Raw genomic sequence first — 72,089 nt, 5'->3', positions numbered from 1 at the left:
AACCGTTATGCAGTCAACCGCAAATACGAACTCTCTAAATTTTCTCAATAGTGTTTCCCAAAACGAACCTCGACTTCTGTTCGTAGATTCTGATTTGAGTTCATGAAGCATCTCTGTAATACTCGCATATTGGTCGAACCTACCGGTAACAAATCTAGCAGCACGCCTCTGAACTGCTTTGGCACACTGGTGGGGATCCCAACTACTTGAGAAGTACTCACGAATGAGTGGCACTAGCGTTCTATATGTGTTCTCCTTACAGATTAGGAATAATTTCCTTCAATTTTCCCAATAAATCAAAACCTTCTCTATTACAGAGCTTATATGCTCGTTCTATTTCAAACCGATTTGCAACGTTATGTCTAAATATTTAATAATGATGAGTGTGTCAACCACCACACCACTAAACCTGTATTCAAAGATTACATTGTTGTCATTAAAGTCAACTGTATTAACGTATATTTTTATTCATTTAGGGAAAGAAACAAATAGAACTTTTGTCTATGTCATCCTGCGTTTTCCTACAGTCGCTCAATGGCGAAAATTACCTGTACAGCAAACGTCATCAGCAAACAGCCGTAGACAACTGCTCACTCTGCCCGTCGGATCGTTTTCGCGTACAGAGGATGGCAGCGGTCCCATCACACTTCGCTGGGGCACTCCTGACGATACCCTTATCTCTGATAAATACACGCCGTCCAGGTCAACGTATTTGATTCTGCTAGGTACTTAAGAAATCATTGTGCCACTCAGATATGTGGAAAGCTGTTCCACATGACCGGACCTTCGTAACAGTGGGAAACTGTGTTAAAACTGTCTGCAAATATAGGAATATTTAATTTGCTTGTTGCTCTTCATCCGTAGTTCGAAGGATATCGTGCGAGGTAAAGGCAAGGTGAGTTTCGCACGAGCATTGCTTTATAATCGATGCTGATTTGTGGACTGAAACGCTTCTGTTTCAAAGAAATTTATTCCATTTCCTTGGTATCTCTTTCACGATTCTCTCAGCGTGTTAAGGATTTGAAGAAAGAGTTAGGACTACTCATTTTCTGACTACGTCAGCGTGTTCACTACATTTTTATTATGTTTTCGTAGATTTTATTTCCTAACGTGTGGATGTTCGATTCGTTCTTAATATCATCATGCATAATTCTATGTATCCTATCATATTATTTAAGTGCTGCAACAACTGCCATTCCTGTTGAGTGAATTGGTCTGTCTTGCATTTTACTTAATTACAAAGAAAATGGTTCAAATGGCTCTAAGCACTGTGGGACTTAACATATGAGGTCATCAGTCCCCTAGACTTAGAAGTACTTAAACCTAACTGACCTAAGGACATCACACACATCCATGCCCGAGGCAGGATTCGAGCCTGCGACCGTAGCGTCGCGCGGTTTCAGACTGAAGCGCCTCGAACCGCTCGGCCACTACGGCCGACTGTCATACGATCATTTCACCTAATCGAGGATGAGAGAAACTGACTTGGCGACGACTAATTGAAGCCAATAATTAAATTTGTTTACGTAGAAATGTGAATAGCGGTTTTCAAATTTCACATGTGCTAAAGCGCAGTCTATTGCAGTATACCGCTTGGTAATGACCTAAAGGCCCACACATTTTCTTTTCTCGGCCAGTTTCGGTTGAAAAAATACGTGAATTGTTGTGCCAAATCGTGGAATATTCCCGTTTCAACCCCCAATAGTTTCATGCAGTTCCGATAGGTGGCGGCGCTATAGGTTACCCTCAAAATGGCGTCTGTACCGGAGGTGCTGTCAATGACTTTCTCTTGACGCAAAACCAGAGCATCGCAGACATTGATAGATGCTTGAAGAATGTTTGCAGAGGCCTGGCAGTGAACAAAAGCACAGCGAGCCGTTGGGCGAGGCATCTGTCACGATCGCAATTAGCTCGCGAAAACCTCGCGTACCGGCCAGCCTGGCGCGTCAGCGACTCCTGCAATGTTTGAACGTGCGGACACCCTCATTCGAGGTGATACACAGGTGCAAACGAACTTGTCCATCTCCATGACAACGCAAGGCCTCACACCAATCTGCGATCCCGAGAGGAGCTCACAAAACTTCATTCGACTGTTATTCCTTCTCTACCCTACAGCCCGCATCTCGCACCTTCAGACTTCTGTCTGTTTGGCCGATGAAGGAAGCACTACGCGGGAAGCGGTGCATGGATGGTGGGGAGGTTACTGATGGAGCAAGATGTTGGCTCCGACATCGACCAGTAGAGTCACACCATTCGGGCATAGAGCCCCTCCCAGTAAGGACCTTGCACTGTGTGCTGTGCGTACCTTCGGTACACACACCATCAGATTATTTGACTTGTCGCTCTAACGAAGTAGGCGAGTGTCAGCAATATGCCTCGTGGTCTTATCGTGGCGTGTTTATCTTCTGACGTTAGGCCAGATAATAGAAATGCCACTGGCACGCTTAGAGTAGCTGATTGACGGTGACTGACTTTAAACAGAACTTGATTAATTTTCACACACATTTATTAAAATAATAACAAGCATAAAAATAACTTAGGTTGGTTCTGGATGCTATTTACAATTGACAATCTGAAGTTCCTTTGGTCTTGGTACGTTAATCTTATTCTCACATATCTCTGATGCTTGACAAAGTGTCTAAACATTTCTCTTCATGGCTATGTATAGGAATATGATAATCTTATTAGGCGCTGACTGAAACTTGACTATAGACTGGTACAGACTAATGCAGACTCATGCAGTCTGGTACAGACTGGTGCAGACAAATGCAGACTGACTAATCGGAGGTCTGTACACTCGTTATAATACCTCGCATGTTCACGTATCACTGCGTGAGTGTGATCCGCGAGGAGAAAAGGTTCTACATTAGCAGCAATCTCATTGGCTGCGTTACATATTAATACGCAGATTGGCGGAAGCAGAATTTGGTCCGTCTCTAAAGCAGCGCCATCTCGTAGTGCGGAGACGGACGAGCGCTGCGCCTGCACTGTTGTGCTTAGCGGGGTGCGCTCTATTGGGAAAGTTGTGTATGTGCTGACTACGCGGAACTATGTACACAACATACTGAATGGGCGTTCTGTTGAAAAATACGATTTTATATCCAAAAGAGTGGGGAATAATACAGTCTTCTGGAATTCTGAATAAAACCAAGCTGCTTTCAGAAAGAAATGTGTTGCATTTATTATTGATTGCTCGATGCAGCTGCTCGGGGAACATGTGCCAGTATTAATTAATGAAAAATTTAGTGATGAACGATCTGGCCCATCGGGATCACTACAATTCAGACTTCGCGTAGAGTTAGGAAGAGCAAAGCACGATTTGCGTTACGTTGCAATGTAATGCATGTCTGCTGTTTTAAATCTCCGTGCCGTCTTGTTCCAGGGAGTAGAAATCAATCCTGGGAGGTACTGGAACGCCGCGACGTTTTGCACACAGAGTTGCCAATTGTGCCTCCAACAAGTGCCGTAAGCCGGCCGGGGATGACTCGAACTCAGCTTTCCTGGCAGATGCGGGAACATTATTCCGTACCGCATCTCTTCTGTTTAACAGTCACGTGATATTAACCGTCGTGTACATAATAGAGGTAGGAGACTCTAAGGGTTGACACTGCTGAGCGGCCTCGCGAAACTAGACGTGGGGAAAATGTCATATGCTGGTGTCGGTGAAGAACTGTTGCAGGAAGTCATGCATTGTTGGGGCCACGCAGTGTCCAGAGGTGGTGAGGAGAGATAAAATTACCCGACATCCGACTGCAAGAGCACCAATACTGCCAGCCACACGCTGCTGCTGCTGCTGCTAAACGAAAAAAAAAAAAAAAACTGGGTACACACATTCAACCGTTGTATTGCTTCCATAATCCACTCGCGTAATACTATATTTTGCGCCGGGGCAATCTTTTATTGGATTAACATTGAATTTGTATTACTTCATTTAATTCACGATAGCGAGGGAATTAACAGTGCATTACCTGTAAATTGCGTGTTCAGAATGTACGAGCCAATACTTCTTCTCGTCCTAATTTGTCGTTTGAACTTTATTGAAGTGATAGTACATTTTAGTTGATTGCTGATTTTGATGTCCATTAGAGGAGCAGTTAAAAGAAGTTAAGATAAAAAGTTAGGAACTGTACAAAATATTTATGCTTGGATTTATAAAAATTCATAGAGAATTGAAAAACTTACTTTACGCGTGTAAGAACGAAATGTAATTCACACAGTCATATGAAGAATATTATTGATCAGAAGCATAATTTTCGAGGGGTTATCTGAAAAGTAATGAATCCGAATTTTTATGTGAAAACTCTTAAAGGTTTTGAAATAACACACTTTCTTAACATTCTACATCTTTATTCTTCTTGCACACACATTTATTCCTCAATATAGTCGTTCTGGCAACGAACACATTTCTCCCAGCAAGAGACCAGTTTGTTGCTACCTCACAGTACAATGTTTGACTTTGTTGACGGACCCACAACCTCACCTCTCCTCTCCAGTATCAAAAGGAAGTGTTCGTAGGTGTTCTTTAAGTTTTGGGAACAGATGAAAATCGGATAGGGCCAAATCGGAGCTGATCGATGACACTGAATTCAAGGCGGCGAATTGTTGTAGATGTCGTAGCGCTCGTGTGTGGTCTGACGTTGTCATGCTGAAGGGTGCTGTAAGTGTGGTCGAGCTCCTCGAATTCGAAACTCGATTACAGCACGCTGTTTCTCACGCACCGACATTGGGGACCTAGAGACGGCGGAGAGGCTTTGTCCCCGCCGTAGCCCGCAGTGCTGCACAACCCCACAACAGGCTACAGCAGTCTACTCACCCCACCGCCGCCCCACACCGAACCCAGGCCTATTGTGCTGTTCGGCCCCCAGTGGAGGTCCGCCTGCTTAGCTGGGTGGTCACGTGCTCGCCTCCCATGCACTGGGCCCGGGTTCGATTCCCCGCCGGGTCGGAGGTTTTCCCCGTTCGTGGACTGGGTGCTGTGTTGTCCTCATCATCATTTCGCCCTCATCATCGGCCGCAAGTCGCGCAATGTGGCGCCGACTGAAATAAGACTTGCGCTTGTCGGCCGAACCCGAATAGGTCCTCCTATCCAACGACTGCTTGTTACTCTTCACCCGTAGTTCGAAGGATATCGTGTGAGGAAAACGCATGCTGAGTTTCGCACGAGCAGAGCTTTATAACCGATGCTGATTTGTGGATAGAAACCTTCCTGTTTCAAAGAAACTTATTCCATTTCCTTGGTATCTCTTTCACGATTCTCTCAGCTTCCTAATTCTTTTTATCCTATCATATTATTTAAGTGATGCAACAACTGTCATTTTTGCTGAGTGAATTGGTCTGTCTTGCATTTTACTTAATTACAAAAAAATTGTTTAAATGGCTCTGAACACTATGGGAATTAACATCTGTTGTCATCAGTCCCCTAGACTTAGAACTATTTAAACCTAACTAACGTAAGGACATCACACACATCCACGAACGAGGCAGGATTCGAGCCTGCGACCGTAGCGCTCGCGTGGTTCCAGACTGAAGCGCCTCGAACCGCTCGGCCACTACCGCCGACTGTCATACGATCATTTCACCTAGCCGAGGATGAGAGAAACTGACTTGGCGACGAGTAATTGAAGCCAATAATTAAATTTGTTTACGTAGAAATGTGAATAGCGGTTTTCAAATTTCACATGTGCTAAAGCACAGTCTATTGCAGTATACCGCTTGGTAATGACCTAAAGGCTCAAATTGCGATGGTGAAAATGCACAGCTTCTACGCTCAATGCGACTAAGGCGCCCTTTGAAAAGTATTGCATGACTGTGAACCCTAATCACGAGAAGCTAATCAGTTCACTATTGCGTTTTTGTGTGGTTTTTTACCTATCCTGGTGAAGTTACTAGGAACCAGCTGAAGGTTAGCGGCCTTCATTTCCAGTCCAGTGCTAGAATCACTGAATGCGTTTAGGCAGCGATAGCGTATCAGCCGCTTCTGGAGCAGCGCCAAAGTTTACCTCAGTCTAGCAGGCTTGCAGAACATCAACTGTCTCACTGACTCAAATGGTCATCCGATTACAATGGCTTTCAGGAAAAACGAAAATTTGATTTGCATTACTTAACATAATTACTGACCAAATGTAAAAAAATGTAAAATGCTCTCATAATTTAGTCGTCAAGAGGCGTACAAAAATGTAAAATGCTGTCATAAGAGACTCATTAAGAGGTATAATCTTACTCTGAAGGTTGAAAAACGTATATTAAACAGCGCTTTCAATTTATTCAGATCCATGGTTCTTGGAAGAACGTGAGAAAAAAGTGAAAGAAAGAACAGTAGCAAAGCAAAAACATGTTTAGGAAGATTCCAGAGAAAGAAAAGAAGCACATGAAAATGCTAATAGGGAAAACAAAAATGTTCTCAGAAGAAAAGGAGAGAGAGCAAGTCGAAAGTCTTGTTTAAAGGGCAGAAGTGGATAAAACTGCAGGGAACACAGAAAATTTTTACAGGCCATTAGGATCTTCGGAAAAGTTAGATTCCACTGATATATGGCATTAAAAATAAAAATGGCAATACATTTTTGGAAACAATAACAGGTGTTGAAGTTTGGAAGTAATATTTTGAGGTGCTTTTAGATGTTGAAGATGGAAGTACTGAAATGGAGCAATAACATAAACATAACAACGTAGAGTACTTAATTGCACAACCGACATTGAAAGAGACAGCAGACACAGTCAAAATACACATTATGGTAAAAAAAGACGCTCCACGAAGGAGTTATTTTGGTCACAAATTGATGTTCATACAGGCCACTATTCGACGATATTTGCAGGAATGGGCGAACCACGTCCGAGCTCACGCGTCATGGAGGATGCGGTCGACCTAGAGAGATGACAGAACGCGAGTGTCCGAGCAGTCGTCAGGGAGGCGCTCAGAGGCCTGGACTCGCCATTATCATCGATGGTGCTTCAGTGGCCACAAGGGACAGAAAGGGGGCTGAGCTCTCGGGGCCCCTTGCGCCGACTACCATTGACCGCTGTACACAAACGAGACCACTTGTGTGGGGCACATTTGACCTGAAATCTCATGGACCGGAATACAATGGTCTTCAGTGATGAGTCATGCTTTGAACTGAGCCCTGACGACCATCGAAGGCGCACCTGGAGACGCCCCAGACAGTGGTGGGGTACCAACCGGACTGGCGGCCGCCATACATGCTGACAATGGGGAGTGATGGTCTGGGGTGCCCTCTGGTTGTCATCAGCAGCTCCCTTACAGCACAGACGAACTTCGACGATATTCTAAGCCCCGTTTTGTCGGCATTCATTACAAGCCATCCTGGGCTTACATTTCTGCAAGATAATGCCCTCCCGCATAAGATGAGAGTTTCTACTGGTTTTATTCCTGCCTAAAAAGTCCTATCTTGTCCAGCAAGATCGCCTGATCTGTCCCCTACTGAGAAAATTTGGAGCATTATGGGCAGGACCATCCAACTAGCTCGGGGTTTTGACGACTGAACAGCATTTGGCGCGATATCCCTCATGAGGGTACCCAACGACTCTATCAATCAATGGCAGCCGTATACGAGGCGTGTTTTTTTTTTTAAAGTAAGTACCGTTTTGAAATTAAAAAAAGACGTACTAAGATATCTCAATAATTTTATTTTTACATGAAAGCCTGTACCTTAATCTACGCACTGACGCCATTACAGTCTGGTTCTTCCTTGTTTACGTTGTGTGCTGAGTGTTTAAGATGCCCCGACAATCGTGAGTCCCGCCGACTGTGATGTACGGGCTGTTATAAGATTTCTTAGTGCTAAAGGCCTAAAAGCGATCGATATTCATCGTCAGATCTGTGCAGTTTACGGAGAAAACATTTTGAGTGATGGAATGGTAAGAAAGCGGGTGAGAGCATTTAAAGATGGCAGCACAAATATGCATGATGATGAACGGAGTGGGCATCCATCGGTCGTTAATGAAAGTTTGGCGCCTGCCTGGGTGGCCGAGTGGTTCTAGGCGCTACAGTCTGGAACTGCGCGACTGCTACGGTCGCAGGTTGGAATCCTGCCTCGGGCATGGATGTGTGTGATGTCCTTAGGTTGGTTAGGTTTAGGTAGTTCTAAGTTCTAGGGGACTAATGACCTCAGAAATTAAGTCCCATAGTACTCAGAGCCATTTGATTTTTTTTTTTTAAAGTTTGGTGCAGGAAATGGAGAATAACGTGAGAGAAAACAGACGCTTTACGATTTCCTCCTTGCGGGATGACTTTCGTAATGTTTCTCGTAGTGTTTTATATCGCATTGTGACCGAGCACTTGAATTACCGAAAGTCGTGCGCACGTTGGGTACCGAAAATGTTGACGGTTGTGCACAAAACCAAACGTTTGGACACTGCATTCTTTCCTTGAGCGGTACAAAAGATCTCATCACATCTTTTCGACGGGAAACTCTAGATCATCCTCCGTACAGCCCGGAACTTGCGCCCAGTGACTATCATCTGTTCCTGCACCTGAAGAAACACCTGGGCGATCAGCGTCTTCAAGGCGATGACGAAGTGAAAACAGTGGTGATGCAGTGGTTAACAAGTCAGGCGGCAGACTTCTGTGAGGAGGGCATTCAAAAACTGCTACAACGTTATGACAAGTGCCTCAATATTGACGGAAATTTTGTAGAAAAGTAGATTAATGTACAGGCTTTCATGTAAAAATAAAATTATTGAGATATCTTAGTATGTATTTTTTTAATTTCAAAACGGTACTTACTTAAAAAAAAACAAAAAAAAAAAAACACGCCTCGTAACTGCTTGCATAACGGTCAGATGTGGACCAACACGTTACTGACTTACTCAATTTGTGAAGCTCTTTCTTTGAATAAATCATTCAATTTTTCTGCAATTGCAATGATTTGTTTGTCACTACGCGTAGATCACATCTACCGATTTGCATCCCATTCGGATACTTCCTTCGTGGTGTGTCGTTTTTTGTCTCAGAGTGTACTAAAAAGCAACAAAGCTCCAGGCAGAGATCGAGTAACAGCTGAACTACTTAAGAAAGGAGGAGATACAATTGCGAACCAACATTAGGGACGAAGAAATATTGCGATCTGAATGGAAAGAAGAGCAATAGTACCAATACACAAGAAGGACGTTAAACAAGAATGCAGAAATTGTGTGTCACCTCACTAGCTACCACAGTGTACTAAGATTTTCCAGATAATACTGGAACCACGTCTTAAAGAGAGAATAGATGAGAACCAAACGGGATTTGTGAACAATTGAGCCAAGAATGATCGAAGTTTAAATATCTCGGGGTAGTAGTAAATGACAGAAATGGTGAGAAGCAAGAAATAGAAACCAGTATAAAAGGGGCATCCAGAGCATTATATTAACTCAACAAGTTTTTCGAAGATAAAATCTTGCTGAAGATATTTGGACACATTTGTGAGAGAGGAGAACGGCGAACAAGAAAGAACAGGGAGCGCGGGGTGCTATATAATGAGCTATGTGTTGTTGCGGAAGCAAAGATAAGGAGGTTCAGATGGACCAGGCACCTCTATTGAACAGGCGAGGGGTCAAGATTGTGAGAAGTGTCGGAGAAGAATCCTGAAGGGGAAGACCTTCGGGCAGACCGAAAATAAGATGGAAAGGCCTGGTGGCCAAGGATCCTCAGATATTTGGAGCAAGCGAAGAATATCACAAGAACAGAACGCTGTGGAGGAGTCTATTGGACAGGACCAAAGCCCTACCTTGTCCAGCAAGGTCACTGGATCTGTTCCCTACTGAGAACATTTGGAGCATTATGGTCAGGCGCCTCCAGCCAGCTCGGGCTGTTTGTGAGACCAGAAGAGTAAGAGTAAGTTGTACTAGTTGTTTTCTTTAGATCGTGAAATTAGTCTTTGAAAATTTTCCACAAAGATACACTCAATCGCTATCTGGCAGGTAGTGTGAGCTCGCTGTGAGGCAGTGCTGCGCAGACGTATTTCACCTCTGGCGAGTTCCGCTGCCTTTCAGCCATTATGCACTAAATTTTGTGATTCTCTGCTGCGTTTTCGTCTCTTCAATGCCTTTCTGGAAGATATGTATAGAAACTTTGCACTTTCGTGAAATTTGATTCATGTTCACGCGCACTGTGATTCCCACATATTCTATGTTGTTAGTTGGTCACTTCGAAGTTAATACAGAGTATCGGTTCAGTATTACTGACATTCATTAATTTCTGTTCTAATATTACACAAAAGTTGGAAGGGGTTTCTTTCAATAAAATGATGATGATTAGGGACCCTAGGCGGGTCAGCCAAATGTAAGGGGGTTTTAACAAGAATGCTTTTACTTGTTCACTTTCCCAACTGGATCGGGTCGTTGGCTCTGGATGAAGGCCTGTTATGAGACCCGACCTGTTAATTAAAACTGCCCCTTCACTAATTTTAATTAATATTTAATAACTAAATATTGTTCAGAGAACTGATCACTACCAAACAAACAAGGATAGCATTGAACACATTTATTTAACAATAATCTTCCTAACATCAAACTGAACAATTATATACATTTATAAGTGATAAAATCAAGCTAGTAATGGCAATGGCCCTTAAATTCCAGAACTAACTTTTAAGGTCGGATAATGCATCTGTACTTGTTATTTCCTACTCTCTCATCTTGTCAGACGGCATAAAATAAGTCAGACAAACCCACTTCAATTACCAAATTTTCAATAAGAGCGTGGCTGGAAAACTGAGCTCTGGTAATCAAAGGCGTGCGTAATATCGGATTAAATGCCGAAGCTGAGCATCACGTTACCAAATGCAGCGTCGTGGACAGGTCAGCAAGCTGCCGATGGCGTCTGCGCCGTCGAGGAGCCTCAATTGCAACAAAATGAACTTATTTTCACGAACAGGCTTCCTGTTCGTGAACTCCTATTCAAAAACTAATTCTGCTTTCTTTCCAATCGTCTCGCACTCGTTAAGACGGAACTCACCAGCCCAAAGGCGGAATCCAGTGGCGTCTTTAATAGAGTGTGGCTCAAGGAAATTGCTCTGCTCCTGTCTGCTTCCTGTGAGACAGTATTCCCAACCGTAATTAGCGGAATCAGCCTGTCTCTAACAGTAAGAAATGACAGTTCCCCTAACTGAATACTAGTTTCAGTTGCAGCTGGCAGACTTATTCAAAGTTCTGCACAGCACACTGAAAAGAATTTACTCTCCTACAGCAGAGCCGAAAGCACGACGTCCGCTCGCTACAGGAGCTAAGACGCTCCAAATCTTCCCTCTGCAAAAATCAGCACCCGCACGCTATTTTTCGAGCTGGCCAGTCGCGTGGCTCCAGACCAGCACAGTTCGCTCCCACTATTATTTCCTGTCTTCTTCCAGCCAATTAAAACATTCTGCGCCTTACTGCGCCTAGAATGTTCTGGAACAAACTGATACTCCGTTCAAAATTGAACCCACCAATCGTGTCTCTCTGTTCGGCCTCGCGCGGGAAAAGGTGATTGCACTAGCTTAACCGCGTTTCTTAGAAAGCCCCAGAAAACGTTAAGATTCGTGGGAAGGCTCCCTTAGGCGCCAGCTCATCTCGACGTAGTGGCGTCGGCGTAACGCCCAGCGCCAACGAGGCGCCGTCCCTCGAAGGCTTGCCTCTGTTGTCCGCGCAATGGGTGCCTCCCTGCTCCGGCGGCGCGTCTCCCCCAGTGGGACGCTTTCGCATGCCGACTCGTAATGGTTGGTTGTAAACTTCCGCACCCCTCTGCCCTGCCTTTGAGCAGTGCCGCTCGTCCGCTTCAGCCAAACTCCGCCAAAATATCACCTGAGCCCCGACTTCATGCAACATGTAAATTTCTTAAAGTTAATACACTTCTTATGCCGTGTGATACTCCCTATATTAATTTCAGTAGGCCGATTGCCTGATAAATAACATAACAACCGATATCTAACTCGTCTTTGCAACAATTATTATACTACAGTAAGGTGCAAAATACTGCTACCTTGCCCGCATCTCGTGGTCGTGCGGTAGCGTTCTCGCTTCCCACGCCCGGGTTCCCGGGTTCGATTCCCGGCGGGGTCAGGGATTTTCTCTGCCTCGTGATGGCTGGGTGTTGTGTACTGTCCTTAGGTTAGTTAGGTTTAAGTAGTTCTAAGTTCTAGGGGACTGGTGACCATAGCTGTTAAGTCCCATAGTGCTCAGAGCCATTTGAACCAGCCACTGCTACCTTACAAAGTGACAAAAGTCAACGGATAGCGACGTGCACATATGCAGATGGCGTTAGTATCGTTACACAAGGTATAAAAGGACACTGCATTGCCGGAATTGTCATTTATACCCAGTTGATTCGTGTGAAAAGGCTTCAGACATGACGATGGCCGCACGCCGGCAATTAACAGACTCTGAACGAGGAGTATTAGTTGGAGGTAGAGACATGGGATATTCCATTTGGAAAACCGTTAGAGAATTCAATGTTCCGAAATCCAAAGTGTCAAGAGTGTGCCGAGGATACCAAATTTCAGTCATTATCTCTCACAACGGACAACGCAGTGACCGAATGCCTTCACTTATCGACCGAGAGCAGTGGTGTTTGCTTAGAGTGGCCATTGCTAACAGACGAGCAACACTGCGTGAAACGACTACTGAAATCAATGCGGGACGTACCGCGAACGTATCCTTTTGGGCAGTGCAGCGAAATTTGACGTGGGATATGGCAGCGGACGACCGACGCCAGTGCTTTTGGTGACAGCAGTACATCGCCTGAGCCGTTGCACCCTAGACGACTGGAAAACCGTTGACTGGTCAGATGAGTCCCGATTTCAGTTGGTAAGAGCTGATGGCAGTGTTCGAGTGTGGCGCAGACCTCACGAAGCCATCGATCCCCAAGCTGTCAACTAGGCAATTTTGGAAATCTGGGATAAGATCCTATGCGACCAAATTTCTAAGGTCGTCAGTCCCTAAGCTTGCACCCTATTTAATCTAACTTAAACCAACTTATCCCTTTCCACTCTGAACACTTTTTTTTTGAAAATGGTGAATAAAGTTGAATTCTCTGCATACTTGGGCATAGTAGACACTGGGAAAAATAATAAAAAACTCTTCCATGAAAAATGTAGCGGAAAAACAACTAGCACAATCGTGAGGGTCAGGTTTTATTTCACCAAAATTATTCTCTGACTTCCTGTTATTTGTTTGATATTATAAGTTACCTGAGGAACAGTCATGAATAAAAAATTATTCTTTCATTACTTTTATTTATTAGGTATTATAAAAAATATTACATAGATTGCAAATCATATTCTGTGGTAAAAAATTAATAAGAATTTTTATTTATTTATTTTGTAACACAAAGTCATGGTTCAGACTGCTTCACTTTTCGTGAAATAATTTGAAACAATCCTTTCATTTTGCAAGACATAAGTACTGATTACGTTTTATGCACTTTGTCTTTGTTCTGGAACTGCAACGCTCATACTGACATGTTCGCGGTGACAAAATATCATCCATTGTCGGCCAGTGATCATACCTATCATATCGCCTGTCCAAACCTGCTTTCGTATGGGGTTTGTAAACTTTTGCCTTTGTGGAGGTGCTTAACGTATCATTTAACGGTGGTTCAAACTCTTCACCTCTCAATACTGTAGTAGTTAAAGCTACGAGGCAAACTGTGACATCTTCTTCTTACTGTGTCGATCACTGGCTGAACTCTCCACAGTGTATTAGTTTTAGCCTCTTCAGGTGGTTTTATAGTACCAACAAAGTGCACATTATTCCTGAGCGCAAGGAACCGGTCTCTAGACACAGTGTCACTAATAGCTGATAAAGAAATAGATTTCTTCCAGTACATGGGTAGCCTATGATACCTCATGCACCCCATCGTTAAATTTATCCCAAAAAGTACCTTCAGTTCATGAGCTGTATGCCCTAGGGATTTCCCTGTCTTTGCAACACTATACATATTAGTATATTTCACTGCCTCTTCAAAAAACTTTTCACTGAAATATTAACAGAAATATTCAGCAGGAGTTCCAATTGGTGAAGGATTCTAGAATTAAAAAGAAGATATTTTAGTAAGAAAATGGGAATGATACACGAAATAGGTAACTCAGATCGCACCTCTTTGTCACTGACCTCAACAGCACTGTAATTAATGTTTGGTGGAGGAAACTTCTGAACAAAATTTGATCTCCGAAATAGCAGTGGTCTGACACCTTCTGTGACACTGTGTGAACTCCTGCGCTCTTCAGGAACTTCAGGAACTTCTTCGGCACTCAAATCATCATCAGACGAGTCGTCTGCCTGATGAATATTTGAAGGAGAAGGAACGAACTCGTCGTCTTCATCTGACGAAATGCCACTCAAATCCGAATCCTCTAATACAGAACGGATTTGACTGTCTGATAAACCTGCATACAATAATGTACGTAAAAACTTTCCCATTCAAAACTGTATGAAAAGCAGTACTATAGGGAGGCCAATGACACAATCAACAACACCCACTCGAGGATGAAGTTACACAGTCAACACCTAACCCGCACAATCGTGCTAGTACAAATTTAACGCACAGTTACTAATAATTATCAATATCACAACGTTGATGAACCATGGACCTTGCCGTTGGTGGGGAGGCTTGCGTGCCTCAGCGATACAGATAGCCGTACCGTAGGTGCAACCACAACGAAGGGGTATCTGTTGAGAGGCCAGACAAACGTGTGGTTCCTGAAGAGGGGCAGCAGCCTTTTCAGTAGTTGCAAGGGCAACAGTCTGGATGACTGACTGATCAGGCCTTGTAACAATAACCAAAACGGCCTTGCTGTGCTGGTACTGCGAACGGCTGAAAGCAAGGGGAAACTACAGCCGTAATTTTTCCCGAGGGCATGCAGCTTTACTGTATGATTACATGATGATGGCGTCCTCTTGGGTAAAATATTCTGGAGGTAAAATAGTCCCCCATTCGGATCTCCGGGCGGGGACTACTCAAGAGGATGTCGTTATCAGGAGAAAGAAAACTGGCGTTCTACGGATCGGAGCGTGGAATGTCAGATCCCTTAATCGGGCAGGTAGGTTAGAAAATTTAAAAAGGAAAATGGATAGGTTAAAGTTAGATATAGTGGGAATTAGTGAAGTTCGGTGGCAGGAGGAACAAGACTTGTGGTCAGGTGGCTACAGGGTTATAAACACAAAATCAAATAGGGGTAATGCAGGAGTAGGTTTAATAATGAATAAAAAAAATAGGAGTGCGGGTAAGCTACTACAAACAGCATAGTGAACGCATTATTGTGGCCAAGATAGATACGAAGCCCACACCTACTACAGTAGTACAAGTTTATATGCCAACTAGCTCTGCAGATGACGAAGAAATTGAAGAAATGTATGATGAAATAAAAGAAATTATTCAGATTGTGAAGGGAGACGAAAATTCGAGTGTAGGAAAAGGGGGAGAAGGAAACATAGTAGGTGAATATGGATTGGGGGGAAAAAATGAAAGAGGAAGCCGCCTTGTAGAATTTTGCACCAAGCTAACACTTGGTTTAAGAATCATGAAAGAAGGTTGTATACATGGAAGAACCCTGGAGATACTAAAAGGTATCAGATAGATTATATAATGGTAAGACAGAGATTTAGGAACCAGGTTTTAAATTGTAAGACATTTCCAGGGGCAGATGTGGACTCTGACCACAATCTATTGGTTATGACCTTTAGATTAAAACTGAAGAAACTGCAAAAAGGTGGGAATTTAAGGAGATGGGACCTGGATAAACTAAAAGAACCAGAGGTTGTACAGAGATTCAGGGAGAGCATAAGGGAGCAATTGACAAGAATGGGGGAAATAAATACAGTAGAAGAAGAATGGGTAGCTTTGAGGGATGAAGTAGTGAAGGCAGCAGAGGATCAAGTAGGTAAAAAGACGAGGGCTAGTAGAAACCCTTGGGTAACAGAAGAAACATCGAATTTAATTGATGAAAGGAGAAAATATAAAAATGCAGTAAGTGAAGCAGGCAAAAAGGAATACAAACGTCTCAAAAATGAGATCGACAGGAAGTGCAAAATGGCTAAGCATGGATGGCTAGAGGACAAATATAAGGATGTAGAGGCCTATCTCACTAGGGGTAAGATAGATACCGCCTACAGGAAAATTAAAGAGACCTTTGGAGATAAGAGAACGACTTGTATGAATATCAAGAGCTCAGATGGAAACCCAGTTCTAAGCAAAGAAGGGAAAACAGTAAAGTGGAAGGAGTATATAGAGGGTCTATACAGGGGGATGGTCCCGGCAGTACTGGACATTTGATGTACCTTCCTAAATCAAAGACTGCAATTCTGAAGAGATGTTCTCTCTGTCAGCAACAGAACGACACACAACCATAAATTGCTTTCGGAACGGAAGTGCTTTAAATGCATAGCACAGTAACGGACGGGAAACTTAGCAACGAAAGGGATCCATTAAAATAGAAAAAGGACATGAAGCTCTGAGTCTATGTTGAACTTACAGCCCAGATATAATCTCTGACATACCTTAAAGAAAATCGGAGGAAGTAGATGTAGTGCAAGGTATCCAAATTTCTATATCTCTGTCACTATCCCCAAACTAACGAGTACACACACACACACACACACACACACACACACACACACACACGTGCACACATACACATACACACAAACGCGCACGCGTGCTTGGGGATTGACAAAAAAACGATGTTAAATCACTGAAAATAAATACGATCAAGGTTGTAGTGAACAGTGCAAACAGTATACAATTCAGTGAATGCTCAGTTTACATACTGACGCCGAGAAAAGGCAGTGGAAGACGATATAAAGTGTGAAAGAAAGAATCTTATAGTATATGCAAGATAACTGACTGTAGCCATATTAAATCAAAAGTATTACAGGCCGAAAGGTGTTTCGTGAATACAACCAGAAATGTATCTGCGTCATGACGGATACGGTGTACTGCAACACAAAAGAATACCATTTGTTGAACATTAGAAATCGAGTGAGTTGAGCAGTATTTGTATTGTCAGCGATGTCAAAGACTGAGCTAGGTATCTGTTAGAGGCGAAATGTTGACACTTGCTGTCAGTGTATTATGGCAACACTTCACATACCTTCGATAGCGACACAGTGTTTGGAGGAATGCTCACTTATAGATCAACGATCTTGAGGACGGCTAATAAGACGTGTCGCCGAGGTGCGACACAAAAAGTCGTCCGGCACATTTCCGTCTGCCAGCGCCCAGATTTGGATGTAGGCAGGTGATTTCTTTCAGTACGGAGATTCCAGTAAATCCCATTCATCGTTGCGAAGTCCGTGGCCACGAGCACCAGATGCTCGTAACACGGTCTAGTCGGAACGGCATAGAGAGGTGTTGACGCTGAGCGTTGGCATCCAGTAAATAACTTTCTATGCCATTGAGGACTAATAGCCTCGTGTAGACTTTACGTGTACCACGTGATTCGCACCCTGCGTGTAGTCGCAGTATCCCAGTTTCCAGAGATCGTCCGAACGCGAGCCTTCGACGAACTTGTCCACAGTCGCGCTTACGAAACACGCCTGCGGCGGCTCGTATGTCTGTCACAGGAGCGTTACTGTCAAAACGTTTCCTCTGTCCGGTGCCCGCAGCTTCCATGGCAAGGCGCCGCCGCCGTAACACACACGTTCTCACTGCGTGCCACAAATTACACCCTGTATTACTCTAATAATTAACAAGGAAACGTTTATTGTCCCGTCTGAATCAGTCTACAGCTCAGATACATTTTTAAAAATTTTTTTGGTACTTTAGATTCCCTATCTCAAAAAGTAGAGTGATAGCCTAGTCAAACGGCGGTTTTCCTGTAACAAAATTTCTGTACTTTTTTCTCGACGCTTCTATAGGTTTTTTGGGGTGCTGAATTAGAATTTAATAACGATATTTTCACTCTGCAGCGGAGTGTGCACTGACATGAAACTTCCTGGCAGATTAAAACTGTGTGCCGGACCGAGACTCGAACTCGGGACCTTACCTTTCGCGGGCAAGTGTCCTACTATCTGAGCTACCCAAGCACGTCCATCTGAGCCACCCAAGCACGACTCACGGCCCGTCCTCACAGCTTTACTTCTGCCAGTACCTCGTCTCCTACCTTCCAAACTTTACAGAACCTTGCAGAACTAGCACTCCAGAAAGAAAGGATATTGCGGAGACATGGCTTAGCCACAGCCTGGGGGGATGTTCCAGAAAGAGATTTTCACTCTGCAGCGGAGTTTGCGCTGATATGAAACTTCCTGGCAGATTAAAACTGTGTCAGACCGAGAAGTTTGGAAGGTAGGAGACGAGGTACTGCCAGAAGTAAAGGTGTGTGAGTCGTACTTCGGTGTCTCAGATGGTAGAGTACTTGCCCGTGAATAGATTAGATTAGATTAGATTTACTTTCATTCCAATTGATCCGTAGTGAGGAGGTCCTCCAGGATGTGGAACATGTCAGAAAAACAGCAATACATGACAAATATTTACAACTAAAACAAATAAGCTAATGTACCATTCCACAGGTCCCAAGTGGAATGATCGTCATTTTTTAATGAACACTATATGAAAGTCATTTTACAAATACTAATGCACTGAATTTAAAATAAAAAAGTTTTTTATTTATTTATTTATAAGGTAAAGGCAAAGGTTCCGAGTTCGAGTCTCGGTCTGGCACACAGTTAGAATTTCATGTTTGCTACTTTGTACAACGTCGGCTTCTCAGCGAAAACACAAAAAAAAACCTCAACACTTTCTCATATTTTTCAGGTTTTCACTTATATTTAAAAAAATGCGCGTTTGTGAAGATCAATCACTCGGAACGAAAAAAAAAGAAGATAAATTTTCCTACAAAATACACTACTGAGGTTTGATTTTCTGACAGACGCTATCGGCGTTAGAACGCACTGAAAAGCAATGACTAATTGGTCCTTTTACGAAAACGTCAGAAACGCCCAATCCCACCCACTACAGCTCGAAAAATATACTTGATATCTACAAAAATGACGATCTCAAGAGGCTTCGGGAGCTATCTCGAAAATGCAAAGGTCGGCATAGTTGTAGGCGAGCAGGAGTATTCTGCACAAAACTGTGCCAGCAATGTCATAGGTCGTGCTCCAACATCGACAACATTTTTGATATAGAAGTCGAAGACTAACTGCTCGAGCCCCTTACAACAACACCGCATAAAGCAACTGAGGCGACAGAAGATGTTAATTCATGTAAAATTTTGCAGCATTATACATCTTTACTAATCAATTTTTCTCTGCCATAACATTAACCATTCATTTAAAATTTTTTCAAATTTGTTTACGTAACCGTCCTCCGCGGTAAGCACAGAAATATTTGTTTGTAAATTAAAAACCGCCTTTTCTTGCTGCACTGTATTATTTTATTTCTCCTGTGTGTCTCTGTGTGTGTGTGCGTGTGTGTGTGTGTGTGTGTGTGTGTGTGTGAGAGAGAGAGAGAGAGAGAGAGAGAGAGAGCTAAAGAGTATCTATATGTGTTGTGTTTTTTTCTACGAATAATCCGAAAAATATTAAAGAAAACACAACATGATACAAAATGACATACGAACACAAACTCACACTTAAAATCACCAATATGTTCCCTGGAATAAACATAGCACACACAAGAGACCATTCTATCCAAAAATACACCCAAAATTGACAAACAACAGAGATATATACCAGAAAGCAGCTATATATCAACTACAGCGTAACACTTGTGATGACAGACACACAGGACAAACAGGGAGAACATTCGATGTCTGTTACAAAGAACACATGAGAGCCTGGAAGTATGGGACAAACCGCTCCACATTTGCAGAACACCTAAGAGAACACAAACACAAACCAATTGCTAGAGTAGAACACACGAAAATAATTAGAATCAACAATAAACAACACTTCCTAACTCTGCAAGAAAATTATCACGTACAGGAAACCACAGCAGAAAAGAAAACCCATGTCCAAACAAAACTGTATCGTTATAAATTCCACTGAAGATGCCTTAAGCTAAAAAAAAAAAAAAAAAGGAGAACCACGTCTGCGAGAAATAAAATACAGTGCAGTAAGAAAAGGCGGTTTTCATTTAAAAAAAAAAAAACAAGTTTTGTATTTGGAGAGCAATAACAGCTCTGAGCCTGGATATTCCACAGCCCCTGACGCTTTGCCTGAACGTTCGCTTGCTCCAGGCCCTTAACCGGGAGCTTCTAACGCCCAAGAAAACTACATCGGCTACCAACAACCAAACTGAGTGGAATAAGCAGTTGCTCAAATAAGAAGGTATTTTTTCATACATTAGTAGTTCACTGTACAACTTAACTATCTTTTGTATCGATATTCTGTCACTAAATTCCTTCTTTCTCTTCTATAAGGAGAAACTTCTCGAAGTGATGACTCCTGGGCTCGTCATTCACTCATTTCATGACACATGTACGTAACTGTATACAGGTTTCGTGTTCATATTTGTATTCAGTGTCATATACCTAATACGTTACAAATATAATTTTTCAATGTATTCATCAAACGTGCCTTTGCATCTGTTCATTCAAAACGACATCTTTTAAACGTAATACATCGAAAGTATAGTGCCGATGAGAGATGGACAGGCGGAGGCGTTCGTTTCACTGTAGGGCGGAGAAGGCATTTTTCGTAATTCTCGCTTTGTCCCCTTCCCCACTTATGAGAAAATTGAATACAGCCGAATCTTGTAAGAAATTTAATATACATTCAAACGGTGTAGGAATATTTGATGATATGTATATATTTAGAGTTGTAGTTGGTGGTAGTTGGCATTTCTGACTTTTTCGCAGAGGGGGCTGCATAGTTTTCGAGATTAAGCGAAAGACTGAAAAAAGTGCAAAAATTTTGAGTTGTTTTTCGTTTCTCGTTATGAAGCCGATCACCTCCTACAAGGCAGAAAACATGAAATTCCGAGCCGGCACTCCGAAAAACATATAGAATCGCTGAACAAAAAACTTTCACAGTTTCGTTAGGAAAACCGGTGTTTGGAACACCAGTTGACTGCGTAACACCCCACACATCACTTATCTGGTTTTGGCGTGTGTTCACCCCAGGTAATTGACTAACAGATCAACAGAGAGTGCAAAACTGCCGCAATATCGGATAACGCAAAGAAAGTAATAAGGCCCTGTGACTCCTGATTGAACTGTGGTGGCAGTGTTGACATTAATTGATTCAGAATTGATAACTTTTAATTAAAATGGGGTGCACATTGATGTTATATTCAGCTATTGAAAACCAGTCGCAAATGTTGAACATAAAATTAATTAAGAAAATGACTTGGGATTTCAACTACTTGATTGAAAACAGATGCAGTCGATTAGCACAAATTTATTTTAACTCCCGACCTCCCATCATCACATTACAAGACTCTCCTATCAGGCGTTTAAAAGCGCGATAAATCAAAATTAATTCCTGTCGCCTGACCCAGGCGTTATGCAAAGTGCGAGAAGAATTCCCCAATACACGGCCCATGAAATCCTAGTGGAAACTTTGCCGACATGATCCAACAAATTAATGTGGCCTAATTCAAGCCGGAGCGGGTGCAATATCACCGAATTCAGCGTGGCGGGGCGGCGTCGTCGTTGTGAGGGCGTCGGCCGGCCTTGTGGTGCTGCAAGGCTGTGCTCGTCTATTCACTCCTAGCTATCTTGCTGAGTACTTTCTATTTCTAAGCTCAATCGTTCCATTTGCTAAGTCCTAAACTGCAGAGATGCTCACTCTTTCTCAAGCAAGCTGAGTCAAGAATGCCACGTCCGCACTCTAGGCAAGCTGGGAATGGAAGATCTCTACTGAGACTTCTCCCAGTCCGCTATTCAACTTAGTTTCCCCTCCAGCAAGCTCACTTCCGCCAAATGCAGCGCAAGTCGCTTTAATTATGCGTCGCTTCCCAGCGCCGACCAATGCCTGCTCTGGGAAGTGAACAAATTCCCACAAAATTTCCCTTCCTCTCAACTTCTGCTATTTAGCTCCTCCCAGGCCACCCATCAAGGTAAGCGTCTGCACAAAACACCAATTTTTCCGGAATTCCCAGGAGAGTACTTGGAATTCCTTGGTCCTACGTTCCCATCAGAGGCCAGCGTATTTCATTCTGTCGCTCTTCGCTTGATTTACTTCAGACTCTGTGGACCGTGAATTCAGCGTGAAGTTGCTGTTGACCACTCCACCATAGCTTTGCGTGGCTTTCTCGCATGTTTCATTGAAAACAGGACAACGGACATTTATCAACAGGCGTACAAATTCTCCATCTGCTTCCCGGTACACCAGCATTGCGTCAACCACCCACTCACTGTCACTCATCTTAAGGCAGCTGGAGGCCGCACCCCGTTACCGCTTTCTCAGAGCTTGAGCTGCCCTAAGCTGCCTATTGTCGCTTCCCTTTGCCGCTCCCCAGCTGGACACTTTCAACTCTGAATACTTCCCTGGGATGAAATAGCCTCCAGTAAATCGATGCTTTCCACAAAGTTTTCATGTTGTGTGAATTATTTTACGTCACCCGACATTAATTATTCCAATACGTCCATACTATACCCTCTACAAGATGCATTGTGCCTTGTCAGTCATTTTTGTTCAGCCCTCCTGTTCGCTCAACGTGAGTTAGGTGATCATTAATGACTTCATTTTTGTAAGGGGAATAGGCAAGAACTATGCCCCTTGCAACTGGACTGCGAAACTATTGTAAGTCTGACCCATATCAGAGTTGTGGTTCTTCTTAGGCAGTTGCCATGCAGGCTGGTGTTATGGCAAAGGGATTAGCAATTGGGAATAAATGGGAGATGATTCCCATTTCTGACATTTGCCTTACAACCAAGGGAAACGTCCCAAAAACCTTGGTACAACTGGAGTATTGGGATAATTTTAATCTATTTCTGGGGCAATGCTGACCATTGTCCCAGTCAAAAATAGACTGAGGTGTATATGTGTGGGTATGTGTGTGTTGAATGTGGACGTGTGAGTTAGTGCGTATGGTTTTCTTAAAAATCTTTCATTATCACAGGGTGAGCTCGCGGAGGACTTGGTACTTGTCAATCAAATATCTGAGCAGACTGGGAGTGGGGTATAGGGAATTCCAAGTGGGCTCTGCTGTATGTTTCTTTCTTTTTCTTTTTTTTTTTTCTTTTGAGTACTCTCATTTCCATCCGTGAAGGTAGAGCGGACTGTTCAAGAGTAATGGCCCACTGGAGACGGGAGGACTCTTTGGCCAAGTAACGGGCGAGCAGATGGCGAGAGTAAGGGAGTCTTATTTGGGAAAATATTTACAGGGGATCTGGAGTTACAGCACTCGCATTGTAACCAAAGCATCCTAAAACTTTGGTGAGAACCGGAAGTGAGAAGTATATTTCTTTTTATTCTGGAGCAGTATGCACCAGACTATGAATATATAAGTCGTATTTGTCAATGCGTGTCCACTGTAAGCTCAATGAGTTGCTCGATACGCGTCGTGCAGCATAATTCTGGTGTACAATAAAACTATCAACGCCCTCCCACCAACCGCTAACCCCGATTCCTTGAACGTTCGAACTCCTTGTGTATAAATTAGCTTCAGGTGTCTGACTCCTTTACAAATGGGTTAAGGTATTAAACGTTTATGCATGTAAAATCTTTGAGGATCAAGATGCAAAACCACGGTTATGTTCGTTTTATTAAGTTTGGATTATTCACCCACAGACTAAAGAACAGTTAAAACCAAAACTGGTATGCGCAAAGGGCAATAAAACCTTTATATGCTGACGCTACGGCCTTTTTGGTACGTGTTGCACGAGGCCAAACCGTTTATTATTTTACCCTTCAAAATACTTCGCCTTTCCTTCCTTTCTGGGGCTGTAAGTGAATAAAAGTTTGGAAAACGTTTGAAATTATGTTTGAAGTTTGCTGCAAGTCGCTATCAAGCATTGGAAGAGTGTAGACTGATTGACTGGGTAACTTGCGATATGTTTTAAGAAAAACCAGTTCTTCACCTGTCTCAATGTTTATGATGTCATAGTCCCTGAAATATGTGTCGCAGAATGATATAATTTTGGAAGTTGATTCAGTGGTGTGTGTGAGCACTGCCTGCAAAATGCGCTGCGGATATAATTAGTAGTAAGTAAGTGATAGCCTAAGACCTAATGTCTGGCGATAATGTTTTACTATATGAACTGCGAAAATGTAGTATGCGATAAATTCTTTTCATTAATTATTTTGTGAGGGGTATCGGCGAGAAAAAGTTTTGAACGTGTTTGAAATTACGTGTAAAGTTTGTTGGAACTCGCCAGCTGCACTCATTTGCAAATACTGGATCGCATGGTCTGAGTTATACGCGTTATATGCGGCTTTAATTATTGGCTTATCGTGTTAAGCCTTGTGACTGACCTGCTATGTTAAGAAGGGGTCTACTAACATCAGTGGGTGGATTAACTCCTGATCTATTAAAGTTGTGCCTTCTTATATGACTGTTTCTGGCGTAATAATCAATTTTCTATCGCAATTTTACCTTAAATCGTAAGAAAAAAAGCAATCGCAGTAGAACACACCTACAATAAACCGGCAATTAAAAATTGGCAAATATAGCTTACGTGACACACAGAAAAAATATCAACCAGAAAGTCATATAAAAATTATAAAGTGTGTATGTGGCCAATTTGTGGGCAAACACAGTCAAATGAGCTGATTTCCAGTGTATGTAATCACAACAGTTTAATCTGAAGATACCACAGAAAGTGTCCCAGGGCAGCAACTGAATAACATTTTAGTTCAAAAACAAAATTTGCGTTTAGTATTACAAAAACTGAGGGCATCGCTACCCTATCCTATGCAAGTAATTTCGTGGTTGCGTAAATACATATATAGTACCAATCGCCACAGAAATCGGCATTCCTGAAACAGCGCTGAAACTAACCTTTAACAAAATGGAAATTAGTCGCGCATTACAACGGGATATTTATTAATGATATCGTGGGAGATGTACATACAACTAAACTATTTCATTGTCTGTGCAATAGATAATTGTTGAGCAGACAAAGGGAATGTTGCGCTCTATATGGCATCAAGCAAAACGTGCATCAAAATCAAAATCATAATTAAATAAATGACTTGGGAGAAAAAGTAGTACATTTGTGAGGTTTCTCGCCCTTCTGCCTTTAAATGCGTTACTGAACTTTTTGATACAACTGGCTTCAAGTACGACTGCTAGTGAAGATGCCCTTCATGCAATGGCAATGACGTGGTGTTCCAAGATGCCACGAGGCCTCACCTTGTTATCAACGACATCATCTCCATCAGGTGATAAGCCACGCCCCTACCAGTTTCCCCTCCCTGTCTTCAGCCAGTCTTAGCGCAGTATTTAAGTGCCGCCAAGCTATGCCTTGCGTATGCCTTACTTGAATTGGCGACACACACACACACACACACACACACACACACACACACACACACACACACACACGAAAATTGCATGACGTTCCCCCTCTGTAAATACGGTACTGCCTGATCCTTCTACTTGTGAGTGGAACAGGAAAGGAAATGACTAGTAGTGGTACGGGGTACCCTCCGCCACACTCTGTAAGTTGGATTGTCGAGTATCGATGTAGGTGTAGCCATAGATGTACTCGTAGATGTGATTTCCATCCCTTAAGTCTGTGCACATAAAATTTTCACATCTGTATCATCATGTTTATCTCTCTCTCTCTATCCAAATTTCATATTTCTTTCAATAAGGCAATAACCTTGTAATATACGAGGCTTGTCCAGAAAGTAAGTTCCGATCGGTCGCGAAATGGACACCACGGTGAAAACCCGATGAAGCTTTGCAGAGACGTTTTTGGCAGTGTCTCTAGTACGACTGTCGATCGCATCAAGACGCTCTTTTCAGTTGTGAGCGCACTGTGAGCGAGTAAAGGTGCCTAGAACAACGGTGTCTCCCGCCAAGTAGGAGTGCCCGCTGAGAGGCTTCGCCTTAATGAATGCAGCCCACCTGACACAACTGCCTCGCACTTCCTTCTTCATGGCAGTTCTCAGCCGCACTCTGCAGGGGCAGTCAAGACGCTCCTGCAGCCTTTTCGATGGGAAGTGTTCGATCACCCACAACACAGCCCTAATTGGCTCGTCCTGAGTGTCATCTCTATTCATTTGAAACACTGGATATGAAGACAACACTTGGGCACAGGCTAAGCGCTATAGACCAGCGTAGAGAATTATCGGAAAGCACAGGCTTCTATGACGATGGTGTTGGAAATTCGGTATAACGCTCTGACAAATGTCTAAGTTGGTGCGGCGACTATGTAGAGAAGCATCTGGAAAGTGTAGCTAACTCTTGCAAATAAAATGTTTCTGATTTTCACTGTTTTCCATTTAGCGACCGATCGGAACTTACTTTCTGGACAACCCTTGTATTACGAGGGTAATGAAAGCAAAACAGTTTTATCCAGTAGCTGCCATATTAAAACGATGCCCATGTGTTTTTTCATTCTTCACAACAAAAACTTCTTTATGACAAATGCTGTAGTGTCTCATGAGTAAATTTCCATGTTGCATCTATAAATTTCATTGTAAGCTATATAGTATTCACTGTGGAATACGGAAAATAGTGTAAAACATACTCTCCATAAATAATTAAAAACCAAGGTGCACTTATCCAATGTAATTAACGAATTAGAAATGTGTAGTTGCTGAAGATTACTTTTATTTCAGTAATTACTCTGCAGACGTCAAACTGCAAAATAAAATCAACTGCTGTTGTGCCCCTGCTGCCCGAGAAGCCACCAATTTAGGGGGAAGTAGAGAATATAAATATATCTGTGATATCATCTATCGATACCACCCAACTGGCGTTCTATAGTTGGTAGCAGAATTGCAAGTTTCTGTTAGAGGCAGATAGCGGTCTGTCTAGCCCACCTCTCCTTACTATTGCGTACGAAGTTGAACACAACACAACAGAAGCTTGTGACGGGTATTAATACGTACGTGTGGCCGTCATCAAGTCTACAAGTTTACTTCCTCCAGTTCACACTACTCTCAGGAGAAACTGTATTGAGAGTGCTATAGCGTTTGTAGAGAGTGATGAACCAGATGAAAGAACCTACAGGAATGACAAAAACCTTTACATCGGGAGAGATTGTGAAGCGCATAACTAATTGATGCTAGGACTACAGATACATCATTCAGTCGATTCCTTGTGAAGAAGTAGGAAAGACACGCATTTAAATGACTTGGGTTCAAAATGGCTCTGAGCACTATGGGACTCAACTGCTGAGGTCATTAGTCCCCTAGAACTTAGAACTAGTTAAACCTAACTAACCTAAGGACATCACAAACATCCATGCTCGAGGCAGGATTCGAACCTGCGACCGTAGCGGTTCCAGACTGCAGCACCTTTAACCGCACGGCCACTTCGGCCGGCTAAATGACTTGGGCAAAGGGTACATTGTGGTGTACTGGCAGCTAGAAGTGGGTGTCAGGGCAGCCGCTGGCAATCGACAAAATAAAACTGACGCGGAAAATACACTGACCGAAAAAAATCTCGTCACCAAGAAGGAGTTGTGCGATATAAACCGAAGATGGTAGGCGTGTTTCTAAGTCTGAAAGATGATTCCATTAAGTTTAGGGTGTGCAGCCGCAAGAATTCTCCTTCTTCTTCTAATAGTTCGGCCGAATAACGTTCAGCCATCTTCAGAGTGAGCCGCAAGACTGCCGCTCCAGTGCTCGTTGCGTCCCTTTATGCTCGTGTACCGCGCAACTGCGCATGCGGCCAGAGATGCAAATGCGCCAGAGACGTTGGTCGGCAGCAGAGACGTGCACAATGCGTGAGTACATCTATGACTCCGAAGTCGATCTGTGTTGGCATGTCTATATATCCTTGTGAGCTTCACTGGGACGGCGTCTTTGTGAGTTTATTACAGCAAGTGCCGGATTCCATGATTTATCAAGGTTGAAACCACTATCTCTATTAATTAAATTCGACGTCAAGCGAGTTTCAATTGCCTCATTGACTATCGAGTCCCAAAAGATGATGTAGTTGCCAAAATTTCGACGTTGGCGTACAACATACTGTGACCAGTGTCAATACGGTGTTCTGCCACTGCCGACTTGTTAGGTTGTAAAAGTCGTGTGTACCTCCGGTGTTATCTACATCTTTCTTGGACAGTACGAGTTGTTTGTCCAACGTAAGAAAGGCCACATTCGCATGGAATTTTGTAAACTCCAGATTTTCGGAGCAGCAAATCATCTTCGACGGAGCCCAAGAGTGCAGCTGCCTTGGGTGGAGGACGAAAAATCACTTTTACTTTGTGTCTGCTGAGAATCCGTCCTATTTTTGATGAGAGGCTGCCCACATATGGCAGGAAGGCCATCGATTTGTAGGTTTCTTCGTCTTATTCTACTTGCTTTGTGGTTTCTTTCGGTTTCATTTTTAGTGCCGTCTGTATTTGTTGCGGGGGGCACTCATTGTCTTCAAACACTCTTTGTAAGTGGGGAAGTTCATCTTGCAGACTGCTTTCGTCAGAAATAATATGCGCTCTGTGGGTCAAAGTTCGGAGAACACTCATTGTCTGGGCAGGATGGTGGCAGCTATTTGCACGTAAATACAAATCCGTGTGCGTCGGCTTCCTATAAACTTCGTGTCCCAAATTTCCATCCTCTCTGCGCCGAACCAGAACATCCAAGAATGGAAGCCATCCCTCCTTTTCAATTTCCATTGTGAACTTTATTTGATCGTGGAAGGAGTTCAGATGTCTTAAGAAGTCTTGCAAGTTATCTTCACCATGGGGCCAAACAACAAAGGTATCATCAACATACCTCCAGAATACCGTGGGTTTCAAGTCACCAGATTCAAGCGCCTTCTCCTCGAAGTCTTCCATAAATAAATTGGGCACCAGAGGGGATAAGGGACTACCCATGGCGACTCCGTCTTCTGTTCAAAAAATTCGTTGCTAAATAAGAAGTATGTAGATGTAAGAACATGTCTGAATAAAGATGAAATCTCTTTGTCAAAACTTATTTCAATAAGTTGTAAAGATTCTGGAATGTGAACCTTTGTGAATAAGGACAGCACATCGAAACTAACTAATATATCAGAACGGTTCATTTTCAATGATTTCAGTTTCCTAGTGAAATCGGCAGAGTTTCTTATGTGGTGAACACATTTTCCCACAAGAGACCTGAACAACGATGACAGGTGTTTAGCAACGTCATAGGTCGGGGAGCCTCTGTTACTCACTATTGAGCGGAGAGCTTTCTTGTGGACTTCTGGTAGGCCGGCCGGGGTGGCCGAGCGGTTATAGGCGCTATAGTCTGGAACCGCGCGACCGCTACGGTCGCAGGTTCGAATCCTGCCTCGGGCATGGGTGTGTGTGATGTCCTTAGGTTAATTAGGTTTAACTAGTTCTAAGTTCTAGGGGACTGATGACCTCAGCAGTTAAGTCCCATAGTGCTCAGAGCCATTTGAACCATTTTTTGAACTTCTGGTAGTCTATAAAATCTAGGAGGCACCGCACCACTTGGTTTCAGTCTCCGAACAACTTCTGGTGGGAAGGGAGAATCATTCAGGAGCGAAGCAGTTTTCTTCACCACTCGATTAGTGGGATCCCTGCTGATCTTCCGGTACATGCTGTCACTCAATAAATTGTACATTTTATCGTGGTATTCGTACCGAGACAATAAAACCGTAGCATTACCTTTACCCGCTGGGTGTACCACCGTCTGAGTATCCTGGCAAAGCTTACGTAGTGCAGCCTTCTCTGCCACAAATAAATTGCTCCTCTGTGGGAGAGATTCACTGAAGGATGATGTATATCGAAATTTCGTGCCATCCGCAAAAGACTGGCGCTAGCAGTACTACTATAAGGATGCAAACCAGGTTTGCTTGACATACACGCCGTAACGGTTGGAGCATTAATTACCTTTCAGATTGGCAGATTGTTCGTGGTGAGTTAATGTTAGCCAAAAATGCCTTTAAAGCGACAAAGACGCCTTTATCCCCCCCCCCCCCCCCCACTGAATTGCCACGAGGTCGTGTGATAGGGCTACGAGAAGCTGTATGCCAGAAATGTAGCCGCTGTACATAGTTTCTGGCAGCGATGGTTACGAGAACGTTCAGTTGCAAGAAGACTGGGCTCCGGACAGGCACGTGGCACTGTCGAGAGGGAAGACCGTCGTGTTCGGCGTGTGGGTCTGACGCTTCGTACTGCATCGGCAGCAGCAGTTTGAGCAGCAGTTGGCAGCGCAGTCACACAACGAACTGTTACAAATCTGTTACTTTAAGGACAGCTGAGAGCCAGATGCCCTGGGGAGTGCATTCCATTGACCCAAAACCACTGCCACTTGCAACTTCAGTGGTGACAAGCGAGAGCTCGATGTAGGGCAGGGTGGAGGTCATCATGAAAACTGGTTCTGCGTCAATGCCGGTCATGGCCGTGCGTTGATTATAAGGAGGATAGTTGAGGGCCTGGAACCAACATGTCTGCTTGCTAGAGACACCGGATGTACATCTGGAGTTACAGTCTTGGGTGCGATTTGGTATGACAGCAGGAGCACTGTCGTGGTTTTCCCACGCACTCTGACTTCAAATTTGTACGCCAGTCTATTGATTCGAAGTGTTATGTCACCGTTCATGAATAGCATTTCAGAGAGTGTTTTCCAACAGGATAACGCTCACCCACACACCGCTGTTGTAAACCAACAGGCTCTACAGAGTGTCGACGTGTTGCCTCGGCCTGCTCGATCACCAGCTCTGTCTCCAGTCGAGCACATATGCGGCATTATCAGACGACAGTTCCAGTCTCATCCTCAAAACGGCACTTAAATCAGCCCACATTGACCAACCAAGTGCAACAGGCATGGACCTCCGTCTCAGGAACTGACATCCGCCACCTGTACAACACAATGCATGCGCGCTTGCATGCTTGCATTCAACATTCTGGCGGTTACCTCGGTTATTAATGTAACGGCATTTCACAATTGCAATGGCTGATTTAGCGCTCACGTGAACCTCTCATCTTTCAGTGTTAAGCACTTAAATATGTTACCTACACAAATTTATTCCCGACATTTCATTACTCTTCGTCACTTATTTTTAGTGTTGCCATTTTTTTCTGTCAGTGTATTTTCAGTACGACCGACACAGAGCTGACCATTGATAATGAACATAACTTTCCTTATTCGCGCCATTTTTCCACTAAGTCTCACATTCCAAACTTTGCTGCACGTTATGACAAAACACTTTCAGTCTTAAGCTCTTGCACAAGTAGTTCTGCACACGTTTTCCTCTCGACAGTGAAGGTGCCCTGTTTTATAGCGAACACCATGCTATTATGCGTTCAATTGGTCACTAAAGGCGTCTTCTCCTCTCACTTATCCAAACTTTATGATACATCTACATCTACATTCTACATCTACATTTATACTCCGCAAGCCACCCAACGGTGTGTGGCGGAGGGCACTTTACGTGCCACTGTCATTACCTCCCTTTCCTGTTCCAGTCGCGTATAGTTCGCGGGAAAAACGACTGCCGGAAAGCCTCCGTGCTTGCTCGAATCTCTCTAATTTTACATTCGTGATCTCCTCGGGAGGTATAAGTAGGGGGAAGCAATATACTCCATACCTCATCCAGAAACGCACCCTCTCGAAACCTGGCGAGCAAGGTACACCGCGATGCAGAGCGCCTCTCTTGCAGAGTCTGCCGCTTGAGTTTGCTACACATCTCCGTAACGCTATCACGCTTACCAAATAACCCTGTGACGAAACGCGCTGGCCCTCTTTGGATCTTCTCTATCTCCTCCGTCAACCCGATCTGGTACGGATCCCACACTGATGAGAAATACTCAAGTATAGGTCGAACGAGTGTTTTGTAAGCCACTTCCTTTGTTGATGGACTACATTTTCTAAGGACTCTCCCAATGAATCTCAACCTGGTACCCGCCTTACCACCGAGCGAGGTGGCGCAGTGGTTAGACACTGGACTCGCATTCGGGAGGACAATGGTTCAATCCCGCGTCCGGTAATCTGATTTAGGTTTTCCGTGATTTCCCTAAATCACTCCAGGCAAATGCCGGGATGGTTCCTCTGAAAGGGCACGGCCGACTTCCTTCCCTATCCTTCCTTAATCCGATAAGACCGATGACCTCGCTGTCTGGTCTCCTTCCCCAAAACAACCCAAACAACCCGCCTTACCAACAATCAATTTTATATGATCATTCCACTTCAAATCGTTCCACATGCATACTCCCTGATATTTTACAGAAGTAACTGCTACCAGTGTTTGTTCCGCTATCATATAATCATACAATAAATGATCCTTCTTTCTATGTATTCGCAATACATTACATTTGTCTATGTTAAGGGACAGTTGCCACTCCCTGCACCAAGTGCCTATCCGCTGCAGATCTTCCTGCATTTCGCTACAATTTTCTAATCCTGCAACTTCTCTGTATACTACAGCATCATCCGCGAAAAGCCGCATGGAACTTCCGACACTATCTACTAGGTCATTTATATATATTGTGAAAAGCAATGGTCCCATAACGCTCCCCTGTGGCACGCCAGAGGTTACTTTAACGTCTGTAGACGTCTCTCCATTGATAACAACATGCTGTGTTCTGTTTGCTAAAAACTCTTCAATCCAGCCACACAGCTGGTCTGATATTCCGTAGGCTCTTACTTTGTTTATCAGGCGACGGTGCGGAACTCTATCGAACGCCTTCCGGAAGTCAAGAAAAATAGCATCAACCTGGGAGCCTGTATCTAATATTTTCTGGGTCTCATGAACAAATAAAGCGAGTTGGGTCTCACACGATCGCTGTTTCCGGAATCCATGTTGATTCCTACATAGTAGATTCTGGGTTTCCATAAACGACATGATACTCGAGCAAAAAACATGTTCTAAAATTCTACAAGAGATCGACGTCAGAGATATAGGTCTATAGTTTTGCGCATCTGCTCGACGACCCTTCTTGAAGACTGGGACTACCTGTGCTCTTTTCCAATCATTTGGAACCCTCCGTTCCTCTAGAGACTTGCGGTACACGGCTGTTAGAAGGGGGGCAAGTTCTTTCGCGTACTCTGTGTAGAATCGAATTGGTATCCCGTCAGGTCCAGTGGACTTTCCTCTATTGAGTGAGTCCAGTTGCTTTTCTATTCCTTGGACACTTATTTCGATGTCAGCCATTTTTTCGTTTGTGCGAGGATTTAGAGAAGGAACTGCAGTGCGGTCTTCCTCTGTGAAACAACTTTGGAAAAAGGTGTTTAGTATTTCAGCTTTACGCGTGTCATCCTCTGTTTCAATGCCATCATTATCCCGGAGTGTCTGGATATGCTGTTTCGAGCCACTTACTGATTTAACGTAAGACCAGAACTTCCTAGGATTTTCTGTCAAGTCGGTACATAGAATTTTACTTTCGAATTCACTGAACGCTTCACGCATAGCCCTCCTTACACTAACTTTGACATCGTTTGGCTTCTGTTTGAGAGGTTTTGGCTGCGTTTAAACTTGGAGTGAAGCTCTCTTTGCTTTCGCAGTAGTTTCCTAACTTTGTGCTTGTACCACGGTGGGTTTTTCCCCTCCCTCAGTTTTACTCGGCACGTACCTGTCTAAAACGCATTTTACGATTGCCTTGAACTTTTTCCATAAACACTCAACATTGTCAGTGTCGGAACAGAAATTTTCGTTTTGACCTGTTAGGTAGTCTGAAATCTGCCTTGTATCACTCTTGCTAAACAGATAAACCTTCCTCCCTTTTTTTATATTCCTATTAACTTCCATATTCAGGGATGCTGCAACGGCCTTATGATCACTGATTCCCTGTTCTGCACTTACAGAATCTAAAAGTTCGGGTCTGTTTGTTATCAGTAGGTCCAAGATGTTATCTCCACGAGTCGGTTCTCTGTTTAATTGTTCGAGGTAATTTTCGGATAGTGCACTCAGTATAATGTCACTCGATGCTCTGTCCCTACCACCCGTCCTAAACATCTGAGTGTCCCATTCTATATCTGGTAAATTGAAATCTCCACCTAAGACTATAACATGCTGAGCTGCCACTAATGCTGCTGAGTCGGGAGGTCGGTAAAAGGAGCCAATTATGAACCTAGCTCGGTTGTTGAGTGTAACACCCATAATAATTCACAGGAACTATCCACTTCTACTTCACTACAGGATAAACTACTACTAACAGCGACAAACACGCCACCACCGGTTGCGTGCAATCTATCCTTTCTAAACACCGTCTGTGCCTTTGTAAAAATTTCGGCAGAATTTATCTCTGGCTTCAGCCAGCTTTCTATACCTATAACGATTTCAGCTTCGGTGCTTTCTATCAGCGCTTGAAGTTCCGGTACTTTACCAATGCAGCTTCGACAGTTTACAATTACAATACCGATTGCTGCTAGGTCCCCCCATGTCCTGACTTTGCCCCCGCACCCTTTGAGGCTGTTGCCCTTTCTGTACTTGCTCGAGGCCATCTAACCTAAAAAACCGCCCAGTCCACGCCACACAACCCCTGCTACCCGTGTAGCCGCTTGCTGCGTGTAGTGGACTCCTGACCTATCCAGCGGAACCCGAAATCCCACCACCCTATGGCGCAAGTCGAGGGATCTGCAGCTCACACGGTCGCAGAACCGTCTCAGCCTCTGATTCAGACCCTCCACTCGGCTCTGTACCAAAGGTCCGCAGTCAGTCCTGTCGACGATGCTGCAGATGGTGAGCTCTGCTTTCATCCCGCTAGCGAGACTGGCAGTCTTCACCAAATCAGATAGCCGCCGGAAGCCAGAGAGGATTTCCTCCGATCCATAGCGACACACATCATTGGTGCCGACATGAGCGACCACCTGGAGATGGGTGCACCCTGTACCCTTCATGGCATCCGGAAGGACCCTTTCCACATCTGGAATGACTCCCCCCGGTATGCACACGGAGTGCACATTGGTTTTCTTCCCTCTATTGCTGCCATATCCCTAAGGGGCCTCATTACGCGCCTGACGTTGGAGCTCCCAACTACCAGTAAGCCCACCCTCTGCGACCGCCCGTATCTTGCAGACTGAGGGGCAACCTCTGGAACAGGACAAGCAGCCATGTCCGGCCGAAGATCAGTATCAGCCTGAGACAGAGCCTGAAACCGGTTCGTCAGACAAACTGGAGAGGCCTTCCGTTCAGCACTCCAGAATGTCTTTCGCCCCCTGCCACACGTCGAGACGACCTCCCACTTTACCACAGGTGAGGGATCAGCCTCAATGTGGGCAGTATCCCGGGCAGCCACAGTCGTAGACCGATCGGGAGATGCGTGGGACGAGCTGGCCGTCCCCGACAAACCCCCATCCGGACCCCCACGGTGATGCCCATTGGCAACAGCCTCAAGCTGTGTGACCGAAGCCAACACTGCCTGAAGCTGGGAGCGAAGGGATGCCAACTCAGTCTGCATCCGAACACAGCAGTTGCAGTCCCTATCTATGCTAAAAACTGTTGTGCACAGAGCGTCTGAACTAATCTACAGAGAGCACAAACAAATCGACACAAAATTTAAACGGTTATTAAAATACAAGATTGCCTAGTAAATACAGAATGCTGCTACTTGCGCACTGCTGATACACTGCTCGGCGGCGGAAGGAGACTACGCGATTTTACACTATTCAGGTACTAAAACGCGATGCTACAACTCTCAAATACTATAATACGCCCGAAATTTATGAATCAAACAATGCAAGTACCAAAAACCCGCAAAGAAATTAAGAATTAAACTATGTAACAAATAAGTGAGCTAGGAGTATACGACTTTCTGCTGGCAGCTGCTTATCCAACGGCGGCAGGGAGCACACTCAGAGAAGTAGCCACGACAGACCAAATAGAAGATGCATATGCGCATTTATGTGACAGCATCCAATAGGTGAATTGAAATCACGGATTTTACAGCATTCACTGTGATGGGGAGCTCTCCTATTCATTAACGGGGGTCAGTCCGACGTGTTTTATAAATACTTCCCGAACCAGTTTAAATTTGCCAGCCCTGGGACATGTGAGGCTGGTGAATCACGGTGAAAGTGCTAGTAGCCTAAAGGCTGTGTCACAGATGGCAGTCGGTGGAGCAACGATGAGTAATGTTAGACATAACACCAGAGTTTCGGGGCACGTCGTCCAGTGCATGTAACTGTAGCAGTCTCTCATTACGCTGCGTTTAATAGAGGCGTCCAAATGAAACGTACCGTTGTTAGTCACCTGTCCATGACACTTGGTGTCCAGAATGAGATTTTCACTCTGCAGTGGAGTGTGCGCTGAAATGAAACTTCCTGGCAGATTAAAACTGTGTGAGAGACGAGATACTGGCAGAATTGAAGCTGTGAGGACGGGTCGTGAGTCGTGTTTAGGTAGCTCAGATGGTAGAGCACTTGTCCGCGAAAGGCAGAAGTCCCGAGTTCGAGTCTCGGTCCGGCACACAGTTTTAATCTGCCAGGAAGTTTCACACTTGGTGTGTCTGTTTCTGACAGGAACAACTCGCCAAATGGCTGTGAGAAAACAGATATTTGCGGCGACATTCTTGGATATATATTTCTTGTTCTCAGGGTTCCTGGAATTTATAAAATTGACAGTGAATGCGGTAGCAGTTACAGTGATCTGTTTATCCGTCCGATTTCAGAACGCTACACAAAACGCCGACGCCCCATTAAATATAAAGATTTCGACAAATCTTCTGTTCCGGAAGCCAGCGCCTCAAACAGACATACCAATCATGTTTGATGGAACGAAAATCTTAACCCGTATGTCATCAAAGAAGTCATTGAGGTCAGAATCTGCAGCACCGCGCTGGCTGTACCTGGGTGCACAGGGACGGCGCTCGGCCCTCAGATGCAACAGAGAAACCGCACACACCAAACAAAGTTTTGCATCACCTCGATTCAGAGATACGGAACCACTACGGTAAATTGGAATAGAGATCAACATAAACATCAATCCCTGCGAGACCTTCTGAGGTGGTGGTCCAGGTTGCTGTACACACCGGTACCTCTGATACCCTGTAGCACGTCCTCTTACATTGATGCATGCGTATATTCGTCATGGCATACCATCCATAAGGTCATCAAGGCACTGTTCGTCCCGATTAACCCACTCCTCAACTGCGATTCGGCATGGATCCCTCAGAGTGGTTGGTGGGTCACATCGTGCATAAATAGCTCTTTTCAATCTACCCAGGCATGTTCGATAGGGTTCATGCCTGGAGAACATTCTGGCCACTCTACTCGACCGATGTCGTTATCCCGAAGGAAGTCATTCAGAAGATGTGCATCATGGGGGTGCGAATTGTCGTCCATGAAGACGGATGCCGATATGGTTGCACAATCGGTTGGAGGATGGCATTCACGTATCGTACAGCCGTTACGGCGCCTTCCATGACCACCAACGCCGTACGTCGGCCCCACATGATCCCACCCCAAAACAGCGGGGAACGACCACCTTGCTGCACTCGGTGGACAGTGTGTCTAAGGCGTTCAGCCTGACCGGGTTGCCTCCAAACACGTCTCCCACGATTGTATGGTTGAAGGCACTCATCGGTGAAGAGAACGTGATGCCAGTCCTGAACGGTCCATTCGGCATGTCGTTGGGCCCATCTGTACCGCGCTGCATGGTGTCGTGGTTGCAAAGATGGACCTCGCCATGGACGTCGGGATTGAAGTTGTGCATCATGCGGCCTATTGCGCACACGTCTCAATCGTAACACGACGTCCTGTGGCTGCACGAAAAGCATTATTCAACATGGTGGCGTTGGTGTTAGGGTTCCTCCGAGCCATAATCCGTAGGTAGCGGTCGTCCATTGTAGTAGTAGCCCTTGGGAGGCCTGAGCGAGGCATGTCATCGACAGTTCCTGTCTGTCTTTATCTTGTCTATGTCTGAACAACATCGCTTTGGTTCACTCCGAGACACCAGCACACTTCCCCTGTTGCGAGCTCTTCCTGGCACAAAGTAACAACGCGGACGCGATCGAACCGCGATATAGACCGTCTAGACATGGTTGAACTACAGACAACACGAGCCGTGTACCTCCTTCCTGGTGGAATGACTGGAACTGATCGGCTGTCGGACCACCTCCGTCTAATAAGAGCTGCTCATGCATGATTGTTTACATCTCTGAGCGGACTTAGTGACATCTCTGAACAGTCAAAGGTACACTATCCACAGTCAACGTCTATCTTCAGGAGTTCTGGGAACCGGGGTAATGGAAAACGTTTTTTGATGTGTGTAGTAGAATCCTCCGCCATTTAACGTAATCAGCGTGGCTGCTAATGGTTCTCCGTCACAGACATTGATACTGTCTCCGGTAGCATGTACATTCCATGACGCCTTCACGACGTAATTCGCCGGCCTACAGAAAACTCCTGACCATGGCGAGTTATGAAGTGAAGAAATTTCAAGTAGACAAACAAATCTGAAGCGGCAAGAAATCCGAGAAACGTTCATATATGGAATGATTTTCTTAAACTCTATTAAATTGTATGATTCGCAAAAAATTGCCGAAACTCTCAAAGGTTATACTCGGGTACATCAAAAAGACGATAAATTCAGTCGGTAGTTGCAAAAGGCAGACACGGAGTGAGTAAGCACAAGCTTTGCAGCTGTCGTTATTGAAAAAAAAAGCACTATAAATTGCTTGAAACCAAACAAGTGCGTATATGTATCTATTATGCTGATTAACATTAGAAATATACTGACGAACTCACCGTTCTTCTTGCGTTTTTCGCGATATCGGCAGTTACGTGGCTGATTTATCACTTTTACGTTGGCGATTTTTGCTGATAAATAAAAATGGGGATCTCGTTTTCTGCCCTCTCAAACTATACGGCATATTTTATCAGATAACACATGCGAGAGGTTGTATGTAAATTTTCCATTTAATGAATCGTGTGTTATAGATATTTTCTTCCTAATAAATACTACAACTTTAGTAAAACTTTGAGGTGCTTTGCGTATGTTATGCAGACATCAGAAACTGAGACGTAGCAGCCACTTAAAAAACGCAATCACTGACGTAATGGTCGCTAGTTGCTAGTAACCAGAGTGTAAATGCTTAGCCTTTCTTCAGGTTACCTTGGTCGCTATTAATTAATGTTCTGCTTTTAAATATCCTCCTCCATCGTAATGAGAAGGAAGCAAAAAGCAACAGCCGACAAACGTGCTGAGTTTTGGACTAATTACTAGGACAGCTGGGACTACAGCTCGGTGTTCAGTGTGCTTCCTCCACACGTTTGACGCTTACGTACAGAGTCAGACACCTGAATTCCTCTAATCCTACCCCGCTTTGCTCCATTCGGCAAAAACAGTGCGCTCACCATGCGAAACAATTCTCTCCTGGGTACAAAAGTTTTGCACCGTGACTCTAATGATACGGCGGTACATCCTGTGTGGCGATTATCAGCGCCAAACAACAGTAACGAAGCGCTGGTAGACTGCGTTCGTTATCTGGTGTTCTCTTCCGTTCTCCCTATTGTAAACGATTGTTCACAGAGGGAAGCGAATGACAGTGAATACAGGGCGAACTGTCTGCGAACGCGCAATCAAAGTTGGTTCCTTCCATTGGTTGCGGTTGTAATGGAACTGGTCAGCGATACATTTTTTTTTCTTTAATACACTTCCTTATTCATTCAAATAAATATACTGCCCGGTCCACTAAAATTCGTTACAGACTGCAAAGTTACGGGTTTTTATTTAAGACTAGATAAAATGTTCGGTTGTGTTTTACTGTATTCAGTTATAAAAAATGTGTAATGAGGAATTACTTCAGACTGAGAAAGACAATACTAAAATTTGTTATATAAATATTTTTCTGAATTCTGAAAAGACGTTTACATTGTATCAATATTGTTGTTGTCATTTCTATAGCTCTTTTAGAAAATAATTTGAAAACATTTGAAAAGTAAATTATCAATCACATATGGCTTTCTCTGGACGTATAGACGGATATCTTGTAACATTTTTGTACTGTGAGGTTCGCATCTCTGGTCGGCTTTGTCTAACTCTTGGCGCATGCGAATGGAGTTGGTTGGAGATGTGCTGTTGTACACACATCAAAAACAGATTTGCATTACCCCGGTTCGCAGAACTCCTGAAGATAGACGTTGACTGTGGATATTGTATCACAGACACAGTCCCATCGACTGTTCAGAGATGTCACTAAGTCCGCTCAAAGATGTAAACAATCACACATCAGCAGCGCCTATTAGACGGAGGGGGTCCGACAACCGATCAGTTCCAGTCATTCCACCAGGAAGGAGGCACACGACTCGTGTTGTCTGTAGTTCAGCCAATCCTAGACGGTCTATATCGCGATTCGATCGCGTCCGCATTATTGCTTTGTGCCAGGAAGGGCTCTCAGCAAGGGAAGTGTCCAGGTCTCTCGAAGTGAACCAAAGCGATATTGTTCGGACATGGAGGAGATACAGAGAGACAGGAACAGTCGATGAAATGCCTCGCTCAGGCCGCCCAAGCGCTACTACTGCAGTTGATGGCCGCTACCTACGGATTATGGCTCGGAGGAACCCTAACACCAACGCCAGCATTTTGGATAATGCTTTTCGTTCAGCCACAGGACGTCATGTTACAATTGAGTCGTGTGCGCAATAGGCCGCATGATGCACAACTTCATTCCCAACGTCCATGGCGATGTCCATTTTTGCAACCACGGCACCATGCAGTGCGGTACAGATGGGCCCAACAACATGCTGAATAGACCGTTCAGGACTGGCATAACGTTCTCTTCACCGATGAGTGTCGCATATACCGTCAACCAGACAATTGTCGGAGACGTGTTCGGAGGCAACCCGGTCAGGCTGAATGCCTTAGACACGCTGTCCACCGAGTGCAGCAAGGTGGAGGTTCCCTGCTGTTTGGGGGTGGCATTATGTGGGGCCGACGTACGGTGCTGGTGGTAATGGAAGTCGCCGTAACGGCTGTACGATACCTGAGTGCCATCCATATAGGCAGCATACCGGCGAGGCATTCATCTTCATGGCCAATCCGCGTTCCTTCAGGATAACGACATCGATCGAGTAGAGTGGCCAGAATGTTCACCAGACATGAACCCTATTGAACATGCCTGGGATTGATTGAAAAGATCAATTTGTGGAGTACGTGACCCACCAACCACTCTGAGAAATCTACGCCGAATCGCCGTTGAGGAGTGGTACAATCTGGACCCACAGTGCCATGATGAACTTGTGGATGGTATGCCATGACGAATACAGGCATGCATCAATGCAAGAGGACGTGTTACTGGCTATTTAAGGTACCGGTGTGTATAGCAATTTGTACCACCACCTCTTAAGGTCTCGCAGTATGGTGGCACAACATGCAATGTGTGATTTTCATGAGCAATAAAAAGGGCGGAATTGATGTTTATGTTGATCTGTATCCCAGTTTTCTGTACAGGTTCTGGAACTCTAGGAACTGAGGTGATGCAAAACTGTTTTTGATGTGTGTGTATTATCAGTTCTGTTCTGCTATGTTTGGGTGTGTCATGTTGAGACGTTCTAAATGAAACAATAAATAATGAAGGAGGAAAAATATGGACTTCGTTTATTATAGAAACAAATGAGTACCCTCCGTTGCCAGGGTGTGTATTTATTCTAATCTTCTTTTAGTCCACCAGCTCCTGCCCCTCTCTCTGTCCATCTGCTCCTCTCCCCTCTCCCTGACTATCTCAAAAAAATGGTTCAAATGGCTCTGAGCACTATGGTACTCAACTGCTGTGGTCATCAGTCCCCTAGAACTTAGAACTACTTAAACCTAACTAACCTAAGGACATCACACACACCCATGCCCGAGGCAGGATTCGAACCTGCGACCGTAGTAGCAGCGCGGCTCCGGACTGGATCGGCTAGAACCGCACGGCCACCGCGGCCGGCGGACAATCTCACCCGCTTTCCTTTTTCTGTCCAGCTCGTCCTCTCGCCTGTCTGTGTCTGTCTCCTCCTCTTTCCTTTCTCTGTCCGTTTGCTTCTCCGCTCTTTGTACATCTCCTCTTCCCCCTTCTGTATGTTTGTCTCCTCCATCCCCTCCTTCTATCCGTCCCCTCCTGCCCCCCTCTCTGCCCATCTCCTCCTCTTATCTTTCTCTGTCCATTTTCTCTCCCTGCTGTCTGTTTCCATCTCCTCTTTCTATCCACTTGTCCTCTACGTCTCTCTGCACGTTGTCATCCGCATGCCTATGCGAGGTTGCTGGTTTTCGCCTCCACAGTATATTTTTCCCAGGCAGTAAGTAATACGTGTACCAAGTCTGGCTGAAATCGATCCAGCGGCTTAGGAGGCTCTTTCACTCGTGGTTATGTCTGGGTACGCGCTTGTCACATATACATTATCCAGCTACATTAATGTGACCACCTGCCAAGTTCGTGAATAACCATCCTCTACAGCGCGGACCGCTGCGAGACACGCAGGATGAGACTCAATAAGGTACCGACGAGGATGTTGAGCGATGGCTAGAATAAGTACCGGAGGTGGACCAACGCGCTATTGGCTTGCTCAGTTTGTGACGTTCTTTTTCTTGAATACATCACCCAAATATTCTGAAACTGCAGTCATCTGGTTGTCTGTAGATATACATCACATCTATTACCGATTTCCGTCCCATTCGGATAGTTCCTGAACCTGCACCCGACCATCGCGATTTAAGGTTTTCACGATTTCCCCAAATCGTTTAAGGCAAATGCCTGGATGGTTCCTTGGAAAGGGCAAGGCCGCTTTCCTTCTCCATCCTTCCCTAATCGGAGCTGGTGCTCAGTCTCTGATGACCTCGTTGTCGACCGGACGTTAAACACTAATCTCCTCCTCGGATAGTTGCGTAGTTCATTGTTTCCCTGTCTCTCTCTCCTTGTGTTACAGCGCACGTTGTCGTATGCAGAACACAGCTATGCACGTCGTTTGATTCTAGTAAGTCGCGAGGCGAACGGAAGAGGTGAGACGATATAAAGCGGTACTTTTGCTGGCCTCCAAGGGCGGTACTTGTGGCCGATGCGCGTGCCAGTTATCGTTGCCTGCGTGGAACGCGGCTTGTACAGTAGCGCATGGTTGGTGCAGTGCAGTGCAGCGCCGCGCGCTGCGGTCTCGCCCTGCGAGGCCGCTGTCCCGCACAGCGGACGCAGGAAGCGCTGCTGTCTCGTGTCTGGCTGGCTGCCCGGCTGCGCCGTTATCTCGCCTTCCCCCTCCCCTCCCCTCCCCTCCCCCTCACTTTCCCGGCTGGCGCGCGCGCCGGCCTTGATCTTGGCGTGACGTCACGGGGGCTCGGCCGGCGGCGGCCTTGCTTTCCTCTGCCTCTGCCGCTGGCTTCCCTCGGCTACTGCCCGCCCTCTATGTTGCGACACTCCACGCAGCCGCGCCTGCCTCTGCCTGGCCGTGAACCCGCGCCGCTTGGCTCGCAGCCTGCAGGCCGTCCAACGCCCACGCACGCCGTATCATCGCTGCAGCCGCTCCTCTTCTGCTGCCGTAACTCGTCTCGTTTCACATTAAGGGCAGATGTAGGCCAAAATGCATACGGACATTTAAACATCGACGTCTCCTACAGTACTACAGTTACAGTATTAAGCTTGAGACTGTTACGTAGAATATCTGGTTGTGGTCGTCAGTCCGAAGACTGGTTTGATGCAGCTCCCCATGCAACTCTATCCCGTACAAGTCGTTCCATCTCCGAATAACTACTGCAAGCTACAATCCTTGCTTCCTGTACTCATCTCTTGGTCTCCCTCAACGATGTTTACTCGCCACACTCCCCTGTTGTTGTGGTCTTCAGTCCAGAGATTGGTTTGATGCAGCTCTCCATGCTACTCTATCCTGTGCAAGCTTCTTCATCTCCCAGTACTTACTTCAACCTACATCCTTCTGAATCTGCTTAGAGTATTCATCTACGATTTTTACCCTCCATGCTGCCTTCCAATACTAAATTGGTGATCCCTTGATGCCTCCCTTCTTCTAGTCAACTTGTGCCACAAATTTCTCTTCTCTCCAATTCTATTCAATACCTCCTCATTAGTTATGTGATCTTCCCATCTGATCTTCAGCATTCTTTTGTAGCACCTCATTTCCTTTACTGCTTGCTCAATATACAGATTGAATAACTTCGGGGAGAGGCTACAACCCTGTCTCACTCCCTTCCCAACCACTGCTTCCCTTTCATGCCTCTCGACTCTAATAACTGCCATCTGGTTTCTGTACAAATTGTAAATAGCCTTTCGCTCCCTGTATTTTACCCCTGCCACCTTTAGAATTTGAAAGAGAGTATTCCAGTCAACATTGTCAAAAGCTTTATCTAAGTCTACAAATGCTAGAAACGTAGGTTTGCCTTTTCTTAATCTCTCTTCTAAAATAAGTCGTAAGGTCAGTATTGCCTCGTGTCTTCCAACATTTCTACGGAATCCATACTGATCTTCCCCGAGGTCGGTTCAAAAATGGCTCTGAGCACTATGGGACTCAACTGCTGAGGTCATTAGTCCCCTAGAACTTAGAACTAGTTAAACCTAACTAACCTAAGGACATCACAAACATCCATGCCCGATGCAGGATTCGAACCTGCGACCGTAGCGGTCTTGCGGTTCCAGACTGCAGCGCCTTTAACCGCACGGCCACTTGGGCCGGCCCCGAGGTCGGCTTCTACCAGTTTTTCCATTCGTCTGCAAAGAATTCGCGTTAGTATTTTGCAGCTCACTCTCCCCTCTAGTACTAAATTGGTGATCCCTTGATGTCTCAGAACATATCCAATCTTCCAACCCCTCTTTCTGGTCAAGTTTTCCCACTAATATCTTTTATCCCCGTTCTGTTCAGTACCTCCTCTATTAGTTACGTAATCTACCCATCCAGTCTTCATCACTTCAAAAGTTTCTATTCTCTTCATACGCAAAATCTTCATCGTCCATGTTTCACGTTCATATATGCCTGCACTCCATACGAATACTTTGAGAAATATTTCTTAATACTTAAATCCACATTCGATGTTAACAAATTTCTCTTCTTCAGAAACGCTTTCCTTGCCCCTTCCCAGTCTGCATTTTGTATCCTCTCTACTCCGACCATCATAAGTTATTTTGTTGCCCAAATAACAAAACTCACCTATCACTTTCAAGTGTCTCATTTGCTAGTCTAATTTCCTCAGCATCACCTGATTTAATTCGACTACGTCCCATTATCCATGTTTTCCTTTAGTTGATGTTTATCCATTCCGTTCAACTACTCTTACAAGTTCTTTGCTGTCTCTGACAAAATTACGTCATCGGCAAACCTCAAAGTTTTTATTTCTTCTCCCTCAACTTTAATTCCTATATCAAATTTTTCTTTCGTTTCCTTCGCTGCTTGCTCGATGCACAGATTGAATAACATCGCCAATAGGCTACAAGCCCATCTCACTCCCTTCTCAACCATTGCTTCCCTTGTTATAACTGCCACTTTGCATTTAAACTTTCGCTCCCGGTATTTTACCCCAACCTTCAGAATTTCCAGTCAAAACTGTCAAAAACTTTCTCTAAATGTACAAATGCTATAAACGTAGCCTTTGCTTAGCCTGTCTTGTAAAGTAAGTCGAAATCTCAATTTTAGCCCCACCTTCAGAATTTAAAAGATAGTATTCCAGTCAAAATTGCGAAAAGCTTTCTCTAAATCTACAAATGCTGTAAACGTAGATTTGCCTTTCTTTAGCCAGTCTTGTAAAATAAGTCGAAATGTCAATATTGCCTCGTGTGTTCCGACGTTTCTCCAGGACCCAGACTTATCTTTCTCGCTATCGGCTTCTACCAGTTTTTCCATTCTTCTGTATAGATTCGTGTTAGAATTTTGCAACCATGAGTTATTAAACTGTGAGTTCGGTAATTTTCACACGTGTGAGCAACTACTTTCTTTGGAATCGGTATTATTACATTCTTCTTCAAATGTGAGGGTATTTTGACTCTCTCATAACAAAAAAATGGTTCAAATGGCTCTGAGCACTATGGGACTTAACATCTACGGTCATCAGTCCCCTAGAACTTAGAACTACTTAAACCTAACCAACCTAAGATGATCACACAACACCCAGTCATCGCGAGGCAGAGAAAATCCCTGACCCCGCCAGACGCTCTCACACATCTTCCACACAACATGGAGGCGTTTTGTCATGGCTACCTCTCCCATGGCTATTAGCAGTTCTGACTAAATGCCCTCTATTCCCGGGGCTTTGTTTCCACTGAGGTCTGTCAGTGTTCTGCAGCATTCTATCAGTGCTCTATGGATATAGTGCACGATATTCTGCGCAGTTTTTGTCTGGTAATTTTCATGAACATTCATTTTATACGAATTTTTAGTTACCTGTGTACTTATTATGTACCTTATCTCATAAGGTAATCAAGCATTAAGGCTGAAACTTTACAGCTTACGTCTGCATAAAAGGCTGGTAAAACATATGCTGCAGCCTTTTGTTTAAGGTTATAACGACTTTACAATTAAATATTCTGCTTTATATTAACCTTAACTGCACTGCCTTTCTCAGACACAATATAAAGAAAAAATTGCTGCAAAGAATTATTGAGTTAGTTATTTTTAAGAGTTGTATCAAATTTCAGGATGTTTTCTTTTATAGTTCCTGAGAAGAAGTTGATTATATTCCAGAAAAATCCTTGTATGGTAAATTTCTTTGTATTTTATTTACTATAATTTTTAACAATATTGCCGTACCACAAGTCACTAAAGCTGTGCATATAAATAATATTCACTGTCCTCCTCACCTTCCTGGAGTTTTATATTCATCAGCCTCCTTTGCCTAGCCATGGGCGTCTGCAGAAATTTATGAAAAGGAGGCAAGAACCTAATATTGCCATTTTATGTCAGAAAACTGGAGGCATTACTATTGATTATTAACAAAAATGATCAGCAAGACTGCCTCTGATTAACGTGCCTGAAACTGAAGAAAGAGGAAATCAACATTAAAAAAGCTTATTGAATTCAGGAAGCATTGTTTGCTTATAAGACTTCACGTTTCATTATATTTATGTATTTATTGCATTATTTTTGTTATGTTCTGTCCACTCGTTTAATATAGGGTACCTAGGAAACCTGCTTTCTCGGATCGCAACTCAAGTAAATCGTATTAATAAAGTTTATTACAGTAAGATAAATGACAATACTGAACTTTGCGTATCCACAAAGGTGTGTCGCAAGCAAATGGCGACACGCAGGTAATCAGTGTCCTTCAGTATATACATTTCCAATACAAAAAAAAACAATACAGTTCACATAAGTCGCTGCTGTAGTGTTCGTACTTCGGCTCGACTTCAACTCGGGCTGCGGCCAGCCGGAGAGGCGTTTATATTCTCTTGGCCTGGATGCCGCTCCTGTATTGGTGCCGTCGTAGAGAGGGGTCCGTCAGCGTACCACTGGCTGACGTCGTCTCTCGGGCCGGTCTGCTGCAACGTTAGTGGGCGACGGGCCGGCGCTGGACATTGCGCCGGAACAATTTTCTTGCCTTACGTTTTTTGAACTTTACTGTCATGATAAATATTCAATAAAATGTTTTAAAAGCTACATTTTTGGGTTGTCTTGATGAAGTGTAAACCGAGCCAGCATTTGAAGAGGTGAATGCGGCAAACCTCCTTAAACGGTCACAAATTCCTCAGTAAGGTTGCGAGGTGCTGGGGTGGAGAAGAGTTTATACCTCTTTAATTCTGACGAATTTTGCGTGAGAACGAGACATGGACTCAACCCCCTCCTTGTCTACAAGCTAATTAATTATGCGCACGACGGTAACGGAAGGAAATGATGGTGGACCCTGCTAGTTGGTAAAATAAGGAGTGCACACTCGCAATAATTTAATAAAAATAGTGATCTACTCAAAGAAAGAGAACTTTATCGAAAATGGTTCAAATGGCTCTGAGCACTATGGGACTTAACTTCTAAGGTCATCAGTCCCCTAGAACTTAGAACTACTTAAACCTAACTAACCTAAGGACATCACACACAGCCATGCCCGAGGCAGAATTCGAACCTGTGACCGTAGCGGTCGCGCGGTTCCAGACTGAAGCGCCTAGAACCACTCGGCCACCCTGGCCGGCCATAACTTTATCATTATAAACAACAGGTAATGGGATTCTGCATATATCTACGAAATGATATGCGGATTAAATGTTAAATGAGATTTATTATACATCAGAACATAAATGCACATGATTGTCGACACAAACACTCGGTTAAAGGCTAGGGTATACTGAACTATTATGAGAACAAGAGTTGGCTCGGAGACAAGGGGCTCCTACTCTCTGTGAGGCAATAGATTGACGATAATGACTGGAAGTCCTAATGAATCAAATATTAATCTTCCGACTATATAGCAGTATCGCAATTAGTAGTGAGAGTTCAAACGGGATCACATGGAGAAACAAGCAAGGTGGACTTGTAGCAAAGCGAGGGCACGTGCTGCTGAGGGATTCAGTATAAAATTGATAAGGTCCTACAATGCGAGAGCCGCAAAGTACTGTACCAGTACTGAAATCTGCAGCACGTCGTCGGTAGGCAACCTCCTGATGATGTAGGCGCCGACTTCTGCCGTGCAGCAACTCTGTCTTAACTCTTGGCCGGGAAGGCTGTCCGAGAATTCTAAGTTCTTCCGAGAACGAGCGACCAAGTCGCAAGATCGTCCAACTCCGAGGAACATCAGATCCCCAATCCTCCCGCCCACGCAACGCAACATTGTTCTACTCCCTACTCTCTTCGAAAACTGCGAATCAGCATTCAGTTCTGATTCCAAAATTCCCCCACACTGTCTCAGAACATCATTCGCGACAATAGTGACCGTTCCCTCCAAATTCGAGCAGGGCTTTATGACGTCTACTAGCCTCAGTTTAAGTTGACCAATCATGCCTCTGCTATTCAGCTGAGGGCACTGAACCTGCCGTTTGACCGGCTACGAAAACAACCTGCCTAGACCACTGGCCATGCGGTGCCAGACAGTCGCACTCAGCAGGGCACAGTCCACAAGTTTTCTCCGAATCAAGAGGACAATGCAGTCAGTCGGTGCCAGGAATCTTCGTTCCATACTCGCCGGAACGGTAAACACATAAACTGCGGCGACACTCAGACGTCTCGCAGGTCGTTTCGCCCTGCGTACAATTGGCGAAACTCGACTGACATCAGTAGTTCAGCCAGGTGCTTAAGCCTATTGTACGAACCCCACAAAATTCAGGGAAGTGCAACCCCCAACTGGAAACGCAATGAGCGGCGTCCTACGATGCTCCCCTCGCCCAGGCCACCCGGGGAAGTAAAACAACATGTTTAGGAATCAAGTGAAAAGTGTTTTTGAGCTCTCAGTACAAATACTCTCGTTGCAATAACCTTATTCGGTTAGAACATTAATAAAATTGATGAAAATGAGAGGAGACATGCAAAAGAGGGCATGGAAACTCTCAACAGAATGCGTCTGTCCTTGGGAATCATGTCCAGATGCAGTTTGTTTTTCCTCAACATGGTGACATCTACCAGCAGGACAACGCAACTTGTCACACAGCTCGCACTGTGCGTGTGTGCTTTGAAGAACACCATGACTGGTTTACTGTACTCCCATTGCCGCCAAACTCCCTGTATGGAAACCCAGTTGAGAATCTGTGGGACCTCCAAGATCGGGCTGTTCGCACCATGGATCCTCAACCGAGAAACCAAGCGCAGTTTGGTACAGCACTGGAGCTGGCATGGCTCCAGATCCTCGTCGGTATCTTTCGGAACCTCAATGAATCTGTTCAGTTCATGCACATCTCGCAACAGTCGGCGCATCAAAAGTCCTGTCACATTAAATGTGACAACTGCGGAAAGGGTGGATTTGTTGCTAATTAATGATGCCGACAAGACGACTGTAATATCAAAATACAGTATAATACAATATAATATGTCAATGGAGCATTTCAAGTATTTTACAAAGTCTTTTTTTGTTAGCTACTTACGATCCATGGGGTTATTAATGGATATACTATCTGAAGTTTTTTTTTTAAGGATAAGGAAACTTTATGTTATCAGCATGTCTTTTCAATAGTTGTCGATAAATGTGATAATCCAAGTATGAGATTATCTACATTAACAATGTTTTCAGGCTTAGAAGAAGGCATTATGAAAGATAGAAATGAACTGTGGACTGGCGTAAGAATCCTAGGATGCAAATTTCATCTAACACAGAGCTGGTAGCGAAAGATACAGACGTTCGGACTTGCACGTGACTATTATTCTAGAAATGAAATCGGTAAGTTTCTGTCTTACATACATGGTTTTCCAATGGTGGACGCCGATATGGTTTGAAATGGTTCAAATGACTCTGAGCACTATGGGACTTAACATCTGTGGTCATCAGTCCCCTAGAACTTAGAACTACTTAAACCTAACTAACCTAAGGACATCACACACATCCATGCCCGAGGCAGGATTCGAACCTGCGACCGTAGCAGTCCCGCGGTTCCGGACTGAGCGCCTAGAACCGCTAGACCACCGCGGCCGGCGATATGGTTTGAGACTGTCTCTAAAACTACAAACGTTTTGTGACTACTTTGTAGATAATTAAGACAAAAACTCACTCTTTCCTCCATCTATATAGGTAGAGCTAAGCTGCATATAGACAGAGAACCATCAAAGCTTGTGAATGTTTCCAAATCAAGTGAAATAGTCAGTTCTAGTTCTGCAGCGCATATACAGGGTGAGTCACCTAACATTACCGCTGGATGTATTTCGTAAACCACATCAAATACTGACGGATCGATTCCACAGACCGAACGTGAGGGGAGGGGCTAGTGTAATTGGTTACTACAAACAATAAAAAAATGCACGGAAGTATGTTTTTTAACACAAACCTACGTTTTTTTAAATGGAACCCCGTTAGTTTCGTTAGCACATGTGAACATATAAACAAATACGTAATCAGTGCCGTTTGTTGCATTGTAAAATGTTAATTACATCCGGAGATATTGTAACCTAAAGTTGACGCTTGAGTACCACTCCTCCGCTGTTCGATCGTGTGTATCGGAGAGCACCGAATTACGTAGGGATCCAAAGGGAACGGTGATGGTCCTTAGGTACAGAAGAGACTGGAACAGCACATTACATCCGTATGCTAACACCTTTTTATTGGTCTTTTTCACTGACGCACATGTACATTACCGTGAGGGGTGAGGTACACGTACAAACGTGGTTTCCGTTTTCAATTACGGAGTGAAATAGAGTGTGTCCCGACATGTCAGGCCAGTAGATGTTCAATGTGGTGGCCTTCATTTGCTGCACACCATTGCAATCTCTGGCGTAATGAATGTCGTACACGCCGCAGTACATCTGGTGTAATGTGACACAATACGTTGCTTCATATCCTCTGGGGTTGTAGGCACATCACGGTACACATTCTCCTTTAACGTACCCCACAGAGAGAAGTCCAGAGGTGTAAGATCAGGAGAACGGGCTGGCCAATTTATGCGTCCTCCACGTCCTATGAAATGCCCGTCGAACATCCTGTCAAGGGTCAGCCTAGTGTTAATTGCGGAATGTACAGGTGCACCATCATGCTGATACCACATACGTCGACGCGTTTCCAGTGGGACATTTTTGAGCAACGTTGGCAGATCATTCTGTAGAAACGCGATGTATGTTGCAGCTGTTTGGGCCCCTGCAATGAAGTGAGGACAATGTTTCAAGCGTCAACTTTAGGTTACAACATCTCCGGATGTAATTAACATTTTACAATGCAACAAACGGCACTGATTACGTATTTGTTTATATGTTCAGATGTGCTAACAAAACTAACGTGGTTCCATTTTAAAAAAAAACGTAGGTTTGTGTTAAAAAACATACTTCAGTGCATTTTTGTATGGTTTGTATTAAACAATTACGCTAGCTCCTCTCCTCACGTTCGGTCTGTGGAATCGGTTCGTCAGTATTTGATGTGGCTTACGAAATATATCCAGCGGTAACGTTAGGTGACTCACCCTGTATATACATATTTCTTGAAGTATTGAAGCAAATTCAACTCAGCACCAAAATTGAAATCAGGCCCTCAAAAAATGCGCAAAAGGAAATATCTTATTCTGATTTAAAAGCAACACTGGGAGAACTTCAAAGATGGAAAAATTTCAAGAATGCTATATGTGGAATTAGTTTCCTATAAAATGTAACATGGAAGTACAAACTAAAACGGAAAAATTTGCCAGTTTTAAAGATGGGCATACGTAGACTACTAGTATAATAATAACTCCGTAAATATATTTAAAAATACAGAATGTCAACTTGTAAATACTTTTGGGGTGTGAAACAATTCGACTGCTCTTGGTGCAACCTGGGTAACGCTGAACGAGCTGATACTGACCTCGAAATTCGAGATAATCGGAGCCCTTTTGCGTTATCACTTACGACAGAAAAATGTTTACCGCTCCGACTAGGAGTATGTGAGTTCCCGCTTTGAACGGGAGGACTGATTCCCTACCCTGACCGCCGGAGGCATAGGTCCTGCTTCCCTGCGAAGGCGACGAGCCGTCCGTTATTCGTCAGACACATGTGGACATCATGCTCAACGGTTACGTCTGTGGAAACGTTGTCTGTCATATTGAAGATCCACCATAGACAGATGCGGATCCATGGGGGGCGACGAGATCAAGGAGTAGGAGCCACAATGTTGTCTTCCAGTGACAACCACAAGAAAGAGGTTTGAATGTTACTGTGGTCACATAAAGCGGAGGTGATTCCACAGGATTCTGTTCTTGATCCGTTGCTTTTCTTGACGTATAGAAAGTGTTTTGCTTTTTTCTGGAAAGACCAAATTTTATTTGTGCCACGCCAGCACAATAGATAAGACGAGTAAATTTCTTTAAAAGATAGCTGTTAAAACGGGGCGTAGTGATTATAAAAGTACGCAGAACTTATTTGTTCAATAAATCGTCCTTTACATGTTATATATTATTGGCATACGTGTTACAGTGTGATTTTTTTGATTTTGAATTGAGCAAAGAGCCGTTTTCTTTTTATTAGCAATTGCTACGTGACGTGAGGAGAGCTGTTTTTTCTTAGATGTAAGACAAAGTACAATTTGGCTTATCAGACACCGGGAGTTGTGGAACTTGATTCTCGATAGTGGCTGAACTTATGGACCCCAGTATTTTAGGACCCCATTGAGAATTTTCTGCTGGAAAATTTACAAAACCAGCGGATTTTTGCGTTAGGCCCCTAATAGGCTGGTTCACCAGAGACGAAATGACTTTAAATCTTTACGATATTCTCGTGAATTGAAGACTGAAATTCATGCAGTTAAACTCAATTAAGCAGAATCGTCACAATTTTATAAAGTTAGTTTGGTTCTGCACGTATCAGCAACATGCTGATAGGTGGCTTAAAGTGGCCACGAGATATAGTACTGTTAAATTATAACGGGGCCGATGATTTGGCTAAATGTACCAAAACAAGACAAAAACATCACTTGCCAAAAAAGTGTGACTCATTGTCACTCATTATGTAGTACCAACATCTTGTGGACACCTGAAGATGCAAACATGTTGCCAGTTCACGCAGTACCGAAGTATTTCCTCTAATACAAATTAAGGTTTATGTGATAGTCATTTTTTACCTATTGTAAGTAGAGAGCGCATGAGACATTGTACAATCACACGACTCACCTGTATGCAGCTCCTAAACTTCACGTGGACTTTATACCGAATACAACTGAAGAGAAAGGGCTATAAGTATGCGTCTTGTCCGTATTAAGCGTATTTTTAAATCTGTGATACGTTGGGTTGTTTGGTTGGTTGGTACCACGATCAGGGAGCGCATCTTTCGTGAATTAAAACGACGGAACAGAAGCTAAGAAGATTAAGCATAATCCTGTTGCTGGCTGCAGACTGTTAACATGTAAAGTAACAGCTAGACTCTCTAATAACGCTAACAGAATGGCGTCATAATTTTTTAAAAATTGATATCAGTTCTTGTGACTAACAGTCGTTCCTCAAGGTATTTATCTGGTATGTAGCCTTATATGGAAGCGGAACGTATCGTTACAGAAGAATTCTGAACATGAGATGGGTAGACCGAATAGCGAACTAGGAGGTGCTGAATCAAGTCGGAGAGAAAATATCTTTATGGCACAATTTGACTTCAAAGATGGGATAGGTTGGTGGGATACATCCTGGGGCATCAAGGAATCCTGCATTTGTTAACGGAAGGAAGTGTGTGTATGAGTGTGTAAGGGGGAATTAAAACTTCTAGAGCGCGACGAAGGTTTTACTGCAGTAAACAGCCTGAACTGGTTATAGGTTGCAATATCTACGCAACGTTGAAGAGACATGCACAAGGTAGATAGCCTAGAGCGGCACTGAATTACTCTTCGAGCGTAAGACGGCAACTACAGCAACATCTGAGACCTTAACCTTTCCCGACGATTTATCAACTGTTTATATTTCTATCGGGTGTTCAGCCGGGTTCAGTCGCTTACGTAAGACGATATTTCGCTGCCGTCGCCTTCAAGTGATACTTATGGAACGAGCGTCTTCGCTACATCGGTCCTTCTTTAAACTCCCGTCGTTCCCCATCCCTTCCGTCACTACCCGATCGCACACTGCTTGAGGTGTAGTGATGGATGGGGACGCGACCGCCGCACGCTGGTCACCAACTCTGGTCCTCTGTGCGGGTGCGGAAGTCGTTCTCGGTCGAGGTTGGCTGAACGGTTTACTGAGAGAGAGAGAGAGAGAGAGAGAGAGAGAAGCCATTATCTCTACTGATCGGGCAGAGCTAATAAGTTAGAAGTGGCCTGACCAGTGGAGGCACTGCCTTTGTTTTCAATAAAGTGTGAGACCTAGCACTCGGCCAACTGAAGTCACAATATCGGCCGAGAGGGAACCACACTTCCGACGCGGGCCACAGTTCGCGCACAGTGTTCGGCGATTGCACGCCTCCCATCAGTGCAGAAGATGAGGTATGCGACCTGGTAATGAGGGAAGGGGTGCTAAGACGCTCGTTGTACAGATTCACCTGAAGATGACGGCAAGGTACGCTGTCGAAACATCGCCTTAAGTAACACTACTGCACGCGGTTGGTCAGCGGAAAGCAATACGAACATCCTATTGGTGTGTTACTCGACAAAGTGAACCGTACAGCCGGACATAGAGGGTTCTAGCTGGTCACGTGACAAGGTACAGGGCCACGTCACAGTTCAAAGCAGTGCTCGTTTTTACGTCGCATTACAAGCGAAAGTTGGCGTGACTGAATGGCTTCGTGGCATTCAACGACGGCTCGCTGTTGACGTGATTAATTTGTTTTCACTGCGAAGGAGAAGGAAGAGAGAGCGCTGAAAAAGTATGCAAGCGAAATGCTGGAAGCTGAAAAGTCGAAGGCGGACATGTGAAGGTAAGAGGGACACGGTGCTGAACAGAGAGGAAATCTGAGTTCCTATCGCGAATAGATAAGCAGTAACGTGCACACCAGAGATATTCCACGGAGAATTTCTATGAACGTATTACTAGGCAATAATTTCTGTTGTATTATACAAGATAATGACGTATTTGTAGCAGCTTCACATCCTCTGTCGCACAGAACTAGACTTCCAGGATAACAACGAATTCTCAGAAAAACTGCTGTCTCAATGGCATTTGGTTCCAAAATAAACAAGTCGACAAGTCGTGATATAGGTGCGGAAAATTAATTATTTGTGAAAAATGGAGCGTCAGAAGTGAAGCGGCCGGTGGTTTATTCAGACGAAACGTCGGTTCAAAAGACTCCTTTACACTGGAGCGAATGTAAGCGAACGCATATTCGTAGACAATTCGCCAATGTTCACTACCATTCGCTTGTATCTGTAAAAAGGCGTCTAGACTAGAGGGAACACGACAGAACAGGAGATGGCGAATACGGCGTATGAATGTTGGCTTATTGTTTTCTCGTGTTAGTAATCGCCACGTGGAATACTACACTATAGAGAGCCATGGTACTAAACTTTGATATTCATCGAGCACCATTTTGAATGAGCAGCGCTTTTTCTCTCTCTTTATTATTATCATCATTTTTGACCATGTAAGCAAAATGGCGTAGAAAAAGAAGAATTTGGGTGTCTTACTTTGCACGTAAATGTGAAATCCGTGGAGGTAGTACACTTGATACTTTCAAAATATATTTTACTGTTCTTTCTGAATTCCCTATCATTTTAGTAGCCCACAAGATTGCTTTATGTAGAGGCATCATTTCCTTGAACAGCGTTTTCTCTTTCTGGCGAAATTGTAGAACTCTGGAAACAAGCTCTTTTTCGCCTGAATGTGTCCGCTTTCGCGACACCTCCCTCTGTTTTCCACTCTCACTGGTATTAATGATTGTGGATGACGCCGCACTGCAATACTCACGATATTTGACGGCGACGCACTCAGCCTCTCGATAGAACACGCACAACTGACGCGACCACATCGACAGCGCAATGCTTTTTCGTTTGTCACCCCTATACCTGATTACTGCAGCGCCACCGCGTGTTTCTTATAAAAGCAATGGAGGAAAACTGCAGCAATACCGTCGCTCGCTTCCGACGGTTCCATCACTCACGCGACTCATGTCAACAAGAACACAAGTAGACAAGGCAGCAGACGAAAACATATTGTACCGCTAGCGCAGAAGCACAGAGGACGTGAACTTCCTTTAATGGATAACTAAACGAACAAGCAGGGAAAACGGGCGAACACAAGCGAACACTAACGGAACACGACCGAAAGCCGTTCGCTCCCGTTTTAAAGGCACATTTGCATGCTGAGCTCTTCTTAGCAGAAAACGTAATTATAAGGTATGAAATAAATAATTTGAGCCATAGATATAGTCCACGACTGTATAAATATTGTATGAGCAGCTGGAAACATTTGAAGATTTTTGATCGTCATATCATTGGCGAAAGAGGAAGAGTCACCTTTTGTTTTCTAGGTCTTGTCCAGATCGGACGTATGTGGCACACCGCCATTAATACTACATTATTTTATTCACGAGTTGCATCCAAACGGCACTCGTAATCACAGAATGCAAGTGTACTTTTAACTGTGTTTTTATTTCAGAATGTACTGTAATCACTAACCTACGTATGTTTTACTTTGTTTCTGTCGTCATTGTAAGATTGTTGGGTGACTTTGCATGGCAAAAGGTTCCGAACTTTTAATGAAACAGTCGACCAGCTCGATCCACCGTCGTCTTCGGGTGCTGTTTGATAACGAAGTCCGATTTTAGAGAAATCACAGAGAGAAGAAACACGGTTAAAAATACGTGGACGAACCTTTAACGAAAATGCCATTCTCAAGCACCCAGAGTTTGTATAATTTTTTTAAATTCATTACCATAATTCATTGTATCATCTCGATACAGTTACGAATGAAGGAAAAAACTTAATTAAATCGTGTGCCTAGAATATTCACCAAAGAGGGTACTCTTTCGCTGTTGCATGTCGCTTGTGGTCGCTTCGGTGTAACGGGGTATATACACATTGCACAGCGAATGAGGGTTGTCGAAGAGTGGGAGAGTAATTCGAAACAGCTGGAAAGTGTTTAATTGTTGTACAGTGCACGGATTGTCGTGTAGGAGTATGACGCATGCCAGAACTCAGCTTGTAAGGATAGCGGAATATACGCCATTACTTTGCCCCACCTCTCCCCGGTGTCTCGAATGTAAACAGGACGCCACAACAACCATGAGTTCGCTTCGGCAGGTAACACATACTTGCAGGCATTTTCGGCTTTTCCAAGTGTCACATCCACTTGTACACGAAGAGTCTGTCAAACCTTTTAATTCGGTTAGTCGCGCCTAGACTGATATGGTGGCACAGAGTTTCAGTCTCATGTGGCCCATGACGCATACGCGTAAATTTCGAAACGCTGGCGGCGCGAAGTAACTGCAGACCGCCTGCTAGAATGCGCTGCAGCTGGAGCAGCTAATGATCGATGACGCAGGAGGCTGACTGCCCGATGTCACGGGCGCTGCCTGTTCCACACGTGTGGTCTGCCTGCTCATCAACAGATATCGCAAGTTATCCGAGAGCGTCACGTGTGACGTAGCTCTGTCGAGACACCCGCCCTGTGGCGAAATGCATGGCGTTTTCCGATCGCAAGCGGCACCAGTCGATCGCTTGCCTTCGTACACGCAAGTGACGAGCTAGCAGAACACAAAACGCTGGTAACTGCCAAAGTATTGAGAATGGACTCGGTTTTTAGAGAAAGAGGGCATGCAAGTTTCTACAGGTTTTGCCAAATCCTGCTGGCGCCATTCACTCCTGATTACGTCCTGCAGATCTGCCTTATTCTGAGGATGCTGGTCACTACTTTTCTCCCTCTGTTTCAAATATTTCCAGACTTTTCTGTGGGATTAAGATACAATGATTTAGAACCCAGTCGAGGAGCGATGAGTGCCTGAGTGTTTTTCAGACCAGGATCATACGTCAACTCGGCTGGCAGTGTCCACATCTCATAGATCGTGAAGTTGTTGAAGAAAGGGTAACTCTTGGTCAGAGAGAATATCCACATAAGCCTCGTGTTTAATGTTCACAGTAACACGAATCGGTGAACCAACACACGGTGTGAAAAATGCCTCCAAAACATCACAGAACCATCTGCGACCTGAGCTGTGTCCTCCAGCCAATCTGCTGTTGAAACGCCTCTTTTGGCGGTTGGTGCAGTATAGACCTTGTGTCATTTGGAAAGGGGCGTCCGACCAGCTACTATACATTTTTGTGTTGGAGGTCTCACTGAAGACGTTCAGCTTTATGGGCATGAAAGCATGACGTTCTACGAGGTACCCGACGTCCAGTGTCCACTGAATGCAATTACTTTTGTATTGTTCGCTCGCAAAACCGGATGGACCAACTTTTACTGAAAGCTGTATCGACAAGGTGTACAATTGATTTCTGGTCCTCATCAACCACTCTTCTTATTTCGTGTTAGATGGCTACAACTCGCTCAGCATTTGTTGTAGACACGTTGGACCAACTGTACTGAGACAACGACAAATCGACAATCTTTATTGACGGCACGGACACGTAGAACATGATAGCTCGTCTCTGCCACTCTGTCACGTGTCGACGTCGATTCCATGAACCGACTGTCACATACACATCACTTTGTTCGCATGACATACGCCAGCGGTGCAGTCTCACGGAATTATTTGATGCCAGTTCTGTGATATTTACAACGCACCAAAGCCACCAGTGTGCTCTTTTAAGATGGGGCACTAATGTCTTCTCTGGTGAGCTTACTGTGACGCCGATGTGTCCACGTTCATTGCGGAGAAATAATTTTTGTTTGGTACTACAGTCAATCCTTTGATACATTTTTGTAGCGTATGGTAGCTGATGATCGTGAGGAAAGTGAGGCCGTTGGTGTTGTTGTGGTCTTCTATCCTCATCTTGTCTGAACCACTTTTACCCACATTTTACTTCCGTACAACTCATGGGGAAAATTTTAAACTATCTAACCAGCAACTGTTGTTAGGAAACTGGAGAATATTGCGACGATAATACTAATAATACGGGTGCACGAATTATAGAAGGCTGCTGGTATCAGAGGTCACTTTGACTTTGTGCTTCTTTCCTTTTGGCAAGCCCTCGATGCAGTTCCTCATTGCACGCAGTTGAGTGGAGAGTGAGCAGCTAGTACAGATTGGGGAGCAGCGTCACAAGTGAAAGTTGCGTTCAGTGTCCCTCAATGCACTGTGATAGGACCATTGCTGTCCATTCGACTTACATAAGCGTTCTGATAGACAGCATTGTTAGTTCTCTAAGGCTATTGACAGACGATGTAGATGTATGCAGAACGTCACGTATTTACAAAATGGTTACTGTATGCAGATGATCCGCTCTTGACGCAAAGCTGATCCCCTGTATCAATAATTGTCGCTTATCTCACGAAAGTAGACGTCGCACTGCACAGTCAATGAATAGTCACAGGGATCAGTCTTAAGCGTCAAGTTATGGCGGTTCTTCTACAGTACTGAAATACTGAGTTTAACTCAAAGAATTTCATTCTTCAGCTCCCAAGCATATAGTAAAAATTTGCACTTTGTCTCTGGGGAGTCATTTCTGTTACGAGCCTCACATAATAATCCCCTAAAAATATTAATGATGTAGCAGAACAGTCATGACAGGGACCATTAATTAAGTATCTGACCGTGTATGGAATGTTTGAACTGATTGCGACACTCAAGTTCGGCCATTTTCGGTGTGTCACATAAGAGCAAAGAATATTCCGACACAAAACTAAGAACAAACACTGGTCCTAACTTGACACAGCAGTTACCAATGAAGAGAAACTTCGTACTTTCGTAATTAGCTGAAAATAAGAATTCATTCAATGATTGACAAAAGATTTTTCCCCCTTTGCCACTCTTCTCCCGTCACGCAACAAAACTTTGTAATACGCTGACTCAGTTTTACATTCCGATTTAATATCTCATGAGGGAATGAAAAAGAACTGATGTAAATGAGTTTTCACAAATTAGAGGAGAGTATCTTCACGACAGTATCGAGGTGAACCGACTGTGCAACTCCATCAATGACGAAACTGTACACGAGAATGATATTTATTCTAAGAAAACATAATCTTACTAGTATGGAAACGTCAGCAACTTGAAGTCATATTTCAAGGAATAAAAAGGACAGTTGCAAGTTCGAATCCTGCCTCGGGCATGGATGTGTGTGATGTCCTTATGTTAGTTAGGTTTAAGTAGTTCTAAGTTCTAGGGGACTGGTGAAATTAGATGTTAAGTCCCATAGTGCTCAGAGCCATTTGAACCATTTGACAGTTGCAAGAAATTAGCACCGGTAATCGATACCGCGCGAAAATTTGGGCCATATTACTTGCAGTTTGCAGTTATGACCTTTTGAAACTACAGCTTTTAAACTTCCGCGCGCACCGACTGTCTGCCACTCCAGGCTAGTGCAGCCCCCTATTTTGTCCGAGCGCGAAGTAAGTGTACTGAGAAACAGAGCCCATCCGTTCCCGGGATGTTTAAGGTGAGGGAAGAGCAAGGAGAAATGTTCTCCAGTTACTCCATTAATTCCACTTACAAGAAAACATCTCCTACTTCACCTCGCATTTTAAGGAGAAAAAATCTTCTTCAAGAACACATGACATTTTACGTGAATAATTGTAAGTAATATGTGTACGTAATGCGTCAACACGCATGTTCAATATTACGTTAACAACATTCTCGTGCTGATATACTGCAGCTGTATATACCCCGCACAATGAAACCAATTAAATTTAACCAGCTGAAGAATTATTACGAATGAAGCTAATGTTTTTCAATTTGTAGTTTATTCATGCCATGTCACATTAAAGAAAATAATGCTACACATGTATTTCACTTTAACAGTGACTGCTTTAAAATCCAAAGAAAATAACGTGCAACAGCGATGTTAATAAATGAACACCACTACCCTACTTCTTTAAGGACACACTCATTCACTTAATTGATTTACACTGAATTTGTGAATCAGAACATAAAAATGTTTGAAGCAATGAGATATCTTGCACGAGCTACAGGTTAGCATCCACGCACTGTGACATAATGAACAACGCGTGTTACCAATGTCAAAACAATGTTTTGCAAACGTGTTACTCACTGCACCCTCGGGGATTAAGCGGCAGCAGTAGAGCAGAAGGAGTGACAAGACAGTGCGCATCCATCTTTAAAAGCTATGGTTTTAAAGGGTGTAACTGCTCACCTTCAGAATCATGGATCAAATTTTTTTGCTGGATCGATCGGTGGAGCTGTTATCTCGCAAGCGTTTTTTTTTCTCCTTAAAATTTGAGATAAGTGGGATTAATGGAGGAACTGGAGAAGATTTAAAAGAGGCCTGCACAATTCGCCGCGGGTTTGTTTAAGGTGGGGTTCCTGTCATTTGTGGGGCGGCAGGTACCAGGCAGATGGCGGCTGCGGCAGCTGCCACAGCCTACTGGTGCCCCACTGGAAAATGGTGCGAGCGTTTCCTCAGCAGTTCAAAATGGTTCAAATGGCTCTGAGCACTATGGGACTTAACTGCTGAGGTCATCAGTCCCCTAGAACTTAGAACTACTTAAACCTAACTAACCTAAGGACAGCACACACATCCATGCCCGAGGCAGTATTCGAACCTGCCACCATAGCGGTCGCGCGGTTCCAGACCGTAGCGCCTAGAACCGCTCGGTCACCCCGGCCAGCTCCTCAGCAGTGTCTGCGGTCTGCGGTCACATCAGCATCGCGGCTACACCGATTGGAGAGTAGGCCAGGATGTTTCTAAAAGGACTCTACAACTTTGAAAATTCATATCAATTAATCCATAGTACGTACAGAGGTGACTGTAGTGTCAGTTTGTAGGGCAATAAATGAAGTTTTGACTCGCGTAGTTAGCTAGTGCCGAGTCGCACCGTGAGGGGCGTCAGCGGCAGTTGCGTTAAGGATGGCTGCCTTCACTGGACCCGAGCGTGCTAGCTGTGTGTTTTGGTTTGAAGAAACGAAGTCGGCGAACACAGTTCAGCGTAATTTCCGTACCAAGTACGCTAAAGATCCTCCTAGTAGGCCTACAAATTATGAGTCGCATAAATGTTTTGCAGAAACAGGGTGCTTGGTAAGACACGGGAAACCATCAGGTCGTCCAAGCACATCTGACGACGTCGTTGAGCGAGTGAGACAACGTTTTGTCAATGTTGTGTTGGCAGAAGACCCAACACTGTGTTACTAGAGGAGGCCGAAATGCACGCGTTTTAGCTCACGCAGGCTGGCGTGAGGAGGGAAGAACTATACTGACGTGAGGTCTGGAACATGACAAGGAATGAGAATTCAGAAAGCGGACGTAATTAGTTTCATACTTAACTTTAATCCATTAATGATGAACGTCGCTCTTGACGGTACATGATTCACAATCTCAATATCAATAGTAACTGAATATGGCGCCTTGCTAGGCCGTAGCAAATGACGTAGCTGAAGGCTATGCTAAACTGTCGTCTCTGCAAATGAGAGCGTATGTAGCCAGTGAACCATCGCTAGCAAAGTCGGCTGTACAACTGGGCCGAGTGCTAGGGAGTCTCTCTAGACTAGACCTGCCGTGTGGCGGTGCTCGGTCTGCAATCACTGATTGTGGCGGCGCGCGAGTCCGACGTATACTAGCGAACCGCGGCCGGTTTAAATGCTACCACCTAGCAAGTGTGGTGTCTGGCGGTGACACCACAGTCAACAGCCATACGAAATCGAACCAGTGTGCATCTCATGAACAGCAAATCCCCACCTGCGACTGTTTGGCGTCTGTTGAGAAACCATTTGCATTTGAAACCGTACATACTGACGCTCGTACATGCGTAGAAACAGATAGCCTCGGGGAAGTAGAGAAACGTAAATCACTTAATAAAAGCAAGTCTTCTGGCCCACACTGTATACCAGTTAGGTTCCTTTCACAGTATGCTGATGCAATAGCTCCATACTTAACAATCACATACAACCCCTCGCTCGACGAGGTCCGCATTCAAGGAATGGAAAGTGGCACAGGCCACACCAGTATTCAAGAAAGGTAGTAGGAATAATCCACTAAATTACAGGTCCATACCATTAACGTCGATATGCGGCAGGATTTTAGAACATATATTGTGTTCGAACATTATGAATTACCTCGACGACAACGGTCTATTGACACACAACATGGGTTTAGAAAACATCGTTCTTCTGAAACACAACTAGCTTTTCGCACACACGAAGTGTTGAGTGCTATTGACTAGGGGTTTCAAACTGATTCCCTATTTCTACATTTCCAAAAGGCTTTTGACACTGTACCACACAAGCGGCTTGTGATCAAATTGCCTGCTTATGGAATATCGCCTCAGTTGTGTGACTGGATTCGTTGTTTCCTGTCGGAGAAATCACATTTCTCAGTAATTGGCAGAGAGTCATCGAGTAAATCAGAAGTGACTCTGACGTTCCCCGAGGTAGTGTTATAGGCCCTCTGCTGTTCCGTATATACACTCCTGGAAATGGAAAAAAGAACACATTGACACCGGTGTGTCAGACCCACCATACTTGCTCCGGACACTGCGAAAGGGCTGTACAAGCAATGATCACACGCACGGCACAGCGGACACACCAGGAACCGCGGTGTTGGCCGTCGAATGGCGCTAGCTGCGCAGCATTTGTGCACCGCCGCCGTCAGTGTCAGCCAGTTTGCCGTGGCATACGGAGCTCCATCGCAGTCTTTAACACTGGTAGCATGCCGCGACAGCGTGGACGTGAACCGTATGTGCAGTTGACGGACTTTGAGCGAGGGCGTATAGTGGGCATGCGGGAGGCCGGGTGGACGTACCGCCGAATTGCTCAACACGTGGGGCGTGAGGTCTCCACAGTACATCGATGTTGTCGCCAGTGGTCGGCGGAAGGTGCACGTGCCCGTCGACCAGGGACCGGACCGCAGCGACGCACGGATGCACGCCAAGACCGTAGGATCCTACGCAGTGCCGTAGGGGACCGCACCGCCACTTCCCAGCAAATTAGGGACACTGTTGCTCCTGGGGTATCGGCGAGGACCATTCGCAACCGTCTCCATGAAGCTGGGCTACGGTCCCGCACACCGTTAGGCCGTCTTCCGCTCACGCCCCAACATCGTGCAGCCCGCCTCCAGTGGTGTCGCGACAGGGGTGAATGGAGGGACGAATGGAGACGTGTCGTCTTCAGCGATGAGAGTCGCTTCTGCCTTGGTGCCAATGATGGTCGTATGCGTGTTTGGCGCCGTGCAGGTGAGCGCCACAATCAGGACTGCATACGACCGAGGCACACAGGGCCAACACCCGGCATCATGGTGTGGGGAGCGATCTCCTACACTGGCCGTACACCACTGGTGATCGTCGAGGGGACACTGAATAGTGCACGGTACATCCAAACCGTCATCGAACCCATCGTTCTACCATTCCTAGACCGGCAAGGGAACTTGCTGTTCCAACAGGACAATGCACGTCCGCATGTATCCCGTGCCACCCAACGTGCTCTAGAAGGTGTAAGTCAACTACCCTGGCCAGCAAGATCTCCGGATCTGTCCCCCATTGAGCATGTTTGGGACTGGATGAAGCGTCGTCTCACGCGGTCTGCACGTCCAGCACGAACGCTGGTCCAACTGAGGCGCCAGGTGGAAATGGCATGGCAAGCCGTTCCACAGGACTACATCCAGCATCTCTACGATCGTCTCCATAGGAGAATAGCAGCCTGCATTGCTGCGAAAGGTGGATATACACTGTACTAGCGCCGACATTCTGCATGCTCTGTTGCCTGTGTCTATGTGCCTGTGGTTCTGTCAGTGTGATCATGTGATGTATCTGACCCCAGGAATGTGTCAATAAAGTTTCCCCTTCCTGGGACAATGAATTCACGGTGTTCTTATTTCAATTTCCAGGAGTGTATATAAATGATTTAGGAGACAATCTGAGCAGCCGTCTTACGTTATTTGCACATGGTGCTGTCGATTATCGTTTAGTAAGCTCATGAGAAGATCAAAACAAATTTCAAAACGATTAGGAAAGATATTTGAATGGTGCGAAAAACGGCAGTTGACCCACAATGAAAAGCGCGAGGTCATCCACATGAGTATTAAAAGGAACTCGTTAAACGTCGATTACACGGTAAATCAGTCAAATCTAAAGACCGTAAATTCAACTAAATGCCTAAAATTACAAACTGCGAACAATTTAAATTGGAAAGAACACATAGAAAATGTTGTGGAGAAGGCAAACCAAAGACAGCGTTTTACTGGCAGAACACTCAGAAAATGTAACAGATATACTAAAGAGACTGACTAAACTACGCTTGTCCTTCGTCTTTTGGAGTACTACTGCGTGGTGTGGGATCCTTACCAGATAGGATTAACGGAGTACATCGAGAAAGTTCAAAGAAGAGCAGCACGTTTTGTATTACCGCGAAATAGAGGAGAGAATGTCACGGACAAGATACAGGATTTGGGACGGACACCATTAAAACAAAGGTGTTTTCCGTTGTGACGGAATCTTCTCACGAAATTTCAATCACCAACTCTCTCCTCCGAATGCGAAAATATTTTCTTGTCACCGACCTACACAGGGAGAAAGAGCATCATAATAAAACAAGGGAAATCGGAGCTCACTCGGAAAGATATAGGTGTTGGTTTTTTCCACGTGCTGTTGGAAAGTGAAATAATAGAGAATTATTGTGGAGGTAGTTCGATGAATTCTCTGCCAGGCACTTAAGTATGATTTACACAGTATCGATGTAGATATAGATGAATGCAGTTACAAGTCTTGTCCGATATTCGGTAAGGCCGTATTAGGTTCAATAAACGACGGTGAACAACTGTGTCGAATGCCTTTCGGAAGGCGAGGAACCCGGGCGGCTTTATTTACGGCGCTATGGAGTTCACTGAGAAACAGTGCGATGTGGGTTTCACAAGCTCTTCGTTTGTGGAGCGTATGTCGATTTTTGTAGATGAGCTTTTGTTTCTCCAAAAGGTCATAACGAGTGAACATGAAACGTATTCCTTAATTAATGTTAGCGGTACCCACGTATATTTACAGGGTGAAAATTAATAAAGCTGACAAACTACAAGGAAATGGAGGGAAAAAGGTCCTATGATCGTGTGTCTGGAAATACATCGTTGTCACGGCAGATGACGCTGACGAATGACAGTTCCTCTGATCACGTGCCGTGCAGGCTGTGTGATTCACGCAGCGTTACTGTAAGCAGCAGAATGATCCGGTATTCACGTCGAGAACAAGCCGAGATGGAGTACGTGTGCGGCCAGGCATATGGAAACGGTCGAGAGGCAACATGGCTATTCCAAAACAACTACCCTCACAGACACCAACCACATCACACAAATGTCCTTTTTGGGCATTTGTGTGATCAAGGGGCCTTTCAGATAGACAAACGTGCAGGGAAGCGACCGACTGTGCGTACACCAGATCTGGAGCTGGTACTAGGTTTCGTCTCAATATCCTGCAGAACCCGGTCCTCCATATCTGATCTACGAGAGCAGCTTCGTTTGGTGTACATCATGTGATGTCACCGACATGGCGTGTAGTTTTAACCCCATTGATGTTGTGGATGTTGTGCTTTTACCCTTCTGGGAGCACTCCGTTTTATAGATGACAAGCCATGTGGCGTTTTCTAATGTATTTAGACTTTGTTCTGAAAATATCGACGACACATGAATGTGACATATGCGCAATGTGTGATGCCAATCTGAAGATGACAACAATGATACTGTCGAAACTAGTAACTGGAACAAAAGTCTTAAAAATAAAGCTATCTTGGATTTCACAAAAAAATATTTAGTGTAGCTGTGTCCTATGTATCGAACAGGAGACATGTGATTGGTCGACCTATATCGTCGTATCGATATCAGCGACACCGGAACGCTAGCTTCGTCACAGGTCCAGTTGGGATGCAAATAACTCGGAGAACTTCTCTGTAGCTACTCAACAACTGGACCCCGCTCTTAGGAAGCACTAAGAGTACAGCCGCTTTCTCGTTTAAATTTTTACTAGTACGATGTAGAATCCTTGGAACTGATTCTGGATGGAACAAGAGTAGAGAAAAATATGTTTACGCCCAAACTCCGGTGGAAGTGTGAGATCTGAGTACGGAAGTAGATACGGCTGCGTTTGTTTTGGCTGACCGTCGCGCCCTCTTGGCATCACGCTTCCTGATACGTGCCTCTAGCTATCATTCTTTAAACTACTTGCGGCACAGGCAGAATGTGAGCGTTGCTGTCTAGAGGAAGTAGCCCAGTCAACGGAGACCGAGAAATATCGAACAGGGAAAAACTTCGTGTACTCGAAAATTTTTGTACTGTTGTGGGGGTGAATGCCAGGAACGGCATACTAAAAAGAGAGGTGGTGGTGGGGCGTTTATCATTTCTTTCTGGTTTTCCTGAGTAACTCGAGGACAGCTGTTTCTAACAAAAATACACTCCTGGAAATTGAAATAAGAACACCGTGAATTCATTGTCCCAGGAACGGGAAACTTTATTGACACATTCCTGGGGTCAGATACATCACATGATCACACTGACAGAACCACAGGCACATAGACACAGGCAACAGAGCATACACAATGTCGGCACTAGTACAGTGTATATCCACCTTTCGCAGCAATGCAGGCTGCTATTCTCCCATGGAGACGATCGTAGAGATGCTGGATGTAATCCTGTGGAACGGCTTGCCATGCCATTTCCACCTGGCGCCTCAGTTGGACCAGCGTTCGTGCTGGACGCGCAGAACGCGTGAGACGACGCTTCATCCAGTCCCAAACATGCTCAATGGGGGACAGATCCGGAGATCTTGCTGGCCAGGGTAGTTGACTTACACCTTCTAGAGCACGTTGGCTGGCACGGGATACATGCGGACGTGCATTGTCCTGTTGGAACAGCAAGTTCCCTTGCCGGTCTAGGAATGGAAGAACGATGGGTTCGATGACGGTTTGGATGTACCGTGCACTATTCAGTGTCCCCTCGACGATCACCAGTGGTGTACGGCCAGTGTAGGAGATCGCTCCCCACACCATGATGCCGGGTGTTGGCCCTGTGTGCCTCGGTCGTATGCAGTCCTGATTGTGGCGCTCACCTGCACGGCGCCAAACACGCATACGACCATCATTGGCACCAAGGCAGAAGCGACTCTCATCGCTGAAGACGACACGTCTCCATTCGTCCCTCCATTCACGCCTGTCGCGACACCACTGGAGGCGGGCTGCACGATGTTGGGGCGTGAGCGGAAGACGGCCTAACGGTGTGCGGGACCGTAGCCCAGCTTCATGGAGACGGTTGCGATTGGTCCTCGTCGATACCCCAGGAGCAACAGTGTCCCTAATTTGCTGGGAAGTGGCGGTGCGGTCCCCTACGGCACTGCGTAGGATCCTACGGTCTTGGCGTGCATCCGTGCGTCGCTGCGGTCCGGTCCCAGGTCGACGGGCACGTGCACCTTCCGCCGACCACTGGCGACAACATCGATGTACTGTGGAGACCTCACGCCCCACGTGTTGAGCAATTCGGCGGTACGTCCACCCGGCCTCCCGCATGCCCACTATACGCCCTCGCTCAAAGTCCGTCAACTGCACATACGGTTCACGTCCACGTTGTCGCGGCATGCTACCAGTGTTAAAGACTGCGATGGAGCTCCGTATGCCACGGCAAACTGGCTGACACTGACGGCGGCGGTGCACAAATGCTGCGCAGCTAGCGCCATTCGACGGCCAACACCGCGGTTCCTGGTGTGTCCGCTGTGCCGTGCGTGTGATCATTGCTTGTACAGCCCTCTCGCAGTGTCCGGAGCAAGTATGGTGGGTCTGACACACCGGTGTCAATGTGTTCTTTTTTCCATTTCCAGGAGTGTATTTCCCATTACAAAATTAAACTGCATTAAATTTCCTACAGAAAAAATCCTATTCGTTTTTCCTTCAGAACTAAAATTTACGCGTTACAGGGGATGGAGAAATGGCAGAATTAAAAAAAGAAAAGTAGTTTAATGGTATACAATTAACACTTCTTGTTAAATGGAGTGGGTTAAACACAAATATTAAAAGTGTGTGTAAGTGCAGCTGAGTCGTATTAAGGAACACATTGTATTCTGGGGATGTAACAAAGTGGAAGCATGAGGGTGGTGGAGGGTAGAAGAGTAAGGGAAAGACGCTCGAGAGATTGTGGTCATGCCTTACCCCCCCCTCCCCCCTCCCTCCTCCTCCCCTTCCCGATTACGTATCCAGACTGAACAGCGAGTAAGCGCTGCTCCACTCTCTCTCTACTCCATTAAGTCACAAGAAACAACTACAGGGTGTTTCACGAAGTTATACCAACCCTTTGACAGAGCTCTTGTACATCAGCGGTGTCACAGAGCGTAGGCGTGTTTTATTTTCCGCAAAGACCATGACCGCTACATGGAATACAGATATGACGTACCAATAATATTAATGCAGGAAATGCTTGTGGACAGAATCTACACCCCTGGAGGCAAAACTGATTTTTAGTCATCCCGTATAGCAGCTGGAACCTTCGTCCAGGAAAGGCAACTTTTCCCAGCATTTCTTCTCCAGTTCTCGTGTTTCCATAGTGGCACTAGTTTCAGTTTATTAACTGAGAACTTATTTGCTGTGAAGTGAGCTATCACGTAAAACAGCTCAACAGCTGGAAGTGTCAGATGCCTACCACACGAAAGAGCCCATCAGAAGAGTAACTGTCCACAGGCCGGAATTCTTTTCACAGCATGGAGAATACCAAATACGTCGTTCCAGCCTCAGCTCTCGCAACATCTGAAGAGGTCCAAAGACTTAAACTGACTCCCTCAACAACAGAAGTAGGTCACCTAAGGTGTTAAGAAACGTCAGATATCCCAACAGAAGTCACGAAGTGAGATGACATCAGATTTCTGTTGTCGACGTGAACATAATCAGTCTGATTCCATCAGACATATTCACTCCCACCTTTCAAGATATATTGTGGATGTGTGCTAAGTGGATCGCAGATCAGCCTTCCTGAATGGAAGGGATCGATGCAGTCTACAAGTAACACAATTAAAGGTGGGAGAAGTGCAGTAACTGCCAGAGCATTCATTAGCTCTCTGCAATACAGTTACGCAATACTCTGTCAACGACAGACAACAACAATGTATCACATTTGCCAATCCATTTCCTTTCCCACGAATACTACATAGCTCATCTGATAGCATTATCAAAATTAAACACTTCTCAGCCTTTGTTTATAGGGAAACATTTTACATAAAAGCTCAATTAACTATTGGAAATAATAAACTAAAAATCACTACATAAACACCAGCTCATAGAAGTCTTTGGTCTGCTCACATACGACAGCTGGAAAGGAAATTCTGGGGAGGTATGATCTATTTGAAGACAGAGAAGCGAATAGTGCTGGTGGTGCGGGAAGCTGCCTTTCTCAGAAGCAACATACAGGGCGACTTGGAATTCATTTACCTCCTAACAGTGTGTCGAAACAAACACAGACTCTGTCGGTATGCTTTCCGTGCGTTGGTATTATTAGTAACTCTGTAAGTAGGCTGTTTAGGTTTTTATGTTGGAAACGCCATGTAGCGCTCTATATGAAAATCACTGACTGTGCTGTGTGCAGTCTGTGGCTGGTTGGCATTGTTGAAATATTCGCCATTGTAGTGTTGGGCAGTTGGATGTGAACAGCGCGTAGCGTTGCGCAGTTGGAGGTGAGCCGCCAGCAGTGGTGGATTTTGGGAGAAATGGCGGAGTTTTGAGAGCGGATGATCTGGACGTGTGTCCATCAGAAACAGTATATTTGTAAGACTGGATGTCATGAACTGCTATATATATTATGACTTTTGAACACTATTAAGGTAAATACATTGTTTGTTCTCTATCAAAATCTTTCATTTGCTAACTATGCCTATCAGTAGTTAGTGCCTTCAGTAGTTTGAATCTTTTATTTAGCTGGCAGTAGTGGCGCTCGCTGTATTGCAGTAGTTCGAGTAACGAAGATTTTTGTGAAGTAAGTGATTTGTGAAAGGTATAGGTTAATGTTAGTTAGGGCCATTATTTGTAGGGATTATTGAAAGTCAGATTGCGTTGCGCTAAAAATATTGTGTGTCAGTTTAGTGTTGATCAGAATAGGTAAAGAGCGAAATGTCTGAGTACGTTCAGTTCTGCTCAGCTGTTTGAAAACCCCTTACGTTATTTGTAACGTAAGGGGTTTATCAGCACAGTAATTCATTAATTTTTCTAAGGGGACGTTTCAACTCGTCTGTGCTCCATGTGGTGTTAACTCTTTTTGTAGAAAAAAAAAAAAGACACCGCAGGCACGGGATTCACAAGGCGTGCTGCGGAAGGGTCGTTTTACATTTGTAAAGCAAGCTGTAGATGCACCTCTTGACGTAATGGGGTGACGTAGTGGGGTAGATAGAGTTGGGACTCGGTTGGTACTGCTACCTCTACACTCTGCAAACCTGTGGAGGAGGGAAGTGCACGACCACAATCTGGCGACTTATCCTCCCTCACGCATCCAACCTCCAGCCCCGCCTTTCTACACCTCCAGAATACGATTTATCGCTTAATACGGCTCTACTGCATTTGGATGTGGCACAGATTTAATATTTGTTATTACTCCACTTCATGTAATAGTATGTATTAATTTTTTACTGTTAAAACACAAATTTTAATATATTTGGAGTGGGTCCACGTCGAACAAAACACAA

This window comes from Schistocerca americana, chromosome 8 (assembly GCF_021461395.2).
Source record: "Schistocerca americana isolate TAMUIC-IGC-003095 chromosome 8, iqSchAmer2.1, whole genome shotgun sequence".
Taxonomy (NCBI): Eukaryota; Metazoa; Arthropoda; class Insecta; order Orthoptera; family Acrididae; genus Schistocerca; species Schistocerca americana.
The sequence above is the reverse complement of the archived record's forward strand: the minus strand, read 5'-3'. Positions refer to the sequence as shown.